Source organism: Abrus precatorius, unplaced genomic scaffold, assembly GCF_003935025.1.
Source record: "Abrus precatorius isolate BTA unplaced genomic scaffold, Abrus_2018 Scaffold5, whole genome shotgun sequence".
Classification (NCBI taxonomy): domain Eukaryota; kingdom Viridiplantae; phylum Streptophyta; class Magnoliopsida; order Fabales; family Fabaceae; genus Abrus; species Abrus precatorius.
In genome coordinates, this window is record NW_020874395.1 from 16,078,248 (window position 1) to 16,146,236 (window position 67,989).

The 67,989-nt window shown below is 29.2% G+C and overlaps 5 protein-coding genes across 10 annotated transcripts; 2 read left to right on the plus strand and 3 right to left on the minus strand.

The window, feature by feature from the left end:
- Window positions 1-21,309: 21,309 nt before the first annotated feature.
- Window positions 21,310-23,106, minus strand: LOC113868190. The gene is made up of 3 exons (XM_027503797.1): window positions 22,988-23,106; window positions 21,849-22,799; window positions 21,310-21,621 (listed from the first exon to the last, which is right to left on the minus strand). Exon 2 carries the CDS (start codon window positions 22,795-22,797, stop codon window positions 21,859-21,861), a length of 939 nt encoding a protein of 312 aa, XP_027359598.1. The 5' UTR covers window positions 22,798-22,799; window positions 22,988-23,106; the 3' UTR covers window positions 21,310-21,621; window positions 21,849-21,858.
- Window positions 23,107-31,479: 8,373 nt separating this feature from the next.
- Window positions 31,480-32,725, minus strand: LOC113866522. Its single transcript, XM_027501352.1, has 2 exons — window positions 32,636-32,725; window positions 31,480-32,496 (listed from the first exon to the last, which is right to left on the minus strand). The coding sequence occupies exon 2, from the start codon at window positions 32,408-32,410 to the stop codon at window positions 31,823-31,825; it is 588 nt and encodes a 195-aa protein (XP_027357153.1). The 5' UTR covers window positions 32,411-32,496; window positions 32,636-32,725; the 3' UTR covers window positions 31,480-31,822.
- A 1,236-nt stretch (window positions 32,726-33,961) lies between these two features.
- LOC113867844 (methyltransferase-like protein 5) lies at window positions 33,962-38,292 on the plus strand. Its single transcript, XM_027503340.1, has 9 exons — window positions 33,962-34,103; window positions 34,190-34,246; window positions 34,728-34,825; window positions 35,205-35,274; window positions 35,580-35,628; window positions 36,370-36,458; window positions 36,541-36,588; window positions 37,662-37,721; window positions 37,959-38,292. The coding sequence occupies exons 1-9, from the start codon at window positions 34,044-34,046 to the stop codon at window positions 38,067-38,069; spliced, it is 642 nt and encodes a 213-aa protein (XP_027359141.1). The 5' UTR covers window positions 33,962-34,043; the 3' UTR covers window positions 38,070-38,292.
- An 831-nt stretch (window positions 38,293-39,123) lies between these two features.
- LOC113867772 lies at window positions 39,124-45,532 on the minus strand. 6 transcript variants are annotated; one of them, XM_027503231.1, is made up of 6 exons: window positions 45,357-45,488; window positions 45,295-45,322; window positions 42,001-43,987; window positions 41,252-41,488; window positions 40,242-40,953; window positions 39,124-39,855 (listed from the first exon to the last, which is right to left on the minus strand). In XM_027503231.1, the coding sequence occupies exons 3-6, from the start codon at window positions 43,931-43,933 to the stop codon at window positions 39,222-39,224; spliced, it is 3,516 nt and encodes a 1,171-aa protein (XP_027359032.1). In that variant the 5' UTR covers window positions 43,934-43,987; window positions 45,295-45,322; window positions 45,357-45,488; the 3' UTR covers window positions 39,124-39,221. The 6 variants fall into 6 exon arrangements, with proteins under 6 accessions (XP_027359032.1, XP_027359031.1, XP_027359033.1 ...); XM_027503230.1 differs by lacking the exon at window positions 45,295-45,322 and adding an exon at window positions 41,772-41,804 and having other exon boundaries at window positions 45,346-45,485; XM_027503232.1 differs by lacking the exon at window positions 45,295-45,322 and having other exon boundaries at window positions 45,346-45,532.
- Window positions 45,533-57,156: 11,624 nt separating this feature from the next.
- LOC113868103 (protein SPEAR3-like) lies at window positions 57,157-58,845 on the plus strand. The gene is made up of 5 exons (XM_027503668.1): window positions 57,157-57,375; window positions 57,489-57,599; window positions 58,281-58,351; window positions 58,524-58,584; window positions 58,729-58,845. The coding sequence occupies exons 1-5, from the start codon at window positions 57,157-57,159 to the stop codon at window positions 58,843-58,845; spliced, it is 579 nt and encodes a 192-aa protein (XP_027359469.1).
- Window positions 58,846-67,989: the final 9,144 nt, after the last annotated feature.

Below are 67,989 nucleotides of genomic sequence, written 5' to 3' on the forward strand. Positions count from 1 at the left end.
CACAATACAACAACACCCATTACATAAATAATTATTGTGTACCCCCCAGAAAAAAAGAAGACTAGATAGCACTTGAATTTATTTTCTTCCTCGTATCAAACTACCAATACATGCTGCCAAGCTGCTTCTTATTAATGGCATTATTAATTAGCAAAAGTAAAACTATAGTTCACATACATAAACTCGGACACATCAAGTTACCTTGATTTTCCTTTGAAAACCATAACATTTCTCTCATAGAAATTTCCATTTCCATTCCCCAAAAACGCTCCATCATTACCAACACCTTTTCCACCTTTTCCGCTGCCACGACGTGGCAAAATGGGAATACTATCACTATCTTCACTCTCAGACTGAAACATCGGGCTATTACGCTGCTTCTTTAGATTAGCACAATGAAGACATGCCAAAGGCTTCCAAACCCCAGATTTATACACTTCATCAAACATGTAAAACAATGCATTAGGAGGGTGTTGCTCAGGACCCTCCACAGTTAAATCCAAAGTACCACCATTAGCTCGAATCCTTGCCACCACAGAAAGACCAACATCAATTTTATTTCTATTAAAATAACTTCCATTACTATGAGCATAATAGTGTGCCACAGTCAGAGTATCATAAGCACCTTCATTACCCTTTTTCTTCCACTCCATAACAAGAAGACCCCCTTTGTTTCCATTCCCATATAAGTGAACAAAAGTGTCCGTAACTCCACCCCAATTATTAGTGGTCCTGTTTGACCTGACTGACATGATAGAATTAAAAGCATTGCACCTTCTGTAATCATACTCCTGAAGATGATCGTTTTCAGTTCTTTGAATCGCTAAGTGTAAACCACAATTTGGACATATGCTTTCACGTAGGTCGAAGAATACCCAGTTGACATTACCGTCTGGACTAACGAATTTGGTTAAATCGAGTGAACAAGTTGAACCATCTACGTTGTATGACACGGTCCACTTCTCGGTGTATCCTCCATCTTCTGTTTCCTCAACCATTCTTCCTGTCACGTGAATGGCAGCGAAGCTTCCCAGTTGAACATAGAAAGGACATTCACCAATATTTCTCAAAAGACCACCACCGCGAATACTGTTTCCCATCTGAATACATAGAGAATTTGTGTTTTTACGAGTTTGTATAATATTTTGCATAACAATGGGAGATAAGAAGAGAAGAGAGAAAAAAAATAAAATAAGGTGAGATAAGATGATTGATGTAATTGAAGAAAATAGAGAAAAAAATGTTGTAGCAAACTGTCTTCTCTAAATATTAAAAAAATGAGAGAAATTGTGTTTTTACAAGTTTGCATAGTTTTTTTTGTACAATAACGACAGATAAGAAAAGAAGAGAAAATGAGATAAGAGATAATTGATGTAATTGATAAATGGATAAAAATTAGTTTTAGCTTTAGTTGTATTTGCGGTGTTTTTCAATAGCTTTATTTTTATAACTTGCAAAAATTTTAAATATGAACTTTTTAATGTGGTAAAATTTTTATTTTAAAAGAGAATTAATACTAAAAAGTATAAAAAAGTCATACTAAAATTTTGATAAAGACGATTGATGTAACTAATAAACGGAGAATAATAGGTATAGTTTTATAATTATATTTGATGATTATATTTAACAAATTAAAATTTTATTTTGATATATAATTCGAAATATTTTTTAGCGATATAAAACCTTAATTTTAATTAAATGAAACCTTAACATAATCTTAGAAGTTATATTTGAGTTTTGTCTTGATAAAACTAGAAAGAATAAAAAATGTTAGGCAAGTGCGACGGAGACTATTTCCCGTCTGAGTATACGCTTAGGAATTGAATTTTTACAAGTTTGAACACTTTTTTCGCACAATAAAGAAAAATAGAAAAAGAAAATAGTTGGTATACGATAAATAAAAATAGAAATAAAATATTATAGAAAAGGATTTTATGAATATAAAAGTATTTTTTTTGGACATTTTTTTGGAAACAATCTTTAGTTCTCCTTTTTACTTCGTAGACTTATCTTTAAAATTTGTATAAAAAAATAAAAATAATTATATATAATATATACAATATTAATTCTTAGTAGTAAATTTTAGTGCAAGGTATTCCATGCTCTCTTACATAATAAGATTAATAGTTCATTTTTTTTTTAAATTACGTTATTTAATTTAAAGAAGATATACTCCTTCAAACATAAGAGTATTATAACAAGCACCTTTTCTGACCAGATAATATACATATATACGTACCTTGAGCACGAACAAGTCGAGGGATAAACTAGAGAGGGAGCAAGTCTATCTGATGAGAGTGATGCAATTATGGGTAAGTGGGTTTCTCTTCTCTGCATGGTTTGCAATGTCCTCACTGGAAAAACTATAAATACTGAGGTTATAGAATCTTTTCACTGTAATTGCAAAGTAAGCGTTAATATTCCGCTGCTTAATTGATTAATATTGCCTAGCATCTAATTCTTCATTATATTTTCCTCACCACTTTTCTATGTATTATCGTTCTCGTGCTGTTTTGCTTTTCCTGTTGATCCATTCTTCCATCTGTTCAATGCATTTGAACGGCCTTAATTACTATTGACATTGTGCGACATGGTTCTGTTGGTTTAATATTCTGATCTGATATTTACCTGTGCTGGTTTTTTGCTTGTTGTAATATGCTACATGTGTGATTTGTTCATGGTACCTTTTGTTGGTGTGTTATGGTCTTGGTAATTTCGTTTGAGAATTGGCCTCATAATGCTATTTTTTTTATATTTTATTTACAATTATTTATTTTATTTTTTTATCACATTTTTTATTTACTTCTTATCTCTTATTTGCTAAAATTTATTTTACACACTGTAAAGGAGTGTGAATATCATTACTCAAGCAGAAATTACATTGATAAAAAAATTTTATACAAAATGTTATACAACAAAGTAATAGATAGAAAGAGAAAAGAAAAAAAAAAAGGGAGGGGAGGGGTTGAGATGGTACATATCATAGAAAGAGATTAAAAAAAATATTTTATGAATATGTTATATGAATTATGATTTACTTATGTGTATACTTCATCTTAATTTGTTTCTTTTTTACTGGATTTCATTTGTTTCACATATATATAGAGTTTATTGGGAATAGGATCTATATTAAAAATATGGGCAGGATTTAAAAAAAATAAAAATTAAAGAATAACACTGAATCTTAAAGCTTAAAAAGGAAAAAAAATTGTACTTAATAAAGGACGTGGAAATTTCAAATTAATATAATTAGCAACATGATAAACTAATAACTTGGCGTATCCTTGTATCTATAGTGATATATTTCTCTATTGAAGTAAATAAAAAAAAAAAAACACAAGCCACTAATTCACACCTAATAAATTAAAAATATATTTGACAAGGTTACATGTAAAAAATTATATAATAAGTTATCTTTAAAAGTAAATACTTAAATAATTAGAGTGAGTAAATATGTAAATAAATATAGATTCTTTGGCTCAACAAAAAGGAGAGGTAGCTGTATTCTCTCCCAGGCTTATGGGCACTTTTATCGATATTCTTCCACTTCATACTTATTGTGATGTAAGTTCAATGACGTTTTGCCAAAAATAGAATGATATGGAAGGAATTTTTATTTTTATTTTTCACGTGAATTCTCTTGGAGACTATTTCATGTGCATTTTAAGTTGAAGATTCTTATGTAATTAAAATAATAAAATTATATTGAAATTATATAATTTTTGTAGTTTTTTAATAATAATAATATATATAATCTTTTTTTTCATATAATTTCATTTATTTATTTTATTTTTTAAATCCATTAAAAGAAACCTAAATTAGTTGTCTAATTTTATCTTTTATTTATTTTTTTATAATTTATTATTATTTGTTTTACAATAGTGGGGATCCCTGTGAAACATGTGGAAATTAGGAAATGATATTAAGAAAATCCGACAGATGAAAAAAGGGAGTCGAATAAGAGAATAACGAACAGCTGTGAATGAGAAATCTGCCACCTCCATCCTCACTATGAGGGACAAATTTATTTATTTATCAACTAATTTATTTATTTAGATAAGCATGATAGAATGATTATGGACGGTGAAATTTATTAACAATTTAATATTAAATTAACACTTGTTTGTATATATTTTTAATAAAAAAAATAAATTTTCAGTATATATGTATATATAGACATTGTACTATCAATATAATATTTTATAATAACAAACAGTTTTATCAGTATAAAATATTATTATATACTGTTAAACCTTAGTAGAATATATTTTTTTAATACAAATCTTCAAAATATTTGCTAAATTTTGTTTATTAAACAAATTTTATACTAATAAAAAATATTCCCGTAGTTTAAGAACTTGCATGTACAAGTCCACCTTCCCTGTCAATCCTTCAAAGGTTTAGATTGTAAACATACATAATGGAATTAGGTGCATAAGTGTATAATTTAGATGTAAGTTTTGTTAATCTTATTAAAAACCATTCTTTTACAAAAAATTTTCAGAAGGGACCAAATTTTAAGATTAAGCCTTGCTTTAATTAAAAAAGAAGGTTTCCTCAAGTGTAAGTAATACATAGGTCAGACCTATTAAATTTCCTAGTCAACACAATGTTGTATTAAATTCTAATAAGGAAAATTATAAGTACAGATAAGTTATAGATTCTGAAACTTTGCTCCATTGAAAGAGCGTTTTTTAATTTTCAGCTGATAGCAAAATAACTTAAATCATTGAGATACAAAGAACCATTCACTCGTAAAAAGAAAATAAAGATTTCTGAAATTGACTGTAAGTCAATTACAATTCCAAGATTTAATCACAATCATCTCATTCAACTCTTCAAAATTTACATCAACAAATCAGAATAATTATAGCAAATATCAACATATATGCAGTAGACAATGGAGCTTTCCATAGTTAGGGAGAACATTTTAAAATCTCAGCCATGCATAGCAATGACTCCAAGTGTTATATATATGCATATTTGCAAGAAAAAACAAGTGTTCTAAAGTTCGTTCCGCTTCATCACAGAAAGTGCAGTTCTGGTTGTTGTCTAATATCTTTCTCTTGCACAAGTTTATTCTTCAAAGGGACAATCTTTTACCATAAATTTTGAAGAAAAGCATATTCACCATTTGCTCTTCCACTTGGAAAATTTCGTAATCTATTTGAAGATAATATATTCCTACTCACAAATCATGCCAAATAAAATACGTTTTCCATTACCCTCTTGTCTTCTCATATTATCTTCAAATCACCTTCAACAGTCCCTAAATCACTCAACCAATTGTAGAGGGAACGTTATCTTGAGCAAGGTTATGGCAGCATCTTATTCTTATCTGTGTCACTTTTCCACACTGAATTTCTCTCTCCCATTAATTCTCAATGGTGCATGTTGCTTTCCTATTCTTCCCTTTGAACACGATCCTTTCATGTTTTAAATTAAAAAATTGAAATAAGATGATAAATGAAAATAAGAAGTATATTTAAAATAGTAACATTTAACAATAATCGCTATAACTTATCATCTCTCTAATCAAAATAAGAAGAAGAAAAAAAATACAATACCTGGAGTTATCTTTCCTTCAAGAAAAGTTTATTCACTTTGACATTACCATTATTATGGCCCTCAATGGCACGGTCATTAGCAACAACACTTGTTCCATTTTGCCTACGGCCTTGAAGTCTAGCCATTAAAAAATTGTCGCTATCTTCACTTTCAGATTGCCAAAACAAACTGCTACGTAGCTGCTCCTGAATAGCATTACAATGAGGACACATAGTAGGCTTCCATGTCTGGGTTCTATAAGCTTCTTGAAACATGTAAAATAATGCAGAAGTAGGGTGTTGCACAGGACCCTCTACATCAAATTCCAAAAGCTCATCATGATCTGTTACCCTAATCTTCACCACCCCAAATGTTTGTATAAAAATGTGCCACTGTCCCCATAAAAGGATTTTCATCCCTACTATCTTTTCTCCACTCCCTAACTATAAGACCATTCCGAGTTTTAGACCCATACATGAAAACACTCGTTTCCGTAACACCACCCTTGCATTTGTAGTCTTTTAGGGATAAAGAGTATATTCATCTAAGAACGCGTAGTCGTTGGTTTACCTTCTTTAGATAGTTTCATTTGTTTGTACTACATCATTAAACGCATATAAATTTTTAGCTGTATTGTCTTTGATTTCGATCTCTAACTACTCACGATAACTGTTGTCAAATGCATCTCCTCCAGTTGTCTTGATTAAGGTGAGTGTACGTACAAGTTAACTTATCTTCTGCGGTGTATAACACTTCCCACATCGTTTCGATTTCACCTGTGTCTTTATAATACACTATTTTTGTCCTATTGAGTCAATGGCCACAGATCTTCCCAACTGTACATGGTAAGAACTACTTCCATTTTGGAGAAGACGAAGGCCTGCAAAACTGTTTCCCACGTAGATATATATGCCCACTTTCTAGGACATGAAATCAAATAATCTAGAATGAAAAACTATATAGATAAAGATCTAAAACATAAATTATGTGGTAATTAAGAAAATAAATAATCAACAAATCTATGTAGATATAAATTGATCAAGCCGTGCCTGCGTGTGCAACTTGAACGATGTTATAAGATCACTATTCACTTGAAATAATCAAATGGTCCTCTTAATTGCTTTGCGTGTTGGAAGGGAAGCGTTAATCTTCCGCTGATTTATTCATTTTGGTGCCATCCAATTCTTCAATGATATTTTTTCATTTTTACAGTATGTTTTTCTTTTCTTTTATTTCATTTTTTTTTTCCCTTTGTATCATTATTATCATCGCTTTTCTTATGTAAGAACTTGTGGTCCTTTCTTAAATTTTTTTATGCGACATATCTACTTTTTCTTAGCTTTTTTTTTTCATTATTTTGGACTTCAAATTTTTTTAATTAAATTCTAATACTATATTAGAATTTAAGTGTCTTGCCTCTATCCAAGAGGATATAGTGTGTGTTTTTTAAGTAATCTATTTGTCTAATAATCTTTAATAATTTAAAATAATGACCTCTTGTTTAATAAGTTCTTTTATTTATTGTTAACATTAATATGAGTTTTTTTATCATCTAATATTTTTCGTTTTACCTTTTTGTTTCTCTTCCTTTCACCTTTACACTTCAAATATAGGCTATACAAGCGACGATAATCCTTTACGCATATAATTTTCATACAGACGATGCTGTTGCTTTTGTTCGATTCTTTCATTTGTTGGATTCAAATAGCCTAATTATTACAATTGATGTTTATATAATTATGTTTATTTCCTAACGTGATTTTATATAAAAAAAAAATTTGATGTTTGACCATTCTTGAATATAGTTAAATTAACATGATAAATTGTAAATGGTATCTTTTTTGTTGAATTGAAAATTTTATACTAAATTTTACTACAAATATACTTTTAATATAAAATTTTTAAACATAAACTATATCATGTTAAACTGATTTTTAAATAAAGCTAAGTTTACAATATCAAATTTATTCAAACTTAAAGATGACAAAATGCTGTTCTAAACACACCAACGCACAAACATGTTATGCCTTCAACTTTATTTTCATCCGATGTATTGTACAAAACGTAATCACACATTACTTGGTAAAGCGATTTGCAGTCTCCTCTAAATATCATAAGATACGTACACACTGCACCCCAAGAACAGATGATCATTTGTTACAGAAATCATATATTGCAGAGAGTGCAACAACTTTGAGTTTCCACAAACATGAAATTATTGTGTATTAAATTATCTTCCATTCAAGAAAAGCTTTTTCACGCTGAAGTTGCCGTTGTTGTTACCCCTAATAGCACCTTCATTAGCAAGAACACTTGAAGAGGTTTGCCAGCGATTATGGAGTCTAGTCATTGAAAAATTGTCACTATCTTCACTTTCAGTTTGCCAGAACATGCTGTTACGTCGCTGCTTCTGAATAGCAGCACAATGAGCACACATTGTAGTCCTCCAAGTATTGGTTCTAGAAGCTTCTTCAAACATGTAAGATAATGCAGAAGTAGGGTGTTGCACAGGACCTTCCACTTCAAATTCCAAATGCCCATCATAATTTGACAATCTGATCTTCACCACCACAGAGAGACCAACATCTCCACCCAAATTATTGATATAATAATGTGCCACAGTCCCCATAAAAGGTTGTTCATCCCCTCTCTTTTTCTTCCACTCCCTAACTATTAGACCCTTTCTAGTTCCACTCCCATACTCGAAAACAGTCGTTTCTGTAATAACATCACCACGTCCATTAGTATTCTTTCTTTGAAGGAGAAGACCAGTTAGGAAAATTGTTTGCGTTAAACTGGAAATTATTTGAGTTAAACTGACGCTATTGGACGTGAAATAGTTCGGATAGATGATCGTATTAGTTTTTACGTCCAGAAGACCAGCTTTAGTTGTTCGTGCTGTATCTTGAAATGAATTTAAATCTTTATTTATATGGTCATTGATTTTGATATCTAACTGTTCCCAAACACTTTCAGAAAATCGTCCTTTGATGGTTTTGATCAAGGTTAGTGTACAAGTAAACCCATCTTCTCCCGTGTATGACACTTCCCACGTAGTTTTGGTTTCACTGTTGTCACTGTTATACTCAAATTTCTTTTCTTTTGAGTCGATTACAACAGATTTTAACCGTAAATTGTAAGAAGTATCTGCACTACTGACAAGACGAAAGCCACCATGATTGTTTCCCATTTCTGTACATTTGTATGATAGTACTAATTAGTAGAATGTATAGCCCACTTTCAAGAACATGCAATGTGACATACAATGGGTGAAATTAAACAATCTTAAATGAAAATCTGTATTTATAAAATTCTAGAAAAGTAAATTAATTAAGAAATTATCATCAAATCTATGTGAACATAAAAAGATCGAGCCATACCTGCACGTACGTAGAACTCGAGAACGTAAATGGATTATTTTGGTCAAATTGGCGCTAAGACTAATTAACTTTGTATGTATATGATCTGACCACTTCATCACTTGAAATAATCAAATCGTCCTTGTGCTTTGCATTTTCGGTTCGTATGACAAATATATAAATACATAGATTATAGAATCTTTTATTGTGAGGAAGGGAAGCTGTAATTTTCTGCAGATTAATTAATTAATTTAGGTGGCATCTAATTTTTTAACGTATATATTTTCCATACCACTAACATCTCTCTTATGAATGACTCTCGTGCCGTTGCTGTTGCTGTTGTTCTATTCTTCCATTTGTTGGATTCGAGTAGCGTAGCTGTAGTAAACTGTCCTATCTACATATCAATTTGATTCTTATCATATCTCGTACGGGTGTTATTCTAAAACTTACGCGGAAGCATTAAAAAATTAAAAGATATATAGAAATTATAGAACTGGAAAAGAAATAGAAATTGGAATTCTTAAAAAGGCAAGCAAAATTTAAACATATAATATTAATAAATGATAAATTAATTCACTTTTGACAAGCACTAAAAAAAATCATAAAATTATATTTGAATTTTATCCTAATTATTATAATAAATCAGCCTATGCACCGATAAAATCAATCCTTTTATTCGTAACAAGTATAAGCTTTTTTTTGGCAATATAATAAAAACACATATCAGAATTTTTTTAATCCTTTTTTTTTGCATAAAAATATATATAACCCAAATTATAATCAAATTTAATGGTCAGATTTTTCAATGTATCTAATACCAATTCCTTGATTGATTGATTCTCAACTAGTACTAGATTTTTAATCCCTTAAGTAACCAAGAAAATTATCAGTATTAAATTTAGAAATCACATGACCACACCATTAGATACTCTTATTCCTAAATAATCTATAATGAGCATATTAATTCACATCTAAGAAAGGTTACAACTTCCCAGTTATTAAGTTCATCCTCTCTCAACTCCAAAAAAATTAACAAATCATATCAAAGAATGAAAAACTGAAATATATTACAGAATAGAACCTCATGTTCAAAATAACAAAAAATTACAAAAAACTAGAAAATGTAGGAATCATTGTTTCATTACAAAGTAGAAGGAATGAAGGGATGAAGCTGTACTTCCTATCAAAATCTCATACGAAAGCAAAGGAAAACTGGAATGAATGACGTCTGCAAGTAAAACTGTACAAAAAAACTTAGAATTTTATGTATGAAAAGTGTAATAAAAGATGCTACCTTTAGCATAAAATTTTATTTTTATATGCTCTATGACAGATTCGTGTCCCTACGATAAAAAACTCATGTGCAGGCCAACAATTGTGTCATATAACAATTCAACTTTTTTTCTTTAAATTCAATTGAGATTTTTCTTCTCAACCTTTTAAAAATTAACTGCAAATCATTAATAATTAAACAATTCATTACATTTCTAACAATAACGTCTTTTTATTGAATATTCCAATTAATTTATATTAACTTAGATTATTAATTTAATAAAATATGCCATAAACCTTCAATTTACTATTATGAGTCAATGACTCATCAGTTATACTCAACTTTCTTTTCTTTTGAGTCAATCACAACACATTTTCACAGTCATAAATTGTAAGAAGTATTTGCACTACTGAGAAGACGATAGCCACCGTGATTGTTTCCATTTCTGTATATTTGTATGACAGTACTAAATAGGAGAATGTATAGCCCACTTTCAAGAACATGCAATATGACATACAATGAGTGAGATTAAACAATCTTAAATGAAATCTATATTCATAAAAATCTAGAAAAGTAAATTAATAAGAAAATTATCATCAAATCTACATGAACATAAAAAGATGAGCCATACCTGCACGTACCTACGACGCGAAGAACGTAAATGGATTATTTTGGTGAAATTTTCATCACTTGAAATAATCAAATGGTCCTTGTGCTTTGCATTTTGGGTTTGCAGAATCTTTTATTATAAATAATGGAAGGGAAGCGTTAATCTTCCGCAGATTACTTAATTTAGGTGGCATCTAATTCTTCAACGTATATATTTTCCATTCCACTGTTCTCTGTCTTCTGAAGAATGACTCTGGTGGTGCCTTTTCTTTTGTTCGATTCTTCCATTTAATTTGTTGGATTCGAGTATACTAATAACCTATATACTTTTATAAATTTGATTCTTTTTTCATATTTTGTACTCGTGTTTATTCTAAAAATCACACGAGAACATAAAAAACTGAAAAATAAATAGAAATGATATAGCTGAAAAAAATAAAAATTAGAATTTTAAAGGAACATGCAAACTTTAAATAATTAACAAATTAATTCACTTTTGACAAGTACTAAATATACTTACAAAATTATTTTAAAATTTTGTCTCAATAATAAAACAGCCTATGCACCGGTAAATTTGATCCTTTAATTCATATATATATATATATATATATAGATATATATATATAGAGAGAGAGAGAGAGGCATATCAAGTATTATGAGAAGTGAGAAGCATTAACAATGACTATTGAATCAAATAAAAAGGTTGTTGCTACTTTATTATTTATTTTCTTCTCTCTTTTACCAATGATTATTATTAATATCTCTCACCTCTTACTTAAAATACCTTATATATGTCCACTTTCTAGAACATGGATTTAATTTTATTAGATTTATGATTGTCTTATTTATTAGTCTTAAGACAAATTTAATCAAAATAATCCATTTATATAGTAATTTTTAGTGAATATACACAAATATATAGATATAGATATATTATTTGTTTAAAAGAATTTTATAAAAAAATTGAAAATATATATATTTAAAATATAATAATTATTAAATATTTACATAAATCAACATATAGAAGATTAACCGGTACATTGTAATTTAAAGGGTAATCCTTCAATAAACAAACAACCAAATTATGACATCCTATTTAAATATTTAATTTATAAATTTTTTATATTGTCAATTTAGTCTCTGCCATGAATACATTAACTTTGCAAAATTACTCTCATTCTCGTTCCCATCCATAATCACCTTCATCTTCCCATATTCCTCAGACCAATATAAATCGCACTGTTTAACACCGCACCCTTCTCTATGTCACCGACGCTTTCTAAAGCAAAGAAAACCTTGGACTCAATCTGAAGCTTGGGCTTTTGGGATGCTGCAGGAGTGCACAGCGCCCAGGTAAATGAACCAACGGGACCTTGCCATTGGACCTTTCACGATAGTTAAGCTTTATATTTGCTAAATAGAGAGAAAACAAACTATCTAATCTATCTACTGGATCTTGATGTTGTATATTCTCATCTTCTTCTTTCTTTATCAATATCTGGATCTAGATACAAAAGACAAAACAAGATGCTCATGTGAGATTTGGACTGTTGTGATCCCATTCAGGCTAAAAATGATATTTCAGGATTAATTTGGAAAAATTAATAAAAATAGTGTTAAAATATAATAAAAAAACTAAAAAATAATTTTTTCTCTCTAATCATATAGAGTATTACATATTAAACTCTTCAAAAAAAATCTAACTCAAGTATACATGTTAATTGTAATACGAGGAAACATTTTAGACCTTCCCAATAAAATTGTGATAAAAATTATAATCATAAGCACTTACTATTAATATTCTTTTGAATATTAAATAATACAATTGATGAGGGTATTTAAATTAAAAAAATAAAAAAATAAAAGTTAAATAAATCATAATTGTTATGAATGAAAGTCAAACTTTAATTTCTTCATGTAGTTAGTTATATGTTCCCTAATTTAATTTTATTTAATTGTCTTAACATAATTACTAATTATCTAATCAATTATTAGCATTATCTAATAATCAGGGACGGCTCAAGAGCTTTTAGGGCCTAAAGCAAATTTAAAAATAAGGCTTTTTTTTATTAATAAATAAATTATTATAATTTTATTTAAATTTTATTTAAAATAAGACTAAATTACAATAAAATCTGATTATCAAGAAAATAAACTTGATACTTGCAATCTTTATGCCTCCAAAAGTGACAGCTTTGTAAAGAAACTGCGAAATACTGTTTGGTAGGTGTGGGTAATAGAAGCTGAGTAGTGAAGGGAGGACTCTTGTACCAGTGTCTCTGCGTTGGAAAAATAGAAGGCTTCGTACCAATACTTCTGCGTTAGAAAAACAGAAGACTGTGCTTCCTCCTTCACTTCTACTCCAAGGTTGTTGTTAGTAAAAAAATACAAATTGAAACAAAATTGAATAAGAGAAGAAGAAGAGAGTAGTTAGAGAAAAAAAGAATAAAGAAATAGTAATTAAATAAAAAGTAAAAAACTGTTTAATTTTTTTTTTTAATTATTTTTTTAAAAAATAAATTATAAAATATTTATTATCTATTAGTTAAAAGTTAAGGCTCGTTAAATATTATTTATAATATCAATAAAAAGTTAATAATTACTTAAAATATTTAAATTAAAAACTATTTTTAAATTTATTTTTTTAATAATATATTAAAACTAAAAATAAAATAAAATTTGGGGCCTAAAGCCGTTGCCTTACTTGCTTGGGCTTTAGGCCACCCTGCTAATAATCCTACAATAAGGATATTCTTCTTATATACATGTTACTCAAATGATCATAAAAATATATAAGATAAATTAGAGTACTAAAAAATATTAAATTTTTTAATTAAATTAATTAATTAATTAAAAGTCTATGTGATAAATTAATCTTTTTAACTCAAATTCAAATGACTTCTTAGTTCTATTAATCTGTTAATATAGTTGAAAAAAATATTATATTAGACTAGACTTTGCATAAATAAGTTTAACTTATGCAATAATTTTAAAATTTGAGTTTTATTTATTTTTATCATAGACTTTTTAATAAGTTTAGTCTAATATTTTTAAAAGTTTAATTATTTTTTTTTTATAATCACAAAGTAAGAATTAATAGGAGCACAAAATATACTCAAGAATACAAGCAGAATAATACAATTAACACCGGTCATTAAGCAGACCCTATTCAAAGCCACAATTGATAGCTTTGAAGAGGTTCTACTCACAGCAAAACAATCTACCTAGCCATGTTCTAATTTAACCCCAAAAGTATATTTAGAAATACGGTTCTAGCATGACAATCTACATCTTCCCCTCCCACACCTATAATTTATAATTTATTATTATTTGTTTTACAATAGTGGGAATCCCTGTGAAACATGTGGAAATTAGGAAATGAGAATATAGAAAAAAAAAATCCCACAAATGAAATAGGGGACCGGAATAGGAGAATAACGAACAGCTGCGACTGAAAAAAATTTATTTCAAAATAAATTTATCATCACTTTTATAAATTTATTGGAATAAGGTACAGTTTAATATCACAATACCTGTAACACATTTACCTTAGGATTCAAGAACTTGTGCTTCTTTTCTTAAATGTTTTATGGGACAAAGAAGAGTAATAATTGAAAACTATAAGTTTATTGACGAGACAAGCGCACAGCAAAGGAATCAATTACATGGTCAATTTTGAGCAATGAAAAATAGAACCATCATATCTAAGCTCTAATTCACACCCAAGGCCTAATCATGATTGATTCCATCATATCTAAGCTCTAATTTACACCCTAAACCATGATTGAAATTCTCTTGTCGGGAAATGATACCATTTCCTTGCATCCATATAGACCATAGAATAACAAATCATATTCATACCCAAACATGTTTTCCCTTGAGCTTTGTTTTCATCCTGAGGTGTTGTACAAAACATGATCTGCCATACATGATAAAGCGATTTGCAGCTCCAATTCCAAGCATATAACTCCTCTAAATATCATTAGATACGTACACTGCACCCAAAAATCAAACGATCATTCGTTTCAGAAATCATACTGTAGAGTGCAATAAGTTTCTTTCTCCGTATACATGAAATCACTGTAAAGAAAAATGAAGAAAACCTACGTACAATATATACCTTAATTAAATTATCTTCCACTCAAGATAAGCTTTCTCACGCTGAAGTTTCCGTTATAGTTACCCTTAATAGCACCGTCATTAGCAAGAACACTTGAAGAGGTTTGCCAGCGATTATGGAGTCTAGTCATTGAAAAATTGTCACTATCTTCACTTTCAGATTGCCAGAACATGCTGTTACGTCGCTGCTTCTGAATAGCAGCACAATGAGCACACATTGTAGTCCTCCAAGTATTGGTTCTAGAAGCTTCTTCAAACATGTAAGATAATGCAGAAGTAGGGTGTTGCACAGGACCTTCCACTTCAAATTCCAACTGCCCATCATAATTTGACACTCTCATCTTCACCACCACAGAGAGACCAACATCTCCACGCAAGTTATTGATATAATAATGCGCCACAGTCCCCATAAAAGGTTGTTCATCCCCTCTCTTTTTCTTCCACTCTCTAACTATTAGACCCTTTCTAGTTCCACTCCCATACTTGAAAACGCTCGTTTCTGTAATAACATCACCACGTCCATTAATACTCGTTATTGGATAGAGAACGTGTATTTGGCATGTTGCTTCCATATATATTCTTCCACCACTTAAATTGACGCTACAGCTGGAAGTGAAATGGTTCGGTTTGAATTTCGTATTAGTATTTACGTCCAGAAGACCAGCTTCAGTTGTTCGTGCTATATCGTGAAATGAATTTAAATCCTTATTTATACGGTCATCGATTTTGATATCTAACTGTTCCCAAATATTTTTTTGAAATATACGTCTTTTGATGGTTTTGATTAAGGTTAGTGTACAAGTTAACCCATCTTCTCCCGTGTATGACACTTCCCACGTCGTTTTGGTTTCTTCATTGCCACTGTTATGCTCATTTTTCTTTTCTTTTGAGTCGATTACAACAGATTTTAGCCGTAAATTGTAAGAAGTATTCTCACTACTGAGAAGACGAAAGCCACCGTGATTGTTTCCCATTTCTGTATATTTTGTATGATAGTGTTAATTAGGAGAATGCATAGCCCACTTTCAAGAACATGCAATATGACATACAATGAGTGAGATTAAACAATCTTAAATGAAAATCTATATTCATAAAAATCTAGAAAAGTAAATTAATAAGGAAATAATCATCAAATCTACGGGAACATGAAAAGATCAAGTCATACCTGCACGTACATACAACTCGAAGAACGTAAATGGATTATTTTGGTCAAATTGGCGCTGAGACTAATTAACTATGTATGTATATCGATCTGACCACTTCATCACTTGAAATAATCAAATCGTTCCAACAAATATATAAATACATAAATTATAGAATCTTTTATTGTGAGGAAGGGAAGCGTTAATCTTCCGCAGATTAATTAATTAATTAATTAATTTAGGTGGCATCTAATTTTTTAACATATATATTTTCCATACCGCTAACATCTGTCATGAATGACTCTAGTACCGTTGCTGTTGTTCTATTCTTCTATTTGTTGGATTCGAGTAGCGTAACTGTAGTAAACTGTCCTATCTACATATCAATTTGATTCTTATCATATCTGGTACGTGTTACTCTAAAAATTACACGGAAGCATTAAAAAATTAAAAGATATATAGAAATCATAGAACTTGAAAAGAAATAGAAATTGGAATTCTTAAAAAGACAAGCAAGTTTTAAATATATAATATTAATAAATGATAAATTAATTCACTTTTAATGAACACTAAAAAAATCATAAAGTTATATTTGAATTTTATCCTAATTATTATAATAAATCAGCCTATGCACCGATAAAATCAATCCTTTTATTCGTAATAAGTATAAGCTTTTCTTAGGCAATATAATAAAAACATATATTAGATGGTTAGAAACAATTTTTTCATTAAATGATTTTTTTAAGGAAACGTCAACCGCTTCTGACATGTGTTTGGAGTCAAGCATGTAATATACTATAAGTAAAGCATCGTCACAAAAGTGAATTTAATGCGTATTGATTTTCTAAGTCGATCATGTAATATATAAAATTTTGTTGAACTCATATATAAAGATTAAAATGTTGAACCACGTTAAATTTGTGAATTTTTTTTTCCTGTGCGAGTGCTTTCAAAGACAGGTATTTTAAGACAGGTAACATAAGGCTCCTTTTCTATCCAAGAGTTAGCCCAAAATATCCGCGTGGTCCTTTTCTCTTTTTTTATGGTCACAGAAAACATAAAAGTACAAGCTAGGATGGACATCCTAGTTTCTTCAAAATACAACCAGTCTTAAAAGGTTGATGTGTGTTTTGGTTACTATTTATTCTGTTATTATGTTATGTTTTGTTTACCGTTTATTCTGTTAAATATTATAATGTAACTGAGATAGAAGATAGAAAATGTGTGTTTTGATTAAAATTATTATGTGATTGAATGCAATATGATGTGGTGATGAGATGGTTGAACCTATTGTGACATGTAATTGATTAATGATTTAATAATGAAAATTTAATATTTAAGGGTGATGTGGGTGAATACGGGCATATGTGTTGTGTGTTGTGAATGAATGTGGGCCTGTGTGCCGTGTATAAATGTAAATATTGTATGTAATTGGAATGTGTTTGAATGAGGCATATTAAATGTAGTTGTAAATATGCTATGAATGGTTCAGCGATGCACTGGAGTATGGAAGATAGGGATGGTAGAAATACCTTGGCGAAGAGAGAGTGGTAGTGATATAACAGTGAGCGTGAGTGTACTACAGGCCACATACTCTCCTCTTGACTAGACCTCTGTTCAATACCTTTGTCGAGCGACTCGTGACCACACACGTGGTATCCGTGATATGGGAATAATCGGTGACCATCCATGGTGTGAAACTATGATCACAATGAGCATGACTATGTGTAATGAGCGCATGTGTGTAGAACAATGTTGGTGTAATGAGTGTTGTTTGTGATTGTTAAATACTTAAGTAGAATATGTCAGAATACATGTGGGTATGCAAGATGAGTCTCTATATTTGTGTATTTGATGATATAAAGTACTTACCCTTACATTTATTTTTCAGGTGATCAAGGCAATCTGCACTAGGCTCAGTGAAGAGATGGATAAAACTGTTATAAGGCTTAAATTTTATTTTAAAATTTAGATGTAATTAAATTAGTCCTGGAACAATTATTGATATAAACTTGTAATCCCTTTATTTTGAAATTATTGAGGGCCAGTCCCCATAAAAGGTTGTTCTTCCCCTCCTTTTTTCTTCCACTCCCTAACTATTAGACCCTTTCTAGTTCCACTCCCATACTTGAAAAAACTCGTTTCTGTAAGAACATCACCACGTCCATGAGTACTCTTTTCTGGAAAGAAAACACACCACGGCTTAAGTAGAAAGAATTTATGAACTTCATAGTTGGGATACTTGCATGTATTACTAGACACATTAAGAAGATCAACTTTAGTTGTCTGTGCTGTATCGTGAAATGAATTTAAATCTTTATTTATACGGTCTTCGATTTTGATATCTAACTCCTCCCAAAGATTTTTTTCAAATCATCCTTTGATGGTTTTGATTAAGGTTAGCGTACAAGTTAACCCATCTTCTCCTGTGTATGACACTTCCCGCGTCGTTTTGGTTTCATTATTGTCACTATTATACTCAAATTTCTTTTCTTTCGAGTTGATTGCAACAGATTTTAGCTATAAATTGTAAAAAGTATCTGCACTACTGATAAGAAAGCCACCGTGATTGTTTCCCATTTCTGTTTAATTATGTGTATAGCCCACTTTCTAGAATATGCAATATGACACGCTAACAGTGAAATTAAACAATCTTTAATGAAAATCTATATCCATAAAAATCTAGCAAAGTAAATTAATAAAGAAATTATCATCAAATCTACGTGAACATAAAAAAATCAACCATACCTGCACGTACTTAGAACGCCAAGAATGTAAATGAATTATTTTGGTAAATTGGACTGAGAATAATTTTATATATATATATATATATATATATATATATATATATATATATATATATATCTCGATCTGATCACTTCATCAATTGAAATAATCAAATCGTCTTCTCAGTAATGCAGATCACTTCATAAATAAAAAAATGCTTTGCATTTTTGGCTTCGTATGGCAAAAATATAAATACAAAGATTACAGAATTAATTAATTTAAGTGGCATCGAATTCTTCAACATATATATACTCCATTCCACTGTTTTCTGTCTTCTTAATGACTCTGGTGGTGCCTTTTCTTTTGTTCGATCCTTCCATTTATTTTGTTGGATTCAAGTAAACTAACCTATCTACTTATAAACTTGATTCTTTTCATATCTAGTACGCGTGTTTATTCTAAGAATCACACGAGAACATTGAAAAACTGAAAGATAAATAGAAATGATAGAGCTTAAAAAATATAAATTGGAATTTTAAAGGGACATGCAACTTTTAAATAAATAATAAATTAATTCACTTCTGACCAGTACTAAAAATACTTACAAAATTATATAAAATTTTGTCCTAATAATTAATAAATCTGTCTATGCACAGTTAAATTTGATCCTTTATTCGCATAGTAATTTTTTTTAGATATTTTTATTTTTAGTTTTCAGCTTTGTAAGTTTTGCTATTAAAGTTGATTAACTTATTGAAAGCACAATTTGTATATTTATTAATTCATGATTTTTTTTACCCATCACACATTAAAAGAGTTTTCATGTTAAATAATTTAATGCCTATTTTTTATTTTATTGTTTTTAATTATTGTAATATTTATTTCTATGTTTGCATTTTTTTTGTAATTATATTTTGCAATTTACCTTTTTTCTTCCATTTTTAAGATGTATTACTTATATATATATATATATATATTAAATATATTCAACTAAAATCCGATTTTAAACTGTTTTTAAACTAAATCTAAAATTTAAAATCAATTTTAAACTATTTTAAAAGAAAAAAATTAGTTTAAAATTTAATCTATATAATTAGTTTGTGCAGTAGATAAATAATGTAAAGTAAAAAATATGAATTTAATTTTAATACAATATGAATGTAAAAGAATTATATTATTAATTTATTAAAATATATGCAGATATAATTTTATATTATTTATTATAAAATTTATTTTTTAATATAATAATTCAATAATATTATATTTATAGTATATTTTACTGAATTTAAAACAAATATAAATTTAAAATCAATTTTAAACTGATTTTGAAAAAAATAAAAGGGATTGGTTTAATATCCAATCCATATTATTAATTTTGAAATGAATTTAATTTAGTTGTATACCCCAATCCATATCCAGGTTAACGTTAATCTTACGTAGATTATTCATTTTGGTGGCATCCAGTGTTTAAATGATATTTATACATTTGTACAGTATATTTTTCTTCACTTTTATCTCATTCTTTTCATTTTAGATAATTCATAATATTTTTTTATCTTACTTTTCCTTCTACCTCTGCACTCCAAAAAACCATAAGGGGCATACCAGGAATGATCATCCTTAATACGTAATATTTTTCATACCAATGGTTTTGCTGAGCGTTTGTCGCAATGTTTTGTTTTTCTATTTTCACATTTGTCGAACTAGCCTAATTATTTAGGACAGTAATAGGTAGGCTTTTTTACTGTATCAGTGCAATGTCATTGCAAATTTATGAAAATAGTGTATATGTTAGAAATAAAAATGTCATTTTTGTATATTATTTATATTATAACATTTAATTATTAAACAAGTATTTGTTTTCATTTTTTTAAAATAATACAAAAAAAGATATATTGAAAGGTTTGAAAAAAAAAAGAAAAATTTAATTTACAAATTAAAATTATTAAATAAAAGTATATTATAAAATTGGTGACATTACAACTTGTCAAAATTTAGCATTGCAAGTTGAATCGTATTTTTCATATACAACTTATTTGTAGCTGATATATCTTTTTCTTTTTCATCGACTATTTTGCTTTATAAAATCTTAAAAGTAAATATTAACAAGAAAGTCATACTTCTCATGCACAACTATTTATTTAATATATATAAAAAATGAAAGTCAGAGTACCTACTCATGACTTTTTTATTATTATTATTATAAAAGTATAATAGTATATCACAAAAATCGCATTTACTTTTTAATTTTTAGAAAATATAATCATATAGAAGAGATATGTCTTATTTTATTTACATAAAAAAATGTAAAATTATCTAATTTCGTAATTTTGCAATGAAACTGCACTGCATGGGACGTTAAAGAACCATGCCCCGTTGTCACGACCCCAATCATAGTCAAAGATGAAACATGTAAAAGAATTTCTTTGAAAATACACTTATCCCTAATTTAATTTTGAATATAATGTTATATACAAAAAATAAGTTCACTACAAGAATTGATTTATGCAGAGAGAAGAGTAATAATTGAAAACCATGAAGTTTATTGAGGAGACAAAAGCATAGCAAAGGAATTACAAAGCCAACTTTTATAAATGAAAAATAGAACCATCATATATCTAAGCACTAATTCTCATCCAAGACCTAACCATGATTGATTCCTTCACTTTATTTTCACTGAAATTCTCTTGTCGGGAAATGATATTAACACCTTTGTTTTGCCTTAAGCTTTGTTTTCATCTTGACGCTTGTTTCTACAAAACATGAATTGCCATTACTTGATAAAGCGATTTGCAGCCCCAGCCAATCATTTATAACTCCTCTAAATATCATAACACGTACACTGCACCCAAAGAATAGATATGATCATTTGTTTCAGAAATCATATATTGCATGGTGCAACAGCTTTCATTTTCGCAAACATGAAATTATTGTGTATTTAGATTTCGGACACTGCACCCAAAAATCAAACGATCATTCGTTTCAGAAATCATACTGTAGAGTGCAATAGCTTTCATTCTCCGTATACATGAAATCACTGTAAAAAAAAAACCTACTTAAAATATATACCTTAATTAAATTATCGTCCACCGTAGAAAAATTTTTCCACGCTGAAGTTGCCGTTGTTGTTACCCTTAATAGCACCTTCATTAGCAAGAACACTTGAAGAGGTTTGCCAGCGGTTTTGAAGTCTAGACATTGAAAAGTTGTCACTATCTTCACTTTCAGATTGCCAGAACATGCTGTTACGTCGCTGCTTCTGAATAGCAGCACAATGAGCACACATTGTAGTCCTCCAAGTTTTGGTTCTACAAGCTTCTTCAAACATGTAAGATAATGCAGAAGTAGGGTGTTGCACAGGACCTTCCACTTCAAATTCCAAATGCCCATCATAATTTGACACTCTGATCTTCACCACCACAGAGAGACCAACGTCTCCATCCAAATTATTGATATAATAATGTGCCACAGTCCCCATAAAAGGTTGTTCATCCCCTCTCTTTTTCTTCCACTCCCAAACTATTAGACCCTTTCTAGTTCCACTCCCATACTCGAAAACACTCGTTTCTGTAATAACATCACCACGTCCATTAGTACTCTTTCTTGGAACGAGAAGACTAGTTAGGAAAATTACTTGACCTAAACTGACGCTATTGGAAGTGAAATGGTTCGGATAGATGATCGTTTTAGTTTTTACGTTCAGAAGACCAGCTTCAGTTGTTTGTGCTCTATCGTAAAATGAATTTAAATCTTTATTTATACGGTCTTTGATTTGGATATCTAACTGCTCCCAAAGATTTTTTTCAAATCGTCTTTCGATGGTTTTGATTAAGATTAGCTTACAAGTTAACCCATCTTCTCCTGTGTATGATACTTCCCATGTCGTTTTGGTTTCATTATTGTCACTGTTATACTCAAATTTCTTTTCTTTTGAGCCGGTTGCAACAGATTTTAGCCGTAAATTGTAAGAAGTATCTGCACTACTGAGAAGACGAAAGCCACCGTGATTGTTTCCCATTTCTGTATATTTGTATGATAGTACTAGTTAGTAGAATGTATAGCCCACTTTCAAGAACATGCAATGTGACATACAATGGGTGAAATTAAACAATCTTAAATGAAAATCTGTATTTATAAAATTCTAGAAAAGTAAATTAATTAAGAAATTATCATCAAATCTATGTGAACATAAAAAGATCGGGCCATACCTGCACGTGCGTACAACTCGAGAACGCAAATGGATTATTTTGGTCAAACTGGCGCTAAGACTAATTAACTATGTATATGATCTGACCACTTCATCACTTGAAATAATCAAATCGTCCTTGTGCTTTGCATTTTGGGTTCGTATGACAAATATATAAATACATAGATTATAGAATCTTTTATTGTGAGGAAGGGAAGCGTTAATCTTCCGCAGATTAATTAATTGATTAATTAATTTAGGTGGCATCTAATTTTTTAACGTATATATTTTCCACTAACATCTGTCTTATGAATGACTCTTGTGCCGTTGCTGTTGTTCTATTCTTCCATTTGTTGGATTCGAGTAGCGTAACTGTAGTAAACTGTCCTATCTACATATCAAATTGATTCTTATCATATCTCGTACGTGTGTTATTCTAAAAATTACACGGAAGCATTAAAAAAATTAAAAGATATATAGAAATCATAGAACTTGAAAAGAAATTGAAATTGAAATCTTAAAAAGACAAGCAAAATTTAAACATATAATATTAATAAATAATAAATTAATTCACTTTTAACAAGCACTAAAAAAATAATATAATTATATTTGAATTTTATCCTAATTATTATAATAAATCAGTCTATGCACCGATAAAATCAATCCTTTTATTCGTAACAAGTATAAGCTTTTCTTTGGCAATATAATAAAAACATATATTATATGGTTAGAAACAATTTTTTCATTAAATGATTTTTTTAAGGAAACGTCAAATATTTACCAACAGCTTCTGACATGTGTGTGGAGTAAAGCATGTAATATACTATAAGTAAATTAAGCATCATTACAAAAGTAAATTTAACGCGTATTGATTTTCTAAGTCAATCATGTAATAAATAAAATTTTGTGGAACTCATATAAAGATTAATATGTTGAACCACGTTAAATTTGTGAATTTTTTTTTCCTGTGTGAGTGATTTCAAAGACAGGTATTTTAAGACAGAGGTAACATCCTAGTTTCTTCAAAATACAACCAGTCTTACAAGGTTGATGATATTCAGAGAAAAGAAGTAGAAAACCAATGGTCATGTTTTGGAGAAATTGTTTTATTCATCAATATGTGTTTTACAAAACTATTCCGATAACAACACATAGGTAACAACGAAAGTGAAAAGTAATAAGCAGACAAGACAAGGGATACGTTATTGTGTTAAAAGAAAAAAATAAAGCCCATAAATTTATTTTTCTTTGTCGCAACTGAGCAATCGCAACGGTACGGTGAAAAACATTTTCAAAAAAATATCAGAGGAGTCGCCACCAAAGTTTATTTTAAGAAAACTTTGGAAAAACTTTTTAAACTAATATGATCTTTGAAACCAAAAATGAGTTCAGAGTCATTTACGTGTAGGGAAGGTATTAGCACCCCACAACGTCCGTTTAAAAATGATTACCTAAAATTAATTGTGCAAATTCATTTTAATTTTAAAAATATTTATTTAATCCCTAAACATTAATTATTTTTATTTTAGAAGAAGAAAAATTATTTATTGAAATATTATTTAGTTTATTTTGAAAATTATTTTAAAAATTATTTTGACTTGACAGGTTCGGTTTCCGCTCCTACGTATCTCCGGGTGCAATAGGAATTCAAAGTCACGTAGTTCTATCTAAAAATTATGAAATTAATTGATTATAATTAACTTTAGTAAGAGAAAAATTATTTTTAAATTAAAATATTTTTTGTAAAATTATAATATTTAGGATACAAGATAACGCGCTTATACATGTACCCTACGAGAAACAATACAGAAAGTGAAGGAAAATCACATAACTATACTGCAAATGGTTAAAAATATTTTATTTGTAACTGAAGTATTTGAATTTTGATTTTGATTATAATTAACGTTGAAAGAGAATTTAAGATAGCGTACACTGTACATTAATTTCTTATAATTTTTGGACAATCGAAAGTAATGTAAATCACACATCAATATTGTAAAAATTTGTATAATAAAATGAAGAAATGATTGGTTATTTTAATTTTTAAAAATTAGAAATAAGACTTAAGAAAATTTAATGAATAAAGTTTTAAATTTAAATTTATAACGCGTAAAAGTAGAGTCGCTACACATTAGCATTATAAATTATTGTGTTAATAAAATAATTTCTATTTAAATTAACTGATTAGCAAAATAGTGATTATAGGGAACGTATTTTAATTGATTATTAAGATAATTTTATAATTAATTAAAGATAACATATGATAAATTAATGTTGCATAAAGCTTTAGGTAACATAGGTACATTCAAGTTTTATCAATTTATAACACACAACGGTAGAGAAGCTATACGTTAATGTTATAAATTGATGTAAACATGTGCTATTTATTCTTTTATCATGAAATAAATTTAAAATGTAGTTCATCTACAAAATAAAAAAAAAACATAAATATAAAATCAAATTACACTCCAAACTTATAGAACATCCCAAAAAATAAATAATAAAATAAACATAAGCAAAAATTTAAGAATAGTAAAAGGGAATTACTTATAGTATTTTACTAATTTTCTGTTTGATTTTAATGAAAAAAAAAGACATATTTTGTAAATAAAAATTGAAGCCAAACATAATATAAAAATAAATATTAATAGTAATAAAGATAAAATAAAAATAAATAAATAAATTAGAAAGAATTAATAATAGTAAAAGATGGAATAATTTTATTAAAGTAAATTAAATATAAGTAACCAAATAATAGATAAAACTGAAAAGCAAAATAAAAATGAATAAAATAAATTTAAATTTATTTATTATTATTTAAAAATTTTTTTGACTTCAGACGTGTTTAATACAGAAAAGGGGCCTAAGTCCAAAATTTTAAGAAATATTAAGAAGTTAAAAAATAAAAAATAAAAAAAAGACAAGAAAAAGAAAATAAAAAAGAAAAAGGAGCCGAAAGTTAGGATTTAAAATGACAAATGTTCAAGATTTATTGCAATCTGCCAATGACTCATCTGAGTAGTCATTTCCACTTTATTATTTCAATTTAATAATATTATATTATTTAAGATTAAAATAAAATAAAATAAAGTAATAATAAAAAAAGAAACTTTACGAACATTAGGTAACTTATACAACATTAGTCTCTCTTCTTCACTTCATTTGCAGAATATCAGAATGTGTTAAGAGTCAAAAGAATGTTATTGCAACGAGAAAGAAAGAAGAAAAAGGAAAAAAAAAAAACTTTAAATGCAGTTAATAAATATTTCATATCTGAATCCAAAATGAAGACTGTGAAGATTTAATGGTGTGATTTCTTTTCCTTCTAGTTTTTAATTTTCTTCTCTAGTCTATTTTTCGTTGTACTCACTTTCATTTTTGCTCTTTCTTCCTGATATCTTCCTCATTATTTGTTCTTCACTTCATTCATACTTTCTGGATATTTTTTTCGAAATCAAATTTTTTGAATTTTTTTTTTCTTTGAAAACTCATACTCCTTTTCAAATTTTTTCTCAGAGAAAAGAAAAAACTTGTCCTTTTCAACCGGGTCTTTTGCGTTTTTATACCGATCATTTTTAGGGTTTTTACGAAACGCTAAAAATGTTCAGTTTCTCATGCTTAGAACTGATTTTTGATTTTGAGTTATAAACCTAATGCAGGCCGCTGTTTCTGGAAAGCAAAAATCATTTTTTTTAAAAAAAATTCTATTTTTCTGTAAAACAATTTTTTTTAATTAAATTTTTTTATTTTTTATTTTTTTTTAAATTTTGGAAGTAATTTTTAGGAGGCAAAAATTGGTATTCACGTTCCTCCAAGATTGTTACGGTTTTCCATTATTAAAAACCGTAAGATTTCCCTCATGAAAACTACCATTACCTCATTGCCAACACTTCTTCTATTTTGCCAACGTAGTGCTACAGGAACTCTATTGTTATCTTCACTGTCAGATTGCCACGCGGCATTTTGCTACGTTGGGTCCAAATATTTGCTCAATGAGGACATGTCGTAGGTTTCCAAATTTCAGTTTTTATGACTTTATCAAATATGTACAACAATGCAGAAGAAGGGTGTTGCTCAGGGCCTCCACCATCATTTCCAAATTTCATTAACCATGTACACGTTTATCACACTTTTTTATATTGTAATTTTTTTTTAAAGTGAGAGTAATTTTTTAAAATTCATTAATTTACAAAGTATACATTTTGACATTTTAAAAAGTTAATGAATTTGTAAAAAAAAAAAACACTAACTAATCATAAAAATGTGTTGAAGAATATGTTATATGTTTAAAAGATTGTGTTACTAGCATATAACAGTTTGTATATATTATAATTGGTAAAAATTTAAAATAAATAGTTTAAAAATATAATTTATCTTTTTATCCTCATGTTATTTGTATTATATTTATACTTTAGAAGAATTGCATTAAAAAGAGAACGAAATCTTTAATCTGCATTCTGATAGTGGATTTTATTCATAAAACTTCCATATTTTATGCAATTAAAAGATTAGGAAAGTGGTGGTAAAAGCAATAATAAAGCAAATAAATTTAAAAATTGGTAGGATAGACTAATTTCAAAAACTAAAATAAAAAAATGAAGACAGTATTCTTCTTATTTGTAATAAACTCCCAAAAATAATAGAAAACACTCCAAATTCTTTCTCTCCAATTTTAACATAGTCGAAAGTAATGGTAAGAAGATTTAAAGACAGCAGAACTTTCACATTTAAAAATTATATAAAAAATTATTTTTATTAGTTAATTAAATTAACAATAATATTTAAATAAAACATTCAAATAAGGAGTGGTAATAAATTCGAGGGAGTGAGAAAATACACTCCATTCTTTCGAGAAGCAACTTTGTTTTGAACTAGGATTAAATTTAAGACCAAAAGTTAATTGAAATATTTTCTTTTATTTGATTCTTCCCTTGTAAGAGATGAGAACAAAGTTAAATTATATTTAATATAAAATTAACGATAATAATTATTTTAAATATTATTTTGAACTAGGATTAAATTTATGACCCAAAGTTAATTGGAATATTTTTTTTATTTGATTCTAGAACAAAGTTAAATTATATTTAATAGAAAATTAACAGTAATACACGAAATACACTCTTAATTTATACTAAAAGAAGGGAAGGAAAAAGAAAAGTAAAAACCTAATTATCCCATTTACTTCCAAGTAGAAGTCGCTTCACAATTAAATTTTGGTTATTATTGCCCTTAATGGCACCCTTATTTTAAAGAACGCTTCCATCGCTATGGGTGCGGCCATAACGCCTTGTTTGTGGAACATTGTCGCTTTCCTCACTATCATCAGACTGTGAGAAGCTGCTGCTATGTTGCTTCTGAATAACAGGACAATGAGGACACATCGTAGGCTTCCAAAGGCCGGTTCTAGAAATTTCATCAACCATCCAAAATAATGCAGAAGTAGGGTGTTGGATAGGACCATCCACAGCAAACTCCAAAAATCCATCATCTGAAACCCTAATATTTATCACAATAGAAAGGCCAATATCTGCTCCACCACTAACATAAGTGTAATAGAATGCCAAAGTCACCATGAAAGGCCTTTCATCCCCTCTCTTTTTCTTCCGCACCTCAACTATAACACTCTTCCTTGTTCCAATCCCATACGTATCAACGTGCGTTTCAATAACACTGCTCAAAGCATAGGTTCTCTTTCTTATTACAGCTTTACAAAGTTCCCATGTTAACCCTACACTATTTACGTAAAGAAGACCAGCCTCATCTCTTCGTACCTCATAGGTAAAGCTTCTGCTTTTCAATTTATCATCTACAATGTAGTCGTTGATTTTAATCTGTAACTCCTCATCATCAGGACTTTTTTCCTGTCGAAATTTTAGTTTTTTTGTCTTGCTTAAGATAAGTGTACAAATTGATCCATTTTCTGCATTATATGACATTTCCCATGTTTCTTTACATCCTCCTCCCGTAATTCGTAAGAGCTCAGATTTTTTTCTTTCAAGTCAATGGCAACAGATTTTCCCAATTGTATATGGTAAGAACAATTATCATTTCTTATAAGACGAAAGCATCCAGGATTGTTTCCCATGTGTGTATATATTTGTATTAGGTGTAGCTCAATTTCTAGAACATGCAACGTGATAGAACAGGTGACAAAAAGACAGAGAAGTAAGAATGTAGAGAAATGATAAAAATTTCAGAATGAAGAACTATATATGAAGATATGTACCTCCACATATAACTTGACGAGATAAACGATTTACTTTGATGAGATGAGCATTGAGACTAAGTATACTATAATCTATCCCACCACTTCACCTAAAATAATCAGATGATAGTTCTGCTCTGCACAACTGGGTTCTTATGGTAAACATATTAATACACAAATTATAGAATCTTTGCACTGTTATTGAAAAGCAAGCTCTATTCTAATTACACAGAATAATTTTGGTCGCATCTAATTCTCCAACATATTTATGATTCAGTCGACTGACATATGCACCTCCCAATTGATTCTTTTATATCACAACACAACAATATCTCTGTCTTTTTCTTTTCATTTATTCTATTCTTTAAATTTAATTTATATTTAAATGTAATTATTTATAAATTTTAAATTTCAAATCTTTATACTAATTGTAAATTTCATGTAAATATTATAATCGTGTAAATATAAATGAATAGGTTTTCTCTGGTAAAAAAATCAGAACAAATGCATTAGTCATTTTAATCATAAAAATAAGTTGAATACCATTTTCTTGAATATTATAACTTAGTTATTAATTTTTAAAAATTTTATATTATTTGACTTACAATTTGAATGAAAGAATTATTTTTTATATATTAACCATACAATCTACAATGGTTTCTATCGTAAAAATGTCGACTGAATTAATGAATTTTGTATTAGTAATTTTTATAAACACAACTTTCTACCTGCTATGACCACTTTATGCTGATGTGATTTCATATCCAAGAAGATTATGAAAATAGCTTGGGATTAATTCCAGTTGGTTTGTTTGTGTTTGATCACTATGGCTGCATAAGAATTATATTATATTTAAAAATAAGATCTTAAAGTTGAATTAATGATGGATATGATACAATTAAGGTTCTAGACATAGCTTAGGGAAAAGTATACGGTTTAATTATTTTGTTATGAATAATAAAGTACCTTTATTATTATGATGTATATAGGAGTTTGGCTACCCCTTTAACCATTTAATATATTTGTTATCGGTTCATAAAAAAATAAAAAAACCAAACAAAATGTTTACTATAAAAAGTTAATATATTAAAAGCACCAGTTCACTTAATTTTTACTTAAATAACTTAAATTTTTATTCTAATTAAAGTCTTAAAAGTGTAATTAAAAGTTCAATTTTAATATAATTGAAAATCAATTTCTTAATTCAACAAATATTTTCTTCAAATTAGAACATAATCACTTAAAATGTTTTAATTAAGCAAACATTAAGTTCTAGAATTCATAAAATCTCAAAATTAGAATGGAAACCACCAATCACGTTCCTTTATCTCATTTTAATTTATATTCCTCAATCTTTCTTTTTTCAAGTCAATCCTAATAGATTTGCCCAGTTCTTTAATTGTAAACTTTACATTAAAAACTATAAAAAAAATTTTTTTTTCGTTTTATTTGAATTATTTAACAAAACTTAACAACATTTGTTAGCATTTTCTTTTATATTTGAATGAGGAAGAGAATACACCTCCTTCTATGACATGCAACTTGACAAATTATGATTGTAATGACAAATTAGGATCGGTAATTATTGGGTGTAGTTTATAAAGTGTTGGATAGAGATACACCTTTCTTCTACATTTTTTTTTTTGCTGTGTTAAAATAAAGGGATAAAAACTATTTAGCCTTAAAAAATTTATACGAGGTGGCAGTAATTTTGATAAAATAGAATTAAATTATTCTTAAATATACCTTTTATATATCTTATTTAAAATTTATTTATTTTATCTATTTCTAACGTATTTAATCATTTTATCTATTCTTCTCTATGGTTTTTTTTTTATCATTGTAGTGTAATCTTAATTCCAAATTACCGTAATAGTATAAATTTTTACAAATTTATTGATATAGGATAAGCTGTTAGAAACATAACATCCCTTTGAAAGTTTTGCATCTTAAATATAACTTTCATGGTATTTTTTTTTTTAGGATTAAGAGTCAGTGATTAAAATAACGATTTGTTAAACAAAAATTTGAAGTCCTGTTTAGCAATTGTGACTACTCAGTGTGTTTGTTTTTCTGAAATAAAACTTCTCTTAAAAAAAAACAAGTCGTAATTTACCATATAATAACTTTTGCCCAATATAAATCGTCGTCAATATTACCACTCCTTAAAATACCATTAAAATTAATACTAAACATGTATTGTTTTAAGGGAAGTCGCATTTTGGATCTATGATCTTTTAAAGGGAACTCGTCTTTCTCAACCATGAGTCCTTGACTAATCTTAGATCCATAAATTTTTTAAAATCTACCCTATAATGGCAATTTGAGAAGCAAATTGCACTTAACTAAGTTCACTTCTCTCTTTCCTTTTTTTTTTCTCTTAATTATATATATTATACAAATAAATTTCTCGACCAAATACAAATACAACCCACCTTGTACTGAAAGAAGGGAAGGAAAAAGAAAGTACAAACAAAATACCTCATTCTCTTCCCAGAATAAGTCGCTTCACATATAAATTTTGGTTATTATTGTCACTAATGGCACCATCATTTGCAAGAACGCTTCTTCCTTCCACTATGAGTGTGGCCATGAAATTTTGTTGGTAGAGAATTGTCACTTCCTTCAATGTCAGATTGTGAGAACATGCTGCTACTTGCTACGTTGCTTCTTAACAGCAGCACAATGAGGACACATGGTGGGCTTCCAAAGGCCGGTTCTAGTAACTTCATCAAACATGTAAAACAATGCAGAAGTAGGGTGTTGGATAGGGCCATCCACATCCAAATCCAAATACCCATCATCTGAAACCCTAATATAAATCACAATAGAAAGGCCAATATATGTTCCGTAAGTATAATAGAATGCCACGGTCGCCATGAAAGGCATTAATTCATTCCCTCTCATTTTCTTCCACTCCTCCTTAACTATAAGACGCGTCCTTGTTGCAGATTCATACTTATAAACATCCGTTTCTAAAACGCTACTTAATACATAGCTTGTCTTTCTTGTAAAAGGTAGCGTCGATTGTGGCAAATTTACGTAAAGAAGACCAGCCTCATCTTTCAGTACCGAAATGGAAAAGCTTGTAATAAAGTCACTGATTTTAATCTGTAACTCCTCTAAACCAGGACTTCTGTAATCTTGTGGTGTTCTTTTGGTCTTGATTAATAAGAGTCTAGAAATTGATCCATTTTCTGCTTTATATGACATTTCCCATGTTTCTTTTATTCCTCCCATATCTGGTAATTGCTCAATTTGCTTTTCTTTCAAGTCAATGGCTACATATTTTCCTAGTTGTATATGGTAAGAATAACATCCATTTCCTACAAGACAAAAGCATCCATGACCGTTTCCCATGTTTGTGTATTTGTATTAATTAGGAGTACTTAGCTCAATTTCTAGAACATGCAACATAAATGAAAAACCAATAATGAAAAAAACATATATGAAGAAGATATGTACCTCCCCACAAAACTTGACGAGATAAACGATTTTCTTTGATCACTCTATTCCGCCACTTCACATAGAATAATCAAATGGCCCTCTTCGTATGCTCAGTTGGGTTCTTATAGTAAACATATAAATACACAAATTATAGAATGTTTGCATTGTAAGGGGAAGCGTTATTCTTCCGCAGAATCGCATTTAATTCTCCAATATATTTCCGATGCGGCTTTGCTTCGTTTTTCATCCAAGACTTCTTTTCTTCTCTTTTGCTTGATTCGTTCGACTAGTTATACTTATATGCACCTCTCAATTTGATTTTTATATCTAGATCTAGTAGATAACACAACACAATAATATCTCTTTTTTTCTATTTTATTGATGTTTAATTATAATTAATTATATTTTTAATTCTAAATTATATATATTGTAATTAATTGTAAATTTCATGTAAATATTGTAGTTATGCAAATAGAAATGAACGAGTTCAATCCATTGTTCAAATTTCTCTATTATATGCATGTTCCCTTTTAAAAATACAATTTCATAAACAGTACAGCTTTTTCTGAAAAATATCAAATATACCTAGTCACTGACAGAAATTAAGTGCATTTAGTTTTTTGAAAATAGTTTATTTTGTATTATTTTAAATTTTTAATAATTTCCATCAATAATAGAAATTTTCAATAAAAAAGATAATAATATAATAATTAAAATAAATATTTTCTCACTTTATAAGACAATAATCTTTATGATGGTTAATAGAATATACACGTGGGTTTTATAAAAAAGTTAAACTTCGGAATGAGAACTGCCTATAATGATTTCTATTTTCAATAAATGGTACTTTCAATTTAGATAAAAAAAAATTATTTATTTAATTGATTAGTTAATTCTCCAACTTAATACATAAGTATATTTTAAAAATAAAATTTTATTAACATTAACTTTTAAGATTGATTTTAAACATTTAAAAATAATTTTTTATTAAAAATGAGATATTTATTATATTAAAATTATAAAATTGTAATATTTTTTATTTTAACAAAATTATTAATTACTTAGTTGTAAGGACTGGTGTTAATACTTTTATAAAAAATAATATATATACATGCAATAAAATTGTGATACAAAGTGCTCTCACAATTTCAAGTCAGGTATGGCGAAGATTAAACATTCTTCCCAAAAATATCAACTTTGAATGGAAAAAACATTACCTTTATGGGAAAAAAAAAAAACCAAAATTAAGTGTGACCAAACTAATAGAAGATACCACAATTATCTGAAATGGCCCAATTGGAGTATATTTTTGGGGAGTTTGAATGGGCTGGGCCTTATGAGATGGTGGAAGCTGAGAATAAAGAAGGAGAACAGAGGTAGAAGAAGATGGAAGTGAACCAAAATTTGGTTTTGCATCGCCGGAAAAATGAAGCTGAAGCAGTTGGAAGGCTTCCTTTCTCATCTTCAGCAATTCCCTCACCCTAAGGTTTCCTCTCTCTCTCTCTCTCTCTCTCTCTCTCTACCACAGTTGTGAAGAATCATTCACTCGCTTGTGTCTGTGGATTATGGCAGGTGGAGCTTGAACAGTACCCTACGGGACCCCATATCGCTTCTCGAATGCTTTTCACTGTGCTCCCTCTTTCTCTTTTCCCAGTTTTTCATATTTCACTCCTTCTATGCCCCTTCTAACTATACTCATCAATCATGTTAAAGTTTGATTCTTTTGCCTTATCCAATGTTCCTCTTCTCGTGCTTGTTAATGGGTATTTTTTAACATATGTTTATTCATGCAAGTTCACCATACTAATATATGCAAATGCATCCTTTCGTGTTTGTCAACTTCTTGTTTGTAACAATTTCAACTATTTGTGGGGTTTTAAGGTAGCATTTCGAATATTTGCTTGCAATTCTCTGTAATTTGGTAAATCATCTGCAACGTTATTGGGGAGGGTATTGTAGTAAATTGATCCAATGGCGTGCACGTGTGTGTGTGGATTTGCAAAATGTTTAGGGATGCGTATGGTTTTTGAGTTTAGTGTGAAAATAGTTATAGTAATAGTAATTTCCACATTGTTAAAGTTCTGTTTCCTTTGTGTTTCTCGAGAATCAGGCAGAGAATTCTTTTGAGGATGTGAGCAACAAAGTTGTGGCTGACTTTGGATGCGGTTGTGGTACATTAGGTGTTGCAGCTGCACTTTTGAGCGCAGAGTGAGTTATATCTTTCACTGCTCACTCTTGTGGGATCTTATACCAGTTTGTCTTCTTTTTCGCTTCTCATTCTCTTACTTTTTTAATGCTATTGCTACCTAAATCAAAGCCAACATTAGAATTACATTAATAATACTTATTCTAAATTTTGAACCAGTAATGTGTAGGAACCGTCTTGAATGGATTTTTATTTTATTAAACCATTCACCATTTCATAGACATGGTCACTTGGAATTCGTCCTTTTTGAATCAAATCTAAAGTTCCAAAATTCAAATTGTTGTTTAGCAAAATAGTGCACCAAATACTTTTTTTAATCACATAAGATGTTTTTGTATTACTAGATCTAATATTCTCTTGATTTTTCTTAGCATTGATCAGACATGTTCTTGGCATTGACATTGATCCTGAATCTCTTGAAGTAGCATCTCTTAATGCTGAGGAACTTGAGGTATTGTCTTTCTGCTGATTATTATGGTAAATGAGCTTATAGGTTTCTTTTCTTGATAGCCAAGTTTCTTGTTTGAGAAAAAGAATATTAGTAATGTTTGATATATTTTGGATTTCAAACATAAAAGAGTGATGTTGTATGGAAAATATTCAGATTCTCAGATCAATGTATTAATGTTCTAATGGAATAAGAAGAGATGAAAAGTGGTTATAGCATGCTCTAGATGCAATAAATAGACCTTTTTTTTTATTGAATGCAATAATTATGTTAAAGTGGGCTAGTAATAATTGACACAAAAACTGCAGGTGGACATGGATTTTATTCAGTCTAATGTCTTGGACTTGGGATGGAGAGGTAGCTTTTCACATCATCTTCATCTTATGATACCATAACATTGTACAAGTTTGTGTCTTGAACCTGACTTTCTTTTTTGTGGTACATGAAGCAAAACTATTTTTTGGTGCTAGCAATTATCTTTGAAAAATTATAGAATGGCATCTAAACAAGTTTATAAGCACTTGAATTCCACTTCATATGATACCAGTTGCTTTCAAGATGCACAAGCTTTGAAATAAAATTGTCTTATTTTTATTATTATTTTGATTTATCAAGGGCTTTTTCTTTGTATCAGGTGTTATGTTTTGTGGGAAATCGGTTAATGTTTGAACACTATCCTTTTAATGACACCTATCTGGTTTTGCTTTGAATTTGTAGTTGAAATTTATGGTCTTAAAAAATGAGTTTAATGATGTCGATCTTGGCACTTTTATTTTTATATTTTGTAATTATTGGTATATGGAGCAACAACACTTTGAATGAAGGCTTGTTGCCTGGGTATATTTTGTGAATTGAGTCCTTAATTTCAACAGCAATGGGTATATTTTTTAGCCATCATTATATGATTTATATTGTAAGCTAGTTACAAGTATCCCATGATTTATATGATATTGTTGTTACTAAAAAACATGATCATGTGATCTAGTCATTGCTTTAAGGGGAAAGTTGGCTTGGAAATCAATTCTAACTCTATATTTATCTATTGCTGAATTTTTTTCTGTAACAAATTCATAATGGTTATCTTGGTATTTTCTCTAGGTCCAATTGTTGATACAGTTATAATGAATCCTCCATTTGGTACTCGAAAAAAGGGTGCAGATTTGGATTTTCTCCTTGTTGCTTTGAAGGTAAGCAATAACATTGATGCTGCTTATAAACGTATGATTGATGGGAATTCTAATATTACCACACCATATATTGCCTTGTCAGGTTGCTTCTCAAGCTGTTTATTCCTTGCATAAGACTTCAACAAGAGATGTAAGTCATTTTCATTTTAAATTCTAAGTATTAGATTGGGTGATTGAGGTCTGCCGTCTGCATCACTGTGTGCCCAAGCAAATTTTGACTTATTATCTCCTGCGTCATATATGTTGTTTTTAATCACAGAAGGTATATCAGGACAATAGCTAATAACCTTCCCATTCCACAAGGATGCCACTAGTGTTATTTTATTGAACCTTTTCATTTAGATTTTCATGAGAGTGTGGCATTGTTGTATGGAACTTATTCTATCCTTCCTCCAAATTAGTTTTTTGGATCTGGCTTAGCATTACATTTAATAATGATAGTTTTTAGACTATAACAAGTAGAATGCTCAGGTTGTTGGCTTAGTCTGAAATTTTAGCCATAAAGTAATTTTGGAAAAAAGCCGTGTCTTTTTTTCTCCTTTCAGTTTTTCTCAGGAAACTATAAGCAAATTATTATTTTCTTTAAATAAGTTAAACAAAACATGTAGTTTTGCCAGTTGCGATTTTTCACCAATGTTGGCTAAATAAGTTAAACAAAACATGTCCTTTGTACTTAATTTATCATAGGAAAAAGTTAAAACAAGTGTACCAACATCATAACCCAATCCTGCCCCAAGTTGTCATATCACTATATGAAGTTGTTTACTGTCTACTGACTTGGCTAATCATTTAAAGTCTAAAGAGATGTGGTATGGCATAATTATTGTTTGTACTTTTGCATTCTTGCCTTCGTTTCTTTAACAATTTAGTAACTAATTTTTCCTTGAACTATCCTCCTTTTTCTATATGTTGATTTATTATCTGATACATATTTAGATAAAATTCCTGTTAAAGCATTTTAGAAGTCTATCTTATACAGGGAAATTTTCTCACAATGAGAACTCAGTTCTACAAAATACAAAAACTACCAATATGTCTTTTTCTTCTCACCAATTGCTTTGTTATTTTATGTTTTATTTATGCATATTGCATAAGCACGAGTTTGCATGTAATCTGTAATTCCATGGGGCTTCTCAACAGTATGATATGATTTTTTTCCTCTTATGTGACAATACACCATGTTTCAATTTTATCTGATTGCAGCATGTGAAACGAACGGCCTTAAGGGATTTCAATGCTAGCACTGCTGAAGTTCTATGTGAGGTGAGTGTAGTTTACTTCATATTTGACTATGTTTTTTAGCACTATAATAAAAGTTAAATTTTCCTTTATATAAGCCAGGTTTAACTTTGATTTGAACCATGCCCAAGTTCTTACATTTCACTTAACATATCTACCTGTTCAGTTTTCTTATTCCAATTATTTATGTAGAAACCGACCACAATGCAATTTACCTGACTCTTGCTTTTGAAGTCTAATTTTGTTTTCATGCTTTGGCAGCTTCGATTTGATGTACCGAAATTGTACAAATTTCATAAGAAGAAGGAGGTGGATATTGCTGTGGACCTCTGGCGTTTTGTACCTGCAAGTCATCAAAGCAGAAGTATTTGATGCATTCAAGGATTATGTGTATTGGAATAGATGAATAAGATTACAAACTAAAAGGAAAATTTTTTAGGTACCTAAAAATATAGAAATCTTATTTCTGTTCTTTTTTTTTTTTTCCTTCTCTCTCTTTCTCTCTCTCTCTCTCTCTCTCTGTTACAAGCTCTTGCATGTTAAACTGGGGTGATGCCACTTCTGTAGTTGTATGTATCTATAAATTCAATAGTTGAGAAAGTTGCGTGCTATGTCTACTATCATAGAGCATCTTCCTGAAGTTGGATTTTAACAATCCGTTTTAAACATTTATCTGATTATGAAATATGGTGCTGTTTTTAATAATCCATTGCACCAAGATGCATAGGATCTTGTTATCATAACAATCACAAGACAAGGTTATAAAAAAAGTTACTTAGCCCCACATGAGGAGCATAGGAATTTCACGACCATGTTAGCTCTTCAGACAAAATATAGTAATTCTTAGTGGAACATATCAAGAGAGCTATCGAAAAAAAGTGTTTATTTTTGTGCAAGGAAAAAAAAAAACCAATTCTTGAGCATGCTCTAGGCACAATTTCCATATGTATGTTATATGTGATGTATTTCAAACGCGTATAACGTATAGCACAAGATGTCATGCCAATTTGGACTCCAGTTTTAAATAGCAGAAAGCTCCATGAACTTTGTGATTGAAGAGATTATTAAAAAACAAAACTTATTGCTTATCCATAGAAAGAAGAATAATAAGCATCTTATCAATTAATTCAGCTATACCATCATTCTAAATGCAAGGAGCAACAATTCCTTACACAGTTTTAAAAAGGATTGATCATTTACATGAGAAGAAATGAGCCAAGAATTAAAGATAATAGTAATTCAAAACTTAATGAAACTCGTAATTCAAAAATGCATCCACCAATATTTTTTAACATACAAACTGTAGAGAATTGACACAAAATTTTGTCCTCGTGTATCCTCAATGTAGATACAGATTAGTAAAATGTGTCCCTGCCGATTGCACATTTGGTTATTATGAAGAATAAGAATCAATTGCTGTTTCCAACATTAGTCTCTCCCTTCCACATACTCCTTCATATGCGTTTGTAACATGTATATGGATTCCCTTGTTACCATTCTTGCTTCATAGCACTTATCCTAAAGTTATGCTGGTATTGTTGTTTCTTTTTCAGTCGTCTCCCCGAGGGTAAACCGAACAAAACGCCGCACTTTAATGTTCTCTCCAATAGCAGCTACAGTTTGCTTCACCAAGTCTTTAACTAAAACACTGTCATCCTTAATAAAAGGCTGTTCAAGAAGAGCAAGCTCTCCAAGCCTCTTTGAGACCCTTCCCTCAACAATTTTTTCTCTGATGTTCTCTGGTTTTGAAAGAAGGTCCTCTCTCTGCATCTCCAGTTCCTTTTCTTTGTTCACAGTAGTCTCTGGAATATCTTCAATGGATACAAACTGCACCTGTGGGCAGGCCACAACCTGCATTGCAAGATCATCAACCAATTCTTTGAATTTTTCACTTCTACCCACAAAGTCAGTTTCACTGTTCACTTCAATTAGAACTCCGATGCGTGAATCGTGAATGTATGAACCAATTCTGCCTTCAGCTGCTAGCCTGCTGGATTTCTTGTCGGCAGTTGAGAGACCCTTTTTTCTGAGGTATTCTTGGGCCTTTTCAAGATCCCCTCCAGTTTCAGCTAGAGCTTTCTTACAGTCCATCATCCCAGCTCCAGTTTCTTCCCTTAATTGCTTAACCAACGCGGCTGAGACTGTTACTGTTGATTGCCTGCAGCAGAATGTTGAACAAATTAAGATTTGCAGCTATGCAAATTTAGCGTATATGTACAACTGACATTCACAGTCACACATGCCAGTAACTCAACACCTTCGATTTAAGTTTCACCCAAGTGATGAATAATTTAAAGATGCGTGTGTGTAACTGTGTATGCAAGGAAGGATGGTGTAAACACATGCTAGAAATGTAATATTAAATGTAATAATAGAGTGGTGAAGACACAATTTAACGCTACCACCAAGATGATGTCTACTTTGGCATAATTATGCCAATTTCAGTGCCTGTTTCCAAATCTTAAATAATCCCATTCCAGTAACTAATCACCTAAATTTAACAATTAAATAACTCAATAAGTAAGAAATCACTGAACTACTTACGTTTGCTCAGTCTCCTTGGCTTCTGCAACAGCAGGTTGCTCTTGTGCTGGTGTAGGTGCTGGTTTTGCTGCAGTTTGTGCAGCTACTTCTGCTGCAAAATCCTGGCTTTTCTTCTCTAAACCCTCTCCAAGGTTGAACCGCACAAACCTCTTAACTTTAATATTTTCTCCAATAGTTGCAATAGTTTGCTTGACCCAGTCCTTCACTGCTACCTTATCATTCTTAATGTAGGGCTGCTCAAGCAATGTCAGGTCCTCAAGTCTTTTTCTTATCCTCCCTTCAACAATCTTTGATCTTATCTGCTCCGGTTTTGACAAGAGATCTTCTTTCTGCATTTCTATCTCTTTTTCTTTGTTAACGATTTCCTCAGGAACATCTTCAGGAACAAGGTACTCTACTTGAGGGCATGCAGCCACTTGCATGGCTATGTCATCAACAAGCTCTTTAAAAATTTCACCTCTGGAGACAAAATCTGTCTCACAATTTACTTCTACCAAAACACCTATCCTACTATCATGGATGTAAGAACCTATCCTTCCTTCAGCAGTTACCCTACTGGCTTTCTTTTCTGCACTTGATAAGCCTTTTTTCCTAAGGTACTCCTGTGCTTTAATAATGTCCCCACCAGTCTCTGATAGAGCCTTTTTGCAATCCATCATTCCGGCTCCTGTTTCTTCCCGAAGTTGTTTCACAAGTGCAGGTGATATAGTTGCTGCAATCCAAAGAAAAGGGGCAGATCTTTTAACTATTGGAAATCATATGTAAGAATGCAAAGAAAATTCAATAGGGTGGAAAACCAAGAAATATCATGAATGTAAAGTATTGTTAATAATAATTGTCATAATTTAATTCCCCCAAAGGCAATGCCATTGATCAACATGGAATTGCAGTGCACCTCCATTAGTCAGTCCAAGATGTATGTGCTCAAAGTCTGGCTAACATACTTCAGTTTGATGCAGAAAAGTGTGAAATGAAATAGGATGAAAATAAGATGAAATTTAAACCTTTACCTGAGCTTTGTCCTGAATTAGTAATTCCAGATTGTCCATTAGAATCAGATAAACTGCTGCTTTTCTCAGATACAATTGCAACCTCTTTATCTTCAACCTGTGAGGTATAAGAATTTTCATTGTCTGTGGCAGGTGTTTGTTTTTCTACTACTTCTTTGGGATCATCAATGGAGGTTGTTGCTACTTCAGTGGCAGAACTTTCAGGAGCAGGAACTTGATCATTTTCTCCTTTTACATCTGTTGATAGAGGATTAACATTTCAAGAACACTCCTTTTATAACAGTAGACGGAGAAAGAAAAACTGTGTTACATAAGCCATATAGGGCTCAATTTCTTCAGTTAGATAAATGATAAAACTAATTGATTGGCATCACATTGGAAATGAAAGGGATGCAATATCATGTGATATATGATGTATATATATAAAAAAAAAAAAAAACCTCAATTTAGGAAAACTTGCTACAAATTCCTGTTCATTTTAACCAAAATGAAGTGGGCAAATAGAAAGTGGAAGCATAACCTTTATTCTCAGGAATAGTTCCAACATTGTCATCTGCTTGTGATGCAAAGGAAATATTATTTGATAAATTAATTAGAAGGCTCTGGTACATGCATCTTATTGCGGAAAATATGTTTGATTTTAGACTTAAAATCAGCATTTCTGTATGTAAATATAAATGAGAGAGAAATAGACAGACAGATAGATATATAGATATAGCAGAGAGAGTGTGAGATCGATTAAAAAGAACCTGCAGTTTCCTGGGTTGCGGGTGCACTAGATGTAATATCCAACTCTGCAATAGCACTATTTTTATCAGGGCTAAATTCAACTGCATCACTTTCGGTTGGTGCTGCTGCTGCAAATTCTTCCTTTGCATTAAAAGTTTGTGATTGTTTCTCTCCTTCTGCAACAATATGATCAAGTCCACTTTCTATTACATTTTCATTAGCAATTTCAACAGGTGAGTCAGTTTTCTCATTGCTTATTGTGACATCTGTCTGAGTAGCCTCCTCAGTAATTGGGTTTACAGTAGATAAAGCATCTTCATGTACCGAACTTCCAGAAGCCACCTCTGTTTCCTTCTCAATGACACCATCCAAACTTGGCATTGGGATAGAAGCATTGCTGACTAGGTTACTTTCATCATCCACAACAGTTTTTTCATTGCTTATTGTGACATCTGTCTGAGTAGCTTCCTCAGTAATTGCGTTTACAGTAGATAAAGCCTCTTCAGGAACCAAATTTCCAGACGCTACCTCTGTTTCCTTCTCAATGACACCATTTGAACCTGGCATTGGGATAGAAGCATTGCTGACTAGGTTACTTTCATCATCCACAATAGTTGTTGAGGAAATGTTCAATGTACTGGCTCCCACATCTTCCTTATTTTCAGAAATATCATCTTCAGCATCTTGTTTTACCGCAGAGGGAACATCATCTGTCAACTTGCTGCTTTCTGGTTCACCCTGCACATCAGGAACATCCAATACAGTTTCCCCTTGCTTGACAGTTCCCTTAATTTCTTCTGATATTCCTGCAGTGGACAATGTTTGAACTTCACTCTCAATTTTCTCCCTTTCATCCAGAAAAGAAGCAATATCCTTATTCTTACGAAAAGCCAAAACAAAAGGGTTTGTTGCAACATGAACAACCCCTTGGGTAAATGTTGTGTCGGAATGTACAACATCTTCTTCCTTCTTCATAGTCAATGTTACTTGTCCTCTTGTGATACGCAAAACTCGTACATTGACTTCTTGGCCAACTTCCAGCGAAGTGTTGCCCATAACATTCCCAAATCCATCATCAGGTTCCTCAGATATGGGAAGAAATCCTTCCTCCCCTTCAGGAAGAGATATAAAAGCACCTCTCCTAGCCATATTCTTCACAGTACCAACCAGGTCCTGCCCTAGGACAAATTTTGTGCTTTTCATCACATTATCTTTCCTTGGACTGGATTTTGAAGTGTTCCTCTTCCCAGGTCCAGCTTTCTCAGTATTGGTGGGTGTATCTTTACGTTGCTTACTGGTGTCAGCATCTTCACGCATAGAGAGAGAAATACGCTGAGTCTCAGTATTCACTTCAATCAGTTTCACCTTCACTTCTTGGCCTACAGAAACAACACTTGCAACATCCTTAACATAGCTATCACTCAACATCGAAATATGAACAAGCCCATCTGTGAAAGCTCCAAAATCAACAAAGGCACCAAATGGCTGGATAGATTTTACTTTCCCGGTAAAAGTTGCCCCGGGAATCAAATCCTCATTCTTTACGGGAGGCATTTCACTTCTCCTTGTAGATCTTGAACGTTTAGTTTTAGCTGTCTCAGGGTTGGCATCAGACTTGGGAGATGAATCTTGACTTATCCCAACTTCATCTGATGGAACTTCACCAGAATCTTCATCTGTGACAGGTGAACCTGATTCCTCCACAGCTACATCTGTTTCTGTGGCTGATATAGAGGTTCTAGACTTCTTATGAAAAGAGCATACCCTTTTGTTCTGTGGAAACACTCCACCAGAAACAAATGAAGGCAAGAGAAATCTCCAAGTTGATGATCCAGGTTTTACAGAGCTCCTTGACAAGCTGAGTCTTGTTAAAGAGTTATTCTTCCTCGTTGAATAGGTAACTCCAGGAATAATAGAAACATTGCCAACAGAGCATAGTATTAAAGGATTCATGTTACTTCAATTGTGAAACTTAGTTATATTTCAGACTCAGTTCATCTTTGTCACCTTCAGGAAACATATGAAGGCTATAAAAGTTAGTAAGGACTTACGTAGCAAGTTTAGTACCTAGTTGGCCATTATATAAGGATACAAAATAATGGCAGCATTGGATAGAAATAACTTAATTGTTCAGCTAACAAAATCTTACAAACACATGAATCACATCACAAAACATGCTCAGCATATCAGCATCAATATTCAGAAAAAATCAAGCATAATCACATATTTCATCAAAATCACACCACATGAATTTACTGTGAGAAAGATAGTAAATGAATCAACCTGAAAAATTCTAGGAAATTTTTATATCAGGATTTCCATTTAGTGTAGCAGGGTAATTAACTTCACAAATGCCATTTTTTATAATACAAGGGTCTGTTTGGTGTGAGAAAATGTTTGGTCATCATTTCTTATTTTCACTAACAATTATAATAATGTCATCTTGTTTCCAATTTCTCTTTATTTAAATAATTTGTACATCAAACAGTGAAAACAACACCAAAATTTTTTGTTTTCATCATTTCCTGTACAAATGCTTGAAAACATGAAACAAAACAAATACAAGATAGTATCTATACAATTATTAATGAAAGAAAGAAAACAGGAACAAAAAACGTTTTAGTAAATCAAATAGAACCTAGTTTTTTCTTAAAATACTTTATCTTCTCCAGCTACATGATGGTCCTTTTGTCTTATCACTTTATTCATGCAAGATGTTTAGAAGCATTAAAGCTCCAACTTTAACTATTTCACCTCGTTCAAAATCCAAAACACTGAGTTGTTGAATTTCAAAGTCTGGTTTTCACAATCCAACTCTGTGACAAGTTCAATTATCTAAATGTTAATTTCAAAATAACGATAGCACATATTATTAGCCTGTGTATATTAGCATTTCCATCAGAATATAACATTACATGATACTATATCTCACCAAATGCTAAAATTACCACAAGTATAAACAATTTCAAACCCTCTCCCCAAAAATTATGCATTAGTCTAAAACACAATCAGGTTGACAAATTGAACCAAAAAATAAAAACAAGTCTTTCTAAGCTCAATTCATTGAAATACCACACAAGTCATGCACAAAATTAGCAAAATTATTTTATTGAATTAAGCTGAAAGGGAGTATATTCTGTCTCAATTTTTAGAACAGTGTGGAACAACAATGCTGTGGGGAGACTTTGCAACAGTAAGAAGTGAGTCCAAAGCTCAATTAAGCAATTTTAACAGAGCACTGTAAAATCCACACAATCATCAGAAGTAGCATAGAGAAAACAAAGACCCATCATGGTTTTTAGCAGAATCTGTACCTCAGAAACTTCAAAAGACCAAATTAAAAAACACAGAAATTTTGGACTCACAAGTTTGAAGGGGAAAAACACAGTGTAAAAATGAAGTCTTTGTAGTGAAACTCGAAATGGGTATTGATGATAGATAGATGATGAAAGTGGAGGGAGGGAAATGAATGGCGAGGCTTTAAATCCTTATCTTCATTCATGAGCCAACGTTGTTGTCTCTTTGCTTTGCTTCTAAATAAACCGTGAAGCTGCTCGGCTCAGAAAGCTTCAGCTTCAGCTTTATCAGCCACTGGGCTTTGGAGCCCAAATTGATAAGCCCATAAAATTGGGCTCAAAATATGGGCTTAGCCTCTTAGGGCTTCAAAAATCCATATTGAGTACTCTAAATTTTGGGTTAAGCCGAAATAAATTATTCAAACTCTTGCCCACCAAAGAAGGAAAAGTATTCACCCATTTACATTTTCTATGATTTTTCTTTTTTTGCATATCATTGAGTAGGTTAATTGTTTGTTTGGGATTCATTTAAAATAGAGGATATTTTAAAATATTTCTAAAAAATGATAAAAAAAAATATTGAATAAATTGAAACAAATGAGTTTAATTTAGTTTTTAAGAAAATCCTATTCTTTTTCATGAAAATTCATATACTAGTGTACTCTTATTCTTTCTTAATATATGTTAAAATCTTAGATTAGAGGCTACATTCTATGTCAAATGGTCATATAACTAGTGTACTCTTATTCTTTCTTGGATTTATATGTTAAACTTCTATGTCAAAAGGTTACATGAAAATGTCGTACCTATTTATCCTTTACAGACATTTATATATTTTACTAAAGATTATATAATTTTTAAATCTAATAATTTAGTATTAATAGACATATTATACTAAAAGCAAGTAAAATAAGAAATAATTGGTAATAATGATAATGATAATTACATATTAAAAAAGTTTAAAAAATTTTGTAAACAAAAAGTATTTTCTTATTACAGATGCTCGTTTTTTTTTTATTATTATTATTATTTATTTCTGCTAATGTATTTGCATACATTTTATGATTAACTCTGGCTTAAGTCTTATATGTTTTTAAATTATTTTAAATTAGATCTCTAGCTACATTTTTTGGAATTTCATAAAGTGGAAGGACCTAATTACCAATTTTTAAATAACTTAAAAACTAGGTCACAAGGTTAGCAAGTTCTTGAGCTATTTAAATGTGTGTAATAAATTCGTATACTTAACGGAATTTTAAGAAAAAATCTGACCATGAACGTTATTACAAATAATTTAAAATTTGAAGGACCTGCTACCAAAATTTTAAATTATAATAATTTGTGTATAAATTTTCAAATAATTCAAGACCTAATTTAGCTTTTAAAAAGAAATCCAAAGAAAGAAAAAGTCTTATTAAGATTTAATATATGAAAATGTGAGAAACTTAACTTGTGATTCAAATTGCATACATTTTATATTTGAATCCTAGACAAGTACATTAGAAAAAGAAAAAAAAAAGAGATGAGGTGAATGAATTATTTATGTGTTTGAAAGCATAATAATAGTAAGAATGTGAACACGTGGAGAAAATATATAAAGTATAGTTATAGACCTAATGATACAATATTGAATGCTTGTATTCACACGATGATGAGTTAGGCAAGTTGAGATGTTGAAAGAGTACCTGTGAAATTGGAAGAAATAATGCATGATGTGAACCCAACAGCTATAACAGTACAAAATTAGATTATGATATCTTAATAGAGATTAACTTTCTTAAAATGCGAGCTGTTAACTGAAAAACAATCAAATAATATTGTATTTTCATCATTCAACGATGGTTTCCCAATTCAAAAGAAAATTATCTGTGAAAGAAAACCACCATCCCCACCTCAATATTCCCACCAATCTTTCTTTCTCTTCTATTTTTTTCAGTCTTCACTGCTACCAAAAACTAACCAGTGTTGAGGTATTCTATATTTACACAGTTAAATTTATATGTTTTTTATTAATTGTTGAACAAAGAAAGTTAGTAATACACTTTTTAACATATTATTTGTCACGTATATTTTATTATTGATTAAAATTTATTAAAAACTATAAAAATCATGTGAGTCTCACTCTTTTTTACTTTTCTTTTTCATTTTTTTTATTTTTAATAAATTTTAATTAATAATAAATAATATGTCATTTTATTTTAGTTCAATATTTTCTAAAAATACTTGTTTTTATCTTATTTTACTTTTCATTTTCATTTTATATAAAATAAAAGGATTGAAATGAATGTTATTTTATAAAGTAAAAAATTAAATAACATCTTGTTATAGCATATGCAAAAGAATATATTGATGCAAATTTCGTATAATTATGTAACCTTCAAGAAAGTCTATTATTCCTAATAATTTTTAAAATGTTAATATTGATCGGGTATAAATTATTTAGGAGAATAAGTTGAACAATTGAAAAAGAAAAAAAACTTTCCCTTTACTTGCTACTCTTACTCGTATGAACGCATTCTTAATAGTGAGGTAGATAAAAATAAATAAATAATGCAATGCCCTCCATTTAAAGGCATGGAAAGGTATAAAGAAGTACACAACAAAGTGGGAAGCTAAAATCAAAAGTAAAATAAACAGAATCACCTAAGTCATGATGCATGCAAGAAGAGTTAATTTTTATACTTTACGGCAGAGTAGGTATTTTTATAGGCACAAAATGGTAAGGAACAAATTCTTATTATAATCCATATCACTTTTTTAATCTAATTTTTGTAAAACATTATTCATTATAGCCACTTTAATTAGTATAAAATATTCGTAAAATAAAAACAAAAAGAGCATTTTCAAATTAAAAACTAATTATTTATAAAATAATAGAATGACTGATACTTAAAAAATGAAAATGTGAAGAATATGTACATTGTATTTTTCTATCAAGAATCGCATTTGTAGATTAAAAAAAATGTTGAATTGAATTGAGCAATATATCAATCATGCTTGATTAGAATTTAAGAAAGATATTTTTTTTTTGTCAATTTAATTTTAGATGTAAAATTTAAAATTAATTTATTTTTAAAACAGTTCTGTTATTTTATTTTTAGCATAGTCAGAATATAATTACATACAACAATAAATATATTATACTCTCTCTCTGAACAAGGATAATAATCTTTCCCTTCTATAAATTATACTGATTCTTACACTATTCATTAACCTTAAAATACATGTTTAATAAATTTTAGAAATCAAACTATTTTGTATCCTAAATTTTAAAGAAGTTAAACATTTGTAAACATGCAGTAAAAAAGTTAAAAAATATATATATTTTAAATTCAATATAATAGTTAAAAAATAATATAATAAAATATTTAATTTTAAATTGTACGAAAATTAATAATTTTTTATGTTTATTATAAAAATTATATTGATATAATTTAAAACTTATAAAAATATCAAAAAAATAAATTTATTAAAAATATTAAAGTCTTACTACGTACACAGAAAAAATTAATTGTTATACTTACTTTCGTTAACATATATTATGTAACAAAAATTTATTTATCAATATAATTATCATAAATTTAGGCCAATGATGCAGTGATACACATCAATATCTTATATTTCCAATACATCTTTTATTAGCATATATAACATCTACACTAATATATCAACTTCCATTAAAAAAAATTACATAAATAAAAATAGGTGTAATATAAGATTGATATTTTTATTTATCAAGGTATGATATTTGAGTTTTCTTTATAATTTAACGAAACACAGAGGGCATATTATAATTGAACCTCCATGCCCAATAAACTAAGCCAACCCATGTGTGGACCTCTAAATAATGATTTAAACATTGAGGGATATGACATCATGGGTATGGTTGAGATTGCGTTTCAATTTGTTCTTTAAAATAAATTTGATGATGAGATGATACTTTTATTTAAAAAACAATCAAATTAATCTGAGAAGGAAATCTTAATGACACGTGAAAAGGACAGAGTATATGTCATGTCATGCATGACCAAATGTGGCTGCTTCATGAGTCAAGACTAGACAACTAATTGATCAAACCTATATATATATAATAGAAAAAGATCGAAATTAAAATTTGTAGTCGAGTCCATACACAAATACACGTCTAAGTATAGAAGAAGATAAGAGGTATTTTCTTTTTTCTTATATAATGATTATTATAAATCTCTCCATAAATTAAATGTCATGCTTTTTTTTTTTATATACAATGAGAGCAAGAAGATTTGAAATTAAATTCTTTTGAATATTGTTGAAATTTTCTCAGTGAATTTAAAGTGATCAATCATGCATTAAAATGTAAAGTACAAAGAAGTTAATTTTGATTTGTATCGAGAAATTATTATCAAGTGATACAATTGAATCTTCATAATGGAAAGATTGTTAATCGAGAAACATGATAAAGCAGATAGAAACATAATTTTCGTACAAATCTTAATTAAACATTGGAGAATTAACCACTATAGGCCTGTGCCATTGAATCATGCCAGCATATATCACATCAAAATTAAATCAAGCAAATAAAATATTATTCTTTGGTTGCTGTATATACAAACGCTGGATAAATGGAAATATATAAACCTTAAAGGCCCTCATAACATATGATTGAGCCATAAAATAATGCAAAGCAGACGCTGAACGCTGCTAATCAATACAGCGCACACAAGAAATGAAATTAAAGCTGGGATATTAACTTAATGAGACTTTATATGATGAAAATCAAGTGAATCAGAAGATCATATCCAAGATAGATTATAAGAGCACTAGGGGATGTTGGTTTTATGAGACAAGGAGGACCTATCGCATTAATGCTGCCACATTTCCAAGTAATCAATGGGACCTTATAAACATTTTATAATAACAGATTCATTTCTAAAGTCAAGCCAAGTGTTGAATTTTGCATTTTCCTCTCCACATGTGGGTCAGGACCATTCCTTGTAGTTCCCAAGGTCCCAGTCCAGTTGTTCCAATTATATTATATGTATAGTGTCCATAGAGACTTCTTCTACTTTTATTTTATTGTAAGAAAATCTTCTACCAAAGCAAAACATGGATTCCATGTACATCAAAATATTTCTTAAGCATCTTAAGTTACACATATCTAGAATAAGGTATCCACAGGCTTTTAACTGGACACAGATCAATCATGCATTTTGATTAGGTACATGGGCAAGGGAACTCCTAAATAACCTTATTAATTGGATATCCAAATTATATAAAGTTTAAACAAAAATCTATAAATGGCCATATATACAACACCTTGTGAGAGAAAACTCAGCATGGTTCAGTTTATACTTTATATATTAGATTTAGACAAATTAAAGCATGCATTTTTACACATTCAAGTTTTGTGGATAATATTTTCCTTATTAAAGAATGAACGAGAAAACTTGAAATATGATGGATTCCTGGTTTCTGCTTTTTAGCTAGCAAATATATGTTCCAGCTTTCGTGGTTGAACCTCTTGATTGAAATGATGAATGATAGTGAAATCCAATAATCTCATGACGAATAAGATATTTAAATGTAGTCAATTTTTATTAAGATAACTATTTAGTATAAATTTTTTTTAAGAAACTATTACTTTTAAATAATCAAATTCAATTCTGAAGATGGAAGGATCAAAACTCATTATTTAATTTGAACGTGTATTGTGACTATTTTTTTTATATATTCCATGCCACTGCTTTTGAAAAACTGGCGTTTGTAACAATGAAGCACTTGAGCATTATTTGGTCTTAATAACTCAATGCCTTAACCATGATGATAGGTAGGCTCAAGTCCCCGTGTGTGTAATACATCTGAAAGTAATAAAAAAAGTAGAGAAAGTGATATAATAAGAGATTGTGGCTGATTTGTGTGGATTTGAAACTTGTGGTGGTGGGAAGCTTTTGTTTGGGTTCTCTTAATAATAAATAGCATTTTTCAAAGGTTCATTTTCCTTTTGGAATCCTTGGAGTAACGCAAACCTGTAAGAGTTTGCATGTGCCCACAAATCTACAGTAGATACCATATATTCCCTACATCTCTTTCCACTTCCTTTTGTCTTCGTTCCCTTATTTGTTGCATTACAACACACGAATACAGATGCCCTCACACAATCACCATAGCTATGTTCCTAATAAACTAAACCAAACCCGATCAACATAATCCCATGTTTTCATCCCTACTTTATTGGTATGATTATCATCATCTACGAGATTGTTTATGATCATGATTCTCTCTCTCTCTCTCTCCCTTTCTATATACTTACATACACAAACACATATATAAATAGAGTTAAAAGTTGTTTGGAAAAGGAGATTTTCAAGAAAAAGAAAGAAAAATAAATTCTTCCTTTCTTTTCTTTTCAAACCTCTTCCAAAACTCTTTAACATTTTTTTCATTAGGGAATAAAATAAAATACTTAAAACTAGCAATCAAAAAGTGTTAAAGATATTGTAAGTAATAAAAAGAAATTTTATTTAGATACTATACTTCATTTTTTTTTTCATAATACTAAATTTATCTATTATTTTATTAACACTAAGTACTTTAGTAATTCCTCTCTTAATATTAATGTATAAAACCAATTTTTTTATTTTAAAAAAATATTTGTCATTTGTGATTTTGACAACTTTCCTGGTAAAAAAAGGGCTTACTCTAAAGATGTTATTGAAACTAAGAGTGCTAACACTAAACGTATCAATTACATATATACCTTAATCATTGCAAATACTCTACATAAAACTACCACATTGCGCACAATTTCATAGAATGAATTTTAATTGTAGTTTAAGAATTTTAAAAAAATGTATCATAAATTTACGTGCTACAATTAAATAGCAAAAACAGGAAGCAAATTAGTTTATAATCATTATGATATATTTTACCTATTTGACATATATTTATAACTTTCGAGATTAAAATAAATAATTTTATAACTTTAAGAATCAAAATAATTAATTTCTAATAATTTTAAGAATTATAAATTTGTCTCGTAATTTTAGAGGCTAAATTAACATATACGTATAATTTTATGGACTAAAATAATACATTCCTCAGTTTTTATGAATAAAAATATTTTGTTAATCAGGAATTAAGTTACAATACTATTTATAAAATGAAATTTAAATATATAATATTAAAGGATTATCTGATCAAGCCCTGAATATAGATTAATTTTAAGTGAAAAGTACATGGAGATATGCATAAAAATTTAATTGGACAAAAATATAAAAAATGAAAAATAAAAACGGCATAGTTTAGAATATTTCATGAGTAACGAAACAAGAATTTCTTAACTTTGAAGTCCAATATTATGAAATCGATTGATTTCCCAATTCTCCTTCCCCCTACCCTTTTTTTATAGGTTTAATATTCCTTGGTGAATGTCATATTAATCAGGCACCTCATCTTGAAAGCATACACCTTTGCTTATATATGAAATCTTTTAAAGTCTAATAGAACCATTCAATGCCTTGAATTATAAGCAAGTTCCGAAGAACGACCGTGAACACCAAACCTAATCATCAACTATAGGATGATTGCACAGTTTGTGCTATATCCTTTAGAATTCAAACCTTGAATTACTTAAGTGAAAAAGAGACAGAAGAGCATTGTTTACCGAACTAATATATTGATTATTATATTAATGATCTTACATGCCCTCATATGAATATTTTATAATGTCAAGATAGCATGACTAACAATATACGTGGCATGATTCTATTAGTAGTTTGACAAATCGCATTATTTTCATATGCTAAAAAGGAAAATGCCAAGATACATGAATGAAGGAGAGGAATTTGGTTTACGAGAAAGAATTATCTTGAATTATAATATTGAAATCACCTGTTTCATGATTTGATTGAATACGTTTTCCGTTAACAAATCATGGCTGAGTAGACTGCATTTATCTTAATGCTTAGTATCACGCGCAATAGAATAATGATATGGTGGAAAGTACATTTACGATGCAAACACAGCTCAAAGTAGACTATAAAAATATCTTGGCCGAACAGGGCTTTTTAATTAGGGTGCGAGACTTTCAGTGTTTGAAACGAATAGTTTAAGTGAATTGAATTTGTTTAAAAGAATAAAGTTTTAATATTCCTCTTATTTACAACCTCATAATTTAAATTGTAATTCTCAATTAACTCAATCAAAGAAAAACAAAAGTCTTTTTCATTTATTCTATGATCTCCATCTACTCCCTTTATTTGTTTGTACTTCTTTAAAACATATTTATTTTTCTAACAAAATTGATGAGACAATTCTAAACTATACTTACTTGTTTTAGAAATTTTAGTTTTTCGTAATCATTGGATTTAGACATTTCTAATTTATTCTTTATTGATCACTTGAAAAAATTACCCACATTTTTATTTCAATCATGACAAAATATGTCATTTACTAATAATTTGATGATAGATTCGTTTCTATAATTAGTATATGACCTTTAGCCAATAGAAATGATATTATTAGTGTAGATATATTGCAAATTCATATTTTTCTTTTTCTCCCAAAGTCAAAGATCATATAATGTATCCAAGTTTAAAAGACTGAAGATTAATTTCTATTTATAATTCATAGTAGTAAAATTTAATAGAGACTTACACCATTGTGAGAACCCTTAAGTTTATTGCAAGTCTATTTAGCAATATGATAAATTATATAAACAAATAACTTTAATAGAAACTAATATTGCATCAAATATTAGTACAATGCATCGAATTCATAGTATAGGTCTACAATGTTTATATTAAAAGTTAAATTGGTCAGAGAAGAAGATATTAATATAAATTTAATTATATATATATATATATACAATATAATTATATAATTATAAATTATTAATTTTTATTATAATTACTTCAAAAGTCACACTTAGTGATTTTAGTTGATTATCATTTAATGATTAATTTTTTTAATTAAATTTTGTAATCCTATCCAATGTTTAAAGTTTCATTGTATATCTTGAAGTGACAAATATGTATTGCTCTAAGGGTTAGAGAACCCCTTGTAAAAAATTATGCTAATAATGTATTAAAGTTAAATTCAATTAATAGTATAGATAATTTTAATGTTTATTTTTTCCATGATATAAATGACAATTTTTTCTGTGATATAATTTTATAAGTGGTTAACTTTATATAACTTCTAATCTAAACTGTTCATGTATTATTGCATGGTTAAGAATTGTTTTTTGATTCATTTAAATCTTACACTCATATAAAATAAATAGCCCTTATTTAAACATACTATATTTATTTAAGCCTATTAATTAATATCATTCTTTGTAACGATCAATTATTTTTAAAGACGGGACAAAGCATTATATTAACGTAATTATAGGAACACAAACTGTAGCTGGTAAACTTTGACTAAACAGAAAAAAGAAAACCTTGTGTTTGTTGACTTTTGCAGGCTTTTCATGTTTGTTTTGAAACCTAAAGCTTATTCTTTTTTGCTCAAATTGTTTACGTAAGTATATCCAATAGGGTTTGATCCATGTCAATTAATTACGTTTGTTGCCTAAACTGAATTTTTTAGTCACAAAATTTTAAGGTGAAAGGTTCTTCCAGTCTTCCTTTCCAACGTCAGAGTAAATTATTGAGCTTAATAAAAAATCTAATAAGCCACTAGAATTGTACTATTAGCTAGTAAGGAACAATTTGGCTAGTTTATATGTGGTCTTAAGTTTAAATCTACTAATACACAAAATAAGAATAGTAGTAAATGATCTTTAAATGTGAATGTACATCATATAATTATCACAAGACAAAAACCAATATTTAAATGAGCTGAGGCCCCTGGTCCCTAAATAGATTGGTGTAGTTTAAACTAATTGTCTGCATTTTTAAGTCACTACTGATTAGTTCTAAGTGGATGCAGCAATGGACGATAAAGACTAAAATAAATAAATAAATAAGAAGTGCCTTTTAGGTCAGCAATTCCATCAGCCCCCAAGAAGATTAGAAGAAGAGAAAGAATGAAAAGGTAAAGAAAGTAAAGAGAAAAGAAAGGGAAGGAAGCAGATCCCCAAATAACGTAAAGCAACAAAATCATATTTTCTTTTTAACTATAACACTATGTAAATGTTTATAATCTGTCATCCGCTTAAGCAACAAATGATATACTGTTGGTGGGGTTAGTGGGGTTTCTTGTAATTTGCATGGGTTCACATGTCTGGCGAACAAATTGGAGGATATTCTCACTTTCCACCACACAAACAACTCATAAAATATGTCCCACAAACCATGCGTGGAACAGTCCAATTAGATCATTTGGTATCTCTAACAATTAATTATAATCCCATTACTATTATAATCATATATTTCGCATCTCATTTGTTGTGTACTAATTATTTTTTGTTTTAGGTATATATTGCTTAAGCTATCTCAATCTTCATGTCGCCCTATTTATTAATTAAGCAATATTTGCATCTTTATTACTTTTAGATTTGGATCAACATAAAAATAAATTTGTGGATTCTAGTTTACTCGAAAATTTATTACTTCTGAAACTGCAAAAATGAAAGACTTCTGGGATTTGGAATTCACACATGATTTGGTCTTAGATTAATATTACTGATAATGTATTAAATTATTCACCAACAGATTGATTTACTTTCCCTTCTTCATAAGTTACTTGTATGGAATTTTACAGCTGGTGCTTTTCAGCTCAGGCCCTTTAGGGTACCATCAGCTGAGACAAATTGACCGAGAACTAGGAAACCACATGCAGAGTGGAACCTACTTAAGGCTTTGTTTCTTTTTATATTTTTTTTTATTGGTACACAGCTTTTTGTAATCTACTCTGATCAGTGTAATCAAAATAATCTTATATAAAAGTACCCTAAAAATACCCATCGACTAGAGAAGAATCAAAGAAAATTAATTAATCTCCTACATGCCACTTTAGAAGGTTATATATGCGGATTGCTGAGAGAATGAGAAGTGCCAACCTCATCATCATCGCCGGCATGTATTGCGTAGCACACACTAATCAATTTTTTAATGGAAAGAAAGTTTGATCAAGCATCTATAAAGAAAAACAATTCAAATATTCAATAAGCAATATTATATGGAGCAATAAATAAAGATGCAACACCATCTCGATGATTAGAAATTCAACAAAACGTTTCACGTTGTAGACTGCTTAACACAATCTTCACCTTTTATCCAAGCTTGAGATTAACTATATGTGAAGATTTGCATTAAATAAACATGTAAGCATCCAATAGAGTAGAAGTTGGAATGTAACTTTGGACAAAATTTTACCTGAAATGTCAGAGATTAGAATGCGATTACAATTCTAAGGAAGGTTTTACCTTAACTATAACTTCTAATCCAAGCGTTAATCTCATAGCTTAGTTGTGAGGATTTTCGGTTGAAGACAAACAAAATAATAAAAAAAAATTGCACTTGCAGCCAACCGTGTGGCGCGTGGCTACAGAGAGTCTACCAATACAGCTTATTAAACATTTTAAATGAGAGACAATCGCTTTCAGAGATAGTCTCCAAAGTCCATATAACAAATGGGTAGAAAAATAATAAATAATAAATAATAATGTAATAATTATTAATATAATAATCAATGAAAAAATAGAGGCTAGCTAGAGAGGAGAGGTAGAGAGATAAAGAGCATAGAATCTAGGCGTATATATATAACTTAACATGGAAATCTATACACAATCTGATCCAGCGATGCAATTATTCCTGGGTTTGCTAGCAGCTTAAAAGAGATCTCTGATTTCCCAGCCAGAAGTGGGAGCAGTTCTTCCGGGATTTGAAAAAAGGCCACACCACAATCATAGTTATCTCTCTCTCTTCACTGGACAACACAGAAAAAGAGAAGAGTATGGGTAGCAGTTATTTTGGAGAACCAAACATGGGAAATGAAAGAGCAAGTGGGTCTTCTTCTTCTTCAAGAAAAGGAAAGAAGAACAATCAAGACAAGCCAAAACAACCACAAAGAGGACTTGGTGTTGCTCAATTGGAGAAAATAAGATTACATGGTCAAATGGGTTGTGGCTATCACCCTCCTCTGCACGGTCCTTACCCATCTAACTTCAACAATGTAAGACTCTCTTTTTCTTTCTCCCTTTGCTTAAAAAATAGAATTTCTTTTTACTTGGATTTGTGGAATTTGATTGGGGGGGTTTTGTTGATTAATTCCTTGTCAACGTGCAGGAAGATCCAAGGGTGCAAACACCCTATTCATCAGTACCATCATCATCTTTTTCTTACTCATCGTCATCTACATCATACTCACCTTCATATGGCTTCCAACCCAACATTGTGGTATGTGTAGTTTTGGCTTTTCTTCAACCGATCTCAATTGATTTTACACTTTTACTGGTATACTATAATTTTTACTTGTACTATATATATTTAACTTATTCATTTTCCTTTGTTTGTGATGAGTGAACATTTTCCACACATGATTTCATAATTGTTATCTGTCATCACTTAACTATAACTGCAAAAACAATATATCCAAGTGGGCTGAAATTGTCCCCATAGCAATCGCGGTGGTTTATCTTTTTTTCCTTTTGGAGAAATGATATGACATGGTATTTAACTTATTTTAGAAAAGTTTATGTATACTATATAACCCTAGCAATCTTAACTTTTTTGTGAATTTGAATCATCTGTCGTCTATTTAGGTTCGGTTAAAGTTGAAAGTGTAAGGGTAGTACTAAGTAACCCTAGGAGATAAGCGATGGATTATGTATTGGCCTCATTGAAAAGTATCTGAAGTATAGAATGTGACTTAAAAGAGGAAAAAATATGTCATTGCAATCATTTTTGTAGTTACAGTTTGGCTAATTAATTCTCAAAATGTTGCAAAAATATACAGGTAATAATTCTTCTGTTTCTCATAACATGCTCATGTGAGTACCGTAGATATAGAAATATCCATATATGGTTCGAGTGAGTTTGGAGGATCCTTAATTTGGACAACGTTGTTTGCTTGTGCAGATGTCCCTACCCGAATATGAAACAACAAACATTAGATATGGAGATTCTCATCAGTCAACTAATAGTGCAAGGTACCGAAATCTTCCAGCCCTATTAAATCCTTTATCATTGATATATACATGAGCAAAAAAGTTTGTGTTTATACACGATGGACTTTTGTTCTTCGGATCAGCTTGTTCTATAATTACTTGTCATGACGAATTTCCAGCTGATATATATATTTAATTATTTGTTGCAAACCAGATGGGAACATGGCAATGCCACCACTCAATCCAACATAACTAGACCTTTACTCAACCTATATGTAAGTAAATTTTTCAACATGTATATATATATATATATATATCATTGAAATTCTACGCATTAAAGATAAATTTAGCAACCAAATCATTTATCTATGTGTTAATTCAAAATGACCACCATTATGTTTGCTACTATAATTATATAGGACTCACATCACGTAGATACCAAGAAGCATAGAAGTGGTTCCGCGGGCTCAAGCAGTCAGAACTCTGAATCAAGTGACACTCAAGAACCAGATTTGGAACTAAGATTATCACTTTGATCTGCCACTAGGAAGAGTGGCAATTCTAGTAATTGTAATGATTTTATTTACAATTAAGAATTGCAAAAGCACATGAACAAGCCAATGTGTTTGTTATGAAGTTTAATGTGGAGATCAGACTCTTGTGTCATGGAAGATATAGATCGATTGACTGTATGCATAAAAGCAATGCAAACTTTCTCCATTAACATAAATTGTGCAAAGAACTAAAGAGAAGTTATTGATACGATTTCTAGTCTTGTTGTTATATATAATCTCAAATCATTAATTATTTTTGTTAGGTAATTTCCATTAGTTAGTATGCAGAATCTTTCATGAATTCAAGATTGTATCTTCGTTAATGTGCTAAGAGGTAAGGTTCCATTTATGTGACAGATGGTACTGAAAGCTGGGAAGGGTTGATCATGAAAAATCTTATAGAACTGAGATAGTACTTCATTTTCTTTTCTTCAGCCAACATTAAATTGGATGCATGTTATGGTCACTCAATATTTTTTAGTTTCATTTTTATGTGTAAGAATCACGTACTGTAGCTTTTATCCAAATTAACGACTCACAATAACACTCACTTTATCACACACACATGTTGAGTTTTCCATGTAACTAAGATTAACTTTCATTCAAAATATTATGGTTGTATCGCCCTGCAAATGTACCTCCAAATTCAAATTCTTGTCATTTCAAAGACCCTCAATCGCTAAGCACAAATTTGGTTACCACTTGGGAGTGTGTTACCATAGTCGTGGGTAATCAAAATAAGGCCCTTTTACCAGCGTTAACATATTAGCAAATTACTGTAAATGGTTGTTAATTACAGTGGAAGCCAATTGACATTTCAGGTGAACTTTGTTTACTTCATAAATATGAAAGTATAGCTGAGCATGTGCATATAATGTATATTTAATGTATTTTTAGTCATATATTAAGAAGCGTGCGTATATGGTGCAAACGCATAAGAAGAGGGCAACATAAAATGGAGATATGCAGGATATTTAATCCAATCTATTTATTTTCGACTTCAAATTAATTGACACGAAAAATAAGCTAAGTATAGACATGTATACTTTTTTTTTTCCTTTTTTATTGAAAAAAAGAGGATATACAAACGTTTGAATCTAGCTAATACCTGCAGAAAACTATCAATCTAGTTTACTGTACTAGCTAGCCCAACTCTAATTACTTAAAAGAAAATGATTCGAAGCATGAAAGTTTGAATTTTATTATTTTCAAGTTAGTTCATCCGCAGTTAGATGCACATAATTAACTGAATTTTCGATAGAAATACGATACATGAATTAATCCGGAGCCGTGTAAACTTAATTAATGATGTCAATCACTATTAGAAAATCATCATGCCTATTTTAATTTCGGAAAATGTCTGATAATTGAGTCGAAAATTCTCTAGAGAAATACACACATATAATGTGTGTTATACGTAACATATTGTGGAAATTGTGTATAGGGATTTTTTTTTTTTTTTGGCAACTTTGATGAGTAATGATATTGTTTATGAGTAATCAAGTGCAAACAATGATTCTTTGTAATTTCAGTCATTGATTTTCAATATAATTTTACATCAAAAGTCTGTTTTTATATTCCACTTCCAGCAGCCGGAAAGAAATTCGTTTCTCACGTGTTAAAATTAGGCAATCAAAATAGAAAAGCATATCTCAAACAAGGAAAAGTCTTTAAATGACAGTTCTGACAGAAAGTTAATCAACTGTTAATTGTTGAAGGTTTTTGACAATTAGGGAAGTTCTGGTACATGCAGAGTTTAAAAGTTTTAGATTCCTTTCTAATTTGGGTTGCTTTTATCATCTGCTAGTTTGTGACTTTAATTATAAGCACAGCTTTTAGGAGCTAGTGTGTCTTGTATGGTCCTTTTTTTGATGAAATTTTGACTTAAACATTAAAAAAAAAAAAGAAGAAGACTAAAACCAAATGATTGAGAAACTACGTATACTGTTAATTTACCTCAAAATATGACATAGTTACAGTTTAAATAAATTTATTAATAAGTATTTATAAGTTAAATACTAAGTAGTAATTAACTTATTTTTTATTTTTAAACATTTTTCATCTAATTTATTTGAAATTTGAAGAAATAAATTATTTTTAACTTATAAAAAATACGAAATTTTTATGTTAATTTTTGACTCTGTAGTTCCATGATCTGATATAACCACCCTACAGTCATGTCCCATGAAGAAGAGCTGAATTTTACAGAAATGCTTGATGGCTAGGTTGCCTATAGAGATAAACATGGCGCTCTTAAAAGTTTGCTACTTTTGCTATATTTCCGTAACCTATGTACACAGTGTTAAAGCTATCCATGAATAAACTTCTAGAGGCAAATGATGGAAAAACAGCTGTATTAGTGTCAATCAGTGAAAAGAATAATCCAGACAAAATAGTTAATAGAGATATCACTCCAAGTGGATGCTACATGAATGATCATCATAAAGGCTAGGCCTGTATATATACATATCTTCCAATTCATTAGTGCAAACTCCATTTTTATTCCAATGCATATCTCACTCATAATTTTGAATGGATCCAGCTCTTACGTTAAACTTTGCTTTCACATCATATAGTTATGAAAAGATAACTGATCAAGAAAATGTTTCAAAAAGAAAGTATTAGAAACTGAAAATATGGACATTGGTTACGATGAAAGTAAACTATAATGCTTAGAATTTTAATTTTAACGTTGTCATTTTGTGGAAGATTTTATTTAATGCCACTCTCTCCATGCCATATATTAGTAAATAACTCGTGCATTATATAAGTATTTTTTTAATTTAAATAAAGTAGTTTAGATTTAAGTAAAAATAGTAAATTTATAGTACGTTGCATAAATATTTTTAAATTTAGATAAAATTTATAAAAATAAATTAATTAAAATAGTAAATATTTTTATTACTAATAATAAATATTCTACCATATTTGTTTTGTTCTAACCCACTTTGTGATTGAACTTACCACATCAAAAGTGTTACATGTGGCACCTGAGTCACGACTTTATCCTTAAAAGACATCTTTAAGAGTTGAAAGATATAGATGTTTATAAATTGTTCATGACCTTAACTCTATTCTGACGTGAGACTTCAATGGATGGAATAATATTAAATAAAATATATTAAAAAATAAAACTTTTAAAACTAAAAAATATAAAAATAAATAATTAAAATCACGACACACCATCTTTATCAACTGTATCAAAATTAAATATCTAAAATAAGATTATAATGATTTTAAATATATGTGTGTACATATATTTTATCAATTTAATAATAAAGTGTATCAAAAATTAAAATTTAAGTAAAGCTAAAATTGAAAAATAACTAACATTTGAAAAATAAAAAATTATAAATTAAATTAAATGTTGATAATGTATATATCTTAATGAGAATGTGTGTATAACTATTCAAAATACTCATTTTTAAAATAAAATTAACACTAAATTTAATTTAAATACATTGCAGTATAAAAAGTAATTTTATTTAAGCAATATTATGTCGCTTGTCATTTAGACCAATTAGTTATAAAAAAAATTATATATTATTATTATATATGGTATATATAATTAAAAACTATTGATTTTTATTATAATTACTTTAGAAGTTACATTTAGAATGACTTTTGATTGGTTGTCGGTGTAAAAGATTTACATACTAATAATATATGACAATTAAATACTTTATAAAATATTGGAATGGATGAAAAATATATTAGAGTATAAATAGTTAAGATTTTTAAAAAAAATACACAATAACAATAATATTCTTATTCTTCTAAATAAAATCAGCCACGTAATTTGTAAGCAAAAGTAAATTCTTAAATATAGTATTTATTATGATACTCTTTCATAATTTTTTTATAAATCCTTGTTGCATTCTTTTATTCATTTTTAAAGAACTAAAAATTATAATATATTTACTATCAAACACACAAATTAATTAATAAAAAAATATTTTAACTTAACTTATAATATTGAATTTAAATTTCAGTTAATGCAATTGTGTTAATATTTAAAGAAAAAAATTTTGTTGTTCACAAAGGTTGATTTGAATAGGATTGAATATGATTAATTATTTGATTAATTTTTAAAATATAGAAAATGTTAAATAATGTTTATGTGGGTTATCATAAAAAAAAATTAATACAAATATCAGCATGTGTAAGTGTAAAATGAATAGATTTATGATATAAAAATTGATAATTATATTTTTCATCTCTAAATAAAATATGTACTATTTAGTTTACCGAAAATTGATCTATCAAATAAATTTCTAAATTTAAAAGAAATTAATTAATAAACAAAAATGTAACAAATATGCTATCGTTTCACGTATTTCATACTCTCTTATCAAATGCAATATTTAGCAAAATGCATATGTCAAACAATGATCAAAGCAGTATGGTGCAACACTGATGGATTACATAGGTTATTTAATTTTAATTCTTCAGTGAAGAATGTGAGCGAGAGCATAAAAAAATTGTTTAGACAAATATCTTAATAATTGGAGTGGTTGTTAAATTAATATGGTACAAGTTATATATTTATTAATTTAATAGTGATTAGAGTGTAAATTAGTGGTAAATAAATATAATTTTTAACATTATATAATATCTTAAGCAATAAATTAATATAAATTATAAAAAAATTGTTAAATAAAACTATACATCATTATACAAGGATTATAAAGAAAAGTATTATAAGATTTAAATTTAAAAATTAAGAAATGTTCACACTAAATTTTTCCAAGCAATTTTGACTGAGTTTAGATAAATTTAATAAACTTTTTGACTTATTTTAAGTTTTTAAGCTGTCTAGATCAAGAATATGATGAATTCATTAATTGTCTTTGTCTAAATTGATTGGTTCAATTGAACTTTTTCAAAGCTTAATGTAGTCAACCAAAAAAACAAACCATAATGGGATATGCAATAACAAAATTTCACACAAATCTCGATAGAAATAGTAATTAATGTCATTATGAATATGGGATACAGTTCTTAAAAGATATGAAAAGGATTGGAACTAGCTTGCTTTCTTTCTTAGAAAGCTAGGCTTTCACAATCTTTTTATCTTGTTTTTCTTGTATTTTATATTATTAATTGTATCCCATCTCCATCTTGTCATATATACGGTTTGTCGAGCAATGAAAGTGATCATAATATATATGATAAAGAAAAATAAAAATAAAAATTATGAACTATAATAATTTTATTTAATTCGAATGATTGTCTCAAATAAAAAATATATGCAATTTAGAATAAACTAATGAGATGTTTTATTATGCGTCTCTTTACCTCTAAAGATCCTCTAACACCTGCCATGTATTCTCTACCGACATATCCTCTAAGATATCATAGATGGACACCAAGCTGAAAATAGTGAGCGTTGCGTTTTCAATCAAAAGAAGAAGAAAAATCCAACTCAATGATGTTTTTTTTGGTCACTCAAGCTTTACATCTAATAAAAATTGAGGTTAAGATTAATTTATATATAAAAAAAGTTTATCATATCTCTTAACTTATCAAGATACATTTTAAAGATGAAATTGTAAGGTCCTTGAGAAAGATAATAGACAATACTTCAGATACCATAAGTAATGAGATTACATATTTGAGCAAAATTTGGAGGATCAAGTATTAAAATTCAATTATAATCCACTTATACTTGAGTTATCAGAAAGCTGCTTGTACAGTTATAACTCTTTCTAATTTTATTTTGTATTAAAATATTAAATTAATCTAAAAATAAAATTCAGAATTTCAGAAATTAAATTGATGGATAGATTTACAAAATTACTTTCACTCTTATTATTATTATTATTATTATTATTTGCAACGAGCTAACCCACATACATCATTATTACAATACTTTTGAGATAAATTGCCTTAATAATTTTTTTCTACACAACTAGGGTTTCTCAATAATTGTTTTTTCCTCCATAATTTAAAGTTTGGTGCTCTCCTAAGGAAAATGTGATGTGTTTACTACCACACTCAGCTCTTATATATTTTTGTAAATAAAATAGTTACAATTATTTTGATCTTTATAGTCTTTGATGAGGGTATTTCCATGTACATTAGTGTAAAATTTACTCCAGTTGTATTAGAACTCTCTTCTAATAATTGTCTTTACCAAAATTTAAATTTTGGTCAAATTTTAATTTTCCCTTAAATCTGTTTTTTTTTTTTTTTGGTTGTCAACATACCCATCAGTTGTTGAGTAGCAAAATCTTTTTTTTTTCTTCTTTTTAGGAAACATATCTTACCCATGTTAATTAAGAAACACTAAACATATGGAGAAAAAAAGAGAAAAATATATATAGCTTTTACCTAATTTGACACTAATTTTTTTATATATAATTTTATCATTTTATAATTTTTTTTATCAAGATAAAATTACAAATTCTCACTTCCATGTATAGTTTTTAAATTGATAAAATTACAAGTTCTCACCTAATATATAACTACAAGTTCTCACTACATTTAAAAAACTATATGTATTATTGTAAAATATAAATATAAAACAAATCATCATATTTGTTTACTTTGTCATTGTTCAAATTTTTTTAATATAAAATTTAGATGAATAACTCATTATAATAACCTAACAAACTGTCTAATTGATAAATTTATTAGATATATAACAGCAAATAATAGCAACCATATATTGTGATTTAATCAAAATCAAACCATAAATTCCATTACTTAATAAATAATCTGATATAAACTATTGGAAGGCATCACACATAATCTCCACATATACAAACACAGATCATAGATATACCTGTCACGAAGGAAAAGACAGCTCTTTTAAAAGAAACAACTTGATTGGAAAGATACGGTCTGTTGGTAGGTAACATATGCTTCCGAACCAATATAAAAACACTGTTTGATTTGATCCTCATGTTTACCTTCAAATTAAAGCAGTGAATATATGTCACATGTTTTTTTGTCTCAAATATAAAAGTTAGTATGAAGAAGATATTGTTACCATTGCATATTTAAAAAAGTGGCACTTATTGATAAATATATTTTAAATCAGCTGTTTAGAAGGAAACTGAATTTATATTATTATAGAGTTTAAGAAGTACTCATCTCTTAACGTAGTACAATAACAATCCAAGTACTAGAATTTTTTTTTCATACATTTCAACAGACCTTTACATAGATCAATACCTGGAATTCCAAAACCAGCCACAGAAAGATTCAACCACATATTTTCTGTGTTTCCAATCAATCAAAGCAACAACTATACAAACCACACTTAACTATTATACAGCCCATGGAATTAAGACCCCAATTTGAGAAAATAATAGGAGCTATTTTTTTCCACCTTATCTGCATATCAATGTCATGATCTCACGTTGATGAGGTCAATCACTCTAATGAAGTCGTAATGCTGATACCTGAAAGTTACTTTATTCTTGCGCACTAATAGGGATCAAATTACAGCATGCCAAATCAACATTCATGAGTGCTTGACCATTTTTCCCATGTTATTTTCCTTAACTACTATTTAAATTGGAGATAATGATTTGCTAAATTATCAACAAGTGTACTCGTAATCAACGCAAGAATAGATAATGATGTCCACTCAACACTCAGCTACAAAACAAGTTACATTTGGTTGAAATTCTATCAAGAAAAACCTAACCATGATAGAGCAAGCTTTTGTAGAAGTAAACTTTTCACAAGGATTTAAAGCCTTCATTTTCCTTAAACTTATATCTACCATCCCCAATCATCTAAAACTGTATTGATTTCCTATTTCCTATTCTTTTCAAGTTTGCTGCCAATCAATCAAAGTTAACACTTTTGAACACTACTACTGAACAAACATCGATCCTTCCACCGTATAGAGATTTCTTCAACTTTCTACCCTATTCAGGTTCATGGGATAGACAATTTAGTTGCAATACCTGGCTTGCAATTAAAAATATACTATTTCAACTAACTATATGCTGTTGTTTCAAAGACTGGTAACAATGATCTTTTCGTTATTTTCATATGAATCTTTAAAATTAAAGAAAAACACTTTTTACATCAAAATATATCTTAATTTGTTCATCTTAATTCTTAATTGTTTCTCATTTTATACTGTGAAAAATCGCATCACATTTAACTGGTACATAGTTAATACTATACACATAGAAAAGAAAAAAAAATAATTTTCTGCCAAAAATGGAATGGGTTATTTATTTTAACACATGCAATAATAGTTACTTTATATACTCATGACGCCTTTTTATTTCTCAAATTCTCAAGGAGAGAAATGTAAAAGACAAAAAGATAAAAGACAACAGAGATGGTCTAATTAGAAGCAAAAGTGTGACATAATTAGTCTAAAGGGGTAACGTTCTAATATTTGCAATTTGCAAATAACATCATAAATTATGACTTTTCCTTGTAATTATTCAACTTTTGTCACTATATACTACCCATTATTTTGTTTTCTTTTCATTTTTGTAAAATTTACATGATGATAGTACTCTCAATTGAACTCCGTGATGTAAATTAGTAGAGTAAAATTCCTTTTCAGTTTTTTTGCTAAAAAAAATTCTTTTTATTATTTTTGACCCAAAAGTTTTCTTTTTACTGTTAAATTTTAGTCCACATAAGTTGTTTTTACTGTTAAAACTTGTTACTTTAACTACTGAGTACATGAATTAATTGGTATGAAGTTGTTTTTGCTTAGTTAATAATATAATCTGAGGATATGTATTATTCACAAAGTCAAGAGTTGTTATGTATTGTTTAGTTAATGCATTTTTATATGCAATATTTTAATTAAATCAAAGAACCAAGAATATGGAGATTTCTCCAAAAGGAAGATGTGTTAGGAGGTTAATTTTCCACTTCACATGCATTGCATGTTTTGCAGTTACGAAGTCTAACGATGTATATCACTACAAATTTATAGATGAGAAACTATATTTATACAACAAAAGAAAGATAAAAGATACAAAGAGAGAAGTGTGTGATAAAATACTTAATATCATAAAAAGAGATAAAATAATAATCTTATATAAATTATTGTATGGATAATAAAACTCTTCAACATTTATACTAGAGATGTAAAAATATATAACTTTTCATGAATCTCTACTTATTATAATATAAAGT

Coding starts and splice junctions, on each gene's coding strand:
- LOC113868103 (XM_027503668.1), top strand. CDS start 57,157: ATGGGTAGCAGTTATTTTGGAGAACCAAACATGGGAAATGAAAGAGCA. Junction 57,600..58,280: donor GCTTCCAACCCAACATTGTG/GTATGTGTAGTT, acceptor TTGCTTGTGCAG/ATGTCCCTACCCGAATATGA. Junction 58,352..58,523: donor CAGTCAACTAATAGTGCAAG/GTACCGAAATCT, acceptor GTTGCAAACCAG/ATGGGAACATGGCAATGCCA.
- LOC113868190 (XM_027503797.1), bottom strand. CDS start 22,797: ATGGGAAACAATCACGGTGGCTTTCGTCTTCTCAGTAGTGCAGATACT.
- LOC113866522 (XM_027501352.1), bottom strand. CDS start 32,410: ATGGGAGGAATAAAAGAAACATGGGAAATGTCATATAAAGCAGAAAAT.
- LOC113867844 (XM_027503340.1), top strand. CDS start 34,044: ATGAAGCTGAAGCAGTTGGAAGGCTTCCTTTCTCATCTTCAGCAATTC. Junction 34,104..34,189: donor AGCAATTCCCTCACCCTAAG/GTTTCCTCTCTC, acceptor GGATTATGGCAG/GTGGAGCTTGAACAGTACCC. Junction 35,275..35,579: donor TTAATGCTGAGGAACTTGAG/GTATTGTCTTTC, acceptor CAAAAACTGCAG/GTGGACATGGATTTTATTCA.
- LOC113867772 (XM_027503230.1), bottom strand. CDS start 43,933: ATGAATCCTTTAATACTATGCTCTGTTGGCAATGTTTCTATTATTCCT. Junction 41,805..42,000: donor CGCAACCCAGGAAACTGCAG/GTTCTTTTTAAT, acceptor CATCACAAGCAG/ATGACAATGTTGGAACTATT. Junction 39,856..40,241: donor GCCAAGGAGACTGAGCAAAC/GTAAGTAGTTCA, acceptor ATTCTGCTGCAG/GCAATCAACAGTAACAGTCT.